The following is a 72,089-nucleotide window of genomic DNA, read 5'->3' as shown; positions in this document are numbered from 1 at the left end:
GGCCTCAGCAACTGGAAGACTGGAGTTGCCATCTGCTGAGATGGGGAAGACTATGAGCGGCATAAATTTTTAGAGAGACAATCAGGAGTTCTGTTCGAACACACTAAATTTAAGATTTTTATCACATATTAAATAAAATTTAAGTTGGGTAACATAATGTGTGAGACTGGAGTTCAATAGAGAAAGATACCTAGGCCAAAGAAATAAAATTGAGATTTTTTTGGCATTGTGGATAATATTTACAGTGTTGGGCTTGGATGAGATCATCATATGTTATCAACCACTGTGTAAATTATCACTGGAAATTGAAAAGCAAAATTTAGCTTTTATATTCATTCTTCAGGTTTGAGAAAATCTTTTCAAAATGAATTTTAGTTCCAATAACCCTTTTCTATTATCTCCCATTACACATACTTCATTCAGGTTTGTTTTTCATTTATATTGTTTATTTATTTGTTCCTATGAGTTATATTACTTCTCAAATCTAAGTTTCATTGCCTATGGCCTTTTGAATGCTGTCAGTGATTCACCCTGGTAAAATAATCTTTATATTTAGAACACAGTTCTGTTATCTGTTATTTTATTGTCTAATTCAAATTCTTCACTGGGAAGTGAATTGCTTCATCTCTATTTAGCGTTGTAATTTAAACTCTAGAAAGAAGCAAATCCTTCAAAGCCATTAGGAGGTTGACACATAATCTTACCAGTAAAGGGGAAGGCTGCACAGCCAATTGGCTGCCTTCTATTTACTTAGTTTATTGACACTGTGTTAGTCTCAGAAAACTGGCATATCACTTCAGAGAGGAGGCTTTGTTTTCCTAATCTTATATCCTACACAAGATCCCCAGAGTAGTAAACACTGTGTAGTGCCCCTAGATGGAGACTTTTAAAAAATAAAACAAGATATTGTTCTAACAAATATTCAGATTTCTGGTAATATATCTGTTAAGTATCTGTTAAGGTTGATTTTTTTAATTACATGTGTGAATTTTCCAAAGATCCCTTCTGGCTGAATACTATTATTTTTATATTGATCACTTTCTTTAACCACATGCTCAAATTTCTTTCACCAATAATGCTGCTCCTTGACCAGTTTTTCTCCTAGAGCATTTTACATGTTTTTAGGATATTTTTCAGTGTACTTTTTAATATTGATACAATATCAGATCTTTGATCTGCTAATACATCTTGATACATATGCTTTTGAACTTATTTATAAAATTGATGTCAGTATATTAGAGTTTATAATGGGAATTGGCTCATATGATTATGAGGCTGCAAAATATCACTATCTGTTGTCTGCAAGATGGAGAATCAGCAGAGTGGGTGGTGTATTTTGGGAGGTGATGATGGTGTGAGTCCAAAGGTCCAATAACCAGGAGTGCTGATGCTATGCCATAGGACAGGGAAAGATAGATGTCCTGGCTCACACAGAGAGGATTCAACCTTTCTCTACCTTCTTGTTCTATTTGGGCCCTCAATATGTTGAATGAGACCCTCCACATTGTTGAGGGCAATCTCCTTGACGCAGTCAAATGATTCAAACTCTAATCTCTTCCTGAAACACCCTCACAGGAACACCTGAAGGTAATGTTTTGCTGCCTTTCTGGACATCCCTTAACACAGTCGAGTTGACACATAAAATTAACCCTCACAGTTGGTAAATAATTTTTAAAGAAATTTGCCTGCAATTTAAAATACAGTGTTAGGTGTGTTTATTATCCAAATATTTAAAAAATAGTAGCTGTAATACTATGAGATGTACCATTGATTTTATTATTATCAGATCACCACATAATAAAAAGTGACTGCTCAGACTATAATCATTTCGCTTAGCTTTTCAAAATGTGGATTCCATATTTATTTCTTTATTTCATTGTGCCTTCTATAGCAATGAATTTAAAACAACTGAGTTGCTACTATTGCCGTGTATTGGAAATTTGCAGAAAATACTAGGATGAAGTTTGGAAGAAATGAATGAACAGATACAACTGAGGAAGATTTAGCCTTATAGACATGGTTTTAGTAGTAGTGATGTAGATAGACTCTGAGTCTATAGATTATAATTTTTAAATTATTATCTATGTCACCTTGAGCAAGTACCTCACCTCTCCCCTCTTGGAATCTTTTTAATAGATATAGATATCAGGTATGAATATATAAGTATATATATGTTAAGAAGTGAATATATATATAAAATAGGAATTTAAAATGCACAGTTGAATATAGTCAGGTCTGGTTAAACAGAAGAGTACGAGTGGGAAAGCCAGCATTAAATGTAGAGTTAGAGATGTTGAACATAGTGGAGACAGCTGTGAGGGCACATTGGCCAATGATGACTATATTAGTCCATTCTCACACTGCTAATAAAGACATACCTGAGACTGGACAATTTATAAAGGAAAGAAGTTTAATTGACTCAGTTCAGCATGGCTGGGGAGGCCTCAGGAAACTTACAATCATGGCAGAAGGGGAATTAAACACATCCTTCTTCACATGGTGGCAGGAAGGAGAAGTGCTGAGCGAAAGAAGAAAATCCCCTTATAAAACCATCATATCTCCTGAGAACTCACTCACTATCACGAGAACAGCATGAGTGTAACTGCTCCCATGATTCAGTTACCTCCCACCAGGGCCCTCCCATGACACATGGGGATTATGGGAACTATAATTCGAGATGAGACTTGGATGGGGACACAGCCAAAACATATCAATGACCCTAACTGATTTCCATTTTGATCTAGATGTTTTAGATCAGAACTGCCAGCAGGAAGTCAAACATATTGGAAAGTGGTCATCCTAAGCCAAGACTCTTACAGAAGAACAGAAGGCCAAAGTATTGAATGGACAGTGCAATTTTGACCTCCCAGATGCTTTTAATGATGATTTGGTACACACTTGACTCTGAACATAATGACGAGAGCACACTATCCAAGCTACTGGAACAGGCTGTGAGTTATCCCGAAGATGCAGTTTTGTTTTGGTGCTCTTTAGTACTCGATAGCCAACAAACCCAAGACATGTCTCATTTCAGTGTTGCTGTTGACACTCATTCAGAGATCGTGTTTGAAGGAAAGACTTCATCAGCCTTTTGTGGGGGAGACTTTGGACTAATTATAGCATAATACTCTATTTTTAGAAAATCTCTCTTTGAAAGTTTCTGTCTGCAGCACCAGATTTTGCCATATTTGTGTACTGACTTTTTCTCTTTTCAAATGCTCAAATTACATAATTCTGCATGGCATATGAAATAAATGTAATTTATAAAATGGATGTAGTATTTATATTATAAAAAATGATATGATTCTTAGCTCAGAAAAAGGTCTTCTGCACTTTTGCCTCTCTCTGCCTGTATCATTCTTCTCCAGATATTTTCATTACTGATATTTTATCAGGCAGTTTCTGAAAGATACACCTCTTTAAGGCCTCCATTGAACACCTATTTAAAATTGCAACACCCAGTCCCCCGACACTCCCCAATTATGTGATTTATTACCATTCTCGACATATTTTTATCTCTGTATAACTTATCACCATCAAATATATTTGTTTTGTTGTCTATCCTTTACCTCACAGAAATGAAAGTTCCATGAGGCCATTTTATTTGGTTATTTGACTGTTGTAGCCTCAGGACCTGGAATAGTGCCTAAAAGGTAATAGTCACTTAAAATAAATGTGCTAGGCGACCAAAATATGTGTGCAAACAACCTATACAAGACCTTTCATAGACTCATAGAGCTGCTTCCAATGTGGTCCAGGTGCCAGAAGAAAGCATCAGCATCACTTAGGGATTTTGCTTGTTTTTCTAATACAGTCTTGTTTGGATATACAGTAGTTCATATATCGAACAATTCATTAAAGTGTATGATTAAAAGATCCAGAGTTGTAAGTTGTACAATTATCACCACCATTTTAGAATATGCTTGTCACTCCCCAAAAAACCCATACTCATTAAGTCACCCTCTACTTTTCCTCAACATTTTCAGTTCTAGGCAACCACCAATCTACTTTCTGTCTCTATGGCTATTTCATATAAATGGAATCATACAACATGTGGTCTTTTCTTGTGGCTTCTTTCACCTAGCATAATGTTTTTGAGCTTCGTTCTCGTTATAATATGGATTAGTAAATCATTCCTTTCCACTGTGAGATAATTGTCCATTGTATGGCTATACCATATTTTATTTATCCATTCATCAATTGATGAAAATATGAGTTGTTTCCACTTTTTGGCTATTATGAATAATGCTACATTCATGTACACATTTTTGTATGGACACCTACATTTAAAAAATATATTCAGTATCTTTGAAAGCACTTAATCACAAAATTTTTATTCAGTTTCTCAAGTATCATTTGACGTATTACTATTTTTTACTAGCTTTATTGAGGTATGATTGACAAAAATTATACATATGTAAGGTGAATTATGTGATGTTTTGATATGCATATACATTGTTAAGTGATGACCACAATCAAGCTAACTAACATCCATCACCTCAACTAGTTATCATTTGTGTGTGTTTGTGTGTGTGTTTAGTGAGAACATTTGAGATCTGCTCTCAGCAAATTTCAAGCCTACATTATTAGTAACTATCATTATCATGCTGTATATTAGATTTCCAGAATATATTCATCTTGCGACTAAAATTTTTTACCCTGTGACCAACATCCCTCTTTTTCCTCCACTTTTCAGTCCCTGGTAACTACCATTCTACTCTCTGTTACTATGGATTCAACTTTTTTTTCAGATTCCATATATAAGTGAGATTATGCAGTATTTGTCTTTTTCTGTTTGGCTTATGTTACTTGGCATAATGTCTGCCAGGTTTATTCATGTCATCACAAATGGCAGAATTTCTTTATCTATTCATCTCTCTGTGGACACTTAGATTAATTCCTTCTCTTGGCTACTGTGAATACTGCTGCAATGAACATTAGAGTGTAGATATCCTTTTGAGATGCTGACTTCATTTCCTCTGGATATGTACCCAGAAGTGGGGTTAATAGTTCAAATGGCAGTTCTATTTTTAATTTTTGGAGGAACTTTCACACTGTTTTCCATAATAGCCAAACCAATTTACATTTCCACTAACAGTAATGCAGACTTAACAGTCCAATGAAAATGTACTGGATCAGAGGCTGCATTTTAACAAAACCCTAGGGTGAGTTGCTCATTAAAGTTCGGGAAGCAGGTATGGAGTAGGTACTCAATGAATGTTTCCCCAACCTAAATGCCACATACTAACAGCTGTGGGCTAGCAAAATGTACATAATCATGTCTTTTAAAATTAATGCAGCTTAGATTAATGAACAAAGAGAACCCATAACAGAAGGGAGCGTTGGGCTTTAAATGTTTAACGTTCTAGTGTGCATCATTTTGATTCTCCTGGAATTCCGCATTCAGGTTTAATCATTCGGTAGGCATAATCTTGTGATGGAAACACTAAAGGAGATATGAAGAGGAAAGGACATTTTGGTAAAAAAATCAGATGTTATTTACCATAATTAGTGGAGATAATCACCCATTAGTCAATTAATAAACTTAACAGGAAGAATTTTTTAAATAATTAAGATGATTAAATACAGGATTAAAAAGTTGTGAGAGTGAACGCCATATGTTTTTATTTTTTCAATTCTTAGTGTTTTTTTTTTTTTGTTATTTCTAAATTCTGTAAATGTAAAAGTACAACAATAGAGGCACTTTTAGAAAGTGTTTTTTTTCTGTCTTACTTGGACTGGTACCTATTATTTTCTACTTTGGGCTGGTTCCTTGAAACACTGAAGGCAGAGAAAAATGGGAATAATTATAGTACCAAAAATGTTTTGAATGAATAAACATATAATTATATCAATCAATCAATATGAGGCCTTAGATACTAAGGTGAGGGCATTGAATATTATGATTAGCATTAGGTCTTTCTGGGAAATAAGACCCTGGTGAGTTTTCAACCTAAATCGTTCTAGGAAATAAGGAGGAGTAGCTGCCCTGTAGGCTAGAGGGAGAAACTGCCAGTGAGAAAGTGGGTACAAAGGAGAAAACCTCTTTCCAGTTATATACATGCGGGCCTCTCTCTGTAGGTTCAAGAATACTCTGAATGTTGCTTAAAGGACCATAAATACTTTAAAAACTGAGCCATATATAAGCCTACTCCTATATATTTTCATATTAAAAAATTTCCTTGTGTACATTTTTATTTTCTTTTTTCCTCATCGTATTTTAAGAACATCTTATGAATTTGAAAAAACAAATATAATATTGTAAATGAACATCATGTTAATTTATTTTAAATTCAATGCTGATTTAATTTTAATGATAAAATGGGCTAGAATGAAAAAGAATAAATGAATTAGTAAAGTCTAGGGCCTCTTTTTACTTATGTCATTGGGGCTAATTTTCATGTTCTATCTTTGTATTATTCTTAAGTTAAACAGGTCTTACCCTTAAAAAATGTCTAGTTTGTCTAAATGACACAGTTACACAAATGATCCATGTATCTACCATAAAAGGGTAGGAATGTGCAAAAAATAAATTACACAGTGTGTATACAAATCTAGAATTGTCTGATCATTCTGGTGAGAAAACTCTTGATTAAATGACTTTTTACTAGTTAATAATAAATATAATTTTCCAAAATAAGAAATCTGAGCTAAATTTTTGCTGTGATAAAATTATGATCACCCATGAGAATAAAGAATTACTTATTTCACAAATATTTTACTCATTTGCAATTGTCACCTTCTACATTAAATAATTTGTTGATGCCTTTTTTTCTCTATTACTCTGGGGCATATTTCTGGAAGAAGGATATTAAATATGGACATGGTCAAATTTTGCAGCTAAGACATTCTGCATTTTGTAATTTCCATATGCTGTATCTAAACAGTCCAGAGGTTTTCTCCCAGTAACATACTTAACTTTCATAGTAAATGTCATCATGTCTTGTTTTTTAAAAAATTAAAACAGTAGAAGTAATATTACTTATGTTCTGGCAGATCTGAGTTTTCAACATTTAAGTGTGTTTTCCCCACGCCAAACTCTTACATTTCTTAATTAAATATTAAAAAGTGGTTGGAAATAATCAGTGAAATTACTACTACTCAGATGACATTTCAGAAAACCTGTACATCCCACTCTGTTGCTGCTACCTTGCTCTCCCTTTACCCTTACCAGATAAACTCTAAAGTTGATAGCAAACACTTTTGTTTGTCTACCCACAATTACTTTCCCCACTTTTTCCTTAGTAAATAAATATCTGTTTTATTCAGGTATTGTCACTTTCTGCGTGACTATGTACAGGGTAGGTTTATCCCAACCACAGACTCAGTATTTGAATCCTAACTGACCTCAGCCAATCATTAAAGATTCCACCTTCATTGCATTGATTGGTTTGGGTGTAGTTGAAATGCAGTTGTGGCCACTGAAATGTGACTATGTCTGCTGGGAGATTTCTGATAAAGATTTCCTCCCCTTTTAGGAAGATACAAAGAAAGAGACAATCTCTATTTCCCAAGAATAGGCATCCTATACCAGTTCTCTCCCTCAACCCCCAGGATTATGGAATTACCCTTCCTTGGAAAACCAGAGCAGAACATGAATCGCCAAAGAATCGGTATTTTCTGTTGACTTCACAGGGACACTTTTCAACTGCAGCACTGGGAGTAGCATGGAGCAGAGCTTCACCCATTCCTTAGAGTTCAGTACTCTTCCCACTGAGATTGGAAAGTCTGATCCTCTTCCTAGTATTCTATCAGAACAGCTCATACAAAGGAGCAGTCCGAAGACAGACATGGAAAGCTTTCTGTCAAGATATTATGTGGGTACTTATGTGATTCCTTGGAAGGAAAAAGAAAAAGAGAGACCTGAGTATATTTGCATACCAAGTGTCCAGGGCAAGTCATCTTGTTACACCTATTATCTATTTCAGGTCAAACCTGATCCTCTTATCTTGAGACTATTAACATCTTTTAAGCTGGAAGGCAGTGTGGGATAGTAGAAAGAGCATGGACTTCAAAGCAAGACAGATTTGGAACTGGCTCCCAACTCTCCCATTTAAAAGATCATTGACCTGGTGTATGCTTTATCTCTAAGCCTCAGTTTCTACATTTATGAAAAGGAGAGAACAATACTTAACATATCAGATTGTTATAAGGATTAAGAGATAATTTACAAAGTGACTGGCACCTCAATTGGCATATAAGAAGCAGTTAACAAATAGCAGTTATTATAATATGTTAAACCTAGTGATGTCTCTGTAAAATCAGCTGTAAAGAGAGAGATTTCTATGCTATTATTTATTGTCAAGGGGGATTTTTTAACCAAATTTTCTTAGTGACTGATGTGTTTCACCATCAAATTATTCACATAGTAAAAATCCCATATTTAGTAAATTTTAAAACAAACAACAACAGCACTAATAACTACCATGACAAAAACACATAATCCATTACTCATTTGGAGATCTAGAGAATCCAGAGAAGCGGGGAAAGAGACAGAGCACCTTACTGAACTGTGTGAACAATTTAGATGGGAGAACTGAAAAAAAAAACCCTCTCTCTTCCTTGCCTGAATCTCTGGATGATGTAGACATTTACTGCAAGAGTCAATCTGAGGAGTGCCCCATATTTGCGGAGGCTCTAGTGCTCTTCGTTTAGTTCCACTCAGCTCTCTGATATGCTTTAAAGTGGAGATGAGCACCAACTTTCAGTGGCTGCTTTCATTTAAGGGAATCAAGACTGTATCTGCGGAAATTCTTCCAGGAGGATGGTTTTGTGTTTGGGCCCACTGTTGATGCAAACCTGTCTCTATTTACATGATATGCTGATCATTTCAGTTGGAAGTTGCTAGTGAGAGAAGATGTACTATCACTTCCTTCCTGGAACAGCAGTTTCCTTTCCCCACCAGTTTACCTAATTAACTCATTTATCCTTCAGGCCTCAGTTCAAACATCACTTTCTCAAGGAAGCCTTCCATGACCTCCAGATTAGATTAGGTCTCATACCACATTTCCATAGCTTTCTGAAACCTACAGCATTTATCCCACTATGTAATTTTGTGTAGGTGCCATTGTTTATTTAAGATATATGTTTCCGGCTGGGTGCGGTGGCTCACGCCTATAATCCCAGCACTTTGGGAGGCTGAGGCCGGCGGATCACAAGGTCAGGAGATCGAGGCCATCCTGGTTAACACGGTGAAACGCCGTCTCTACTAAAAATACCAAAATAAATAAATAAATAAATAAATAATTAACCAGGTGTGGTGGCGGGCGCCTGTAGCCCCAGCTACTTGGGAGGCTGAGGCAGAAGAATGGCGTGAACCCGGGAGGCAGAGCTTGCAGTGAGCCGAGATCACGCCACTGCATTCCAGCCTGGGCGACAGAGTGAAACTCCATCTCAGAAAAGGAAAAAAAAAACAAAAAAGATATATGTTTCCTACTTGAGGGCAAGATGTGCAAGAGCCAAGACAGGGTCTGTTTGTATATCACGGCTACTGGACGGACAAGTACCATGCCTAGGAGAGAGTGGGTACTGAATACATCCTTTAAATTAATGAAGTAAAGAAGTAATGTTAAAAAAAAAAAAAAACCCTGAATAAAATGAATGAATCGATGAATATCATACTTCAATTCACAGAATAGCCAAATCCAGGAGCATCCCCTTATGTGATCGTAAAGGTCAAAACCTGGTGCCTATGAGGTAAAATCCTGGCCCTATAACTTGCCAATTGAGTGTCAAGAGGCAAACTATTCAATCTCTTGGTGTCTTATTTCCCTTATCTAAACAATAGAGATAATATTGCTTCTGCCCAGGTTGGTGTGGGAATTAAAAGAGTATCTGGCACATAAAAAACACTAAATACATGCACACCATACCTACCACCCCTCTTTCTCTCTCTCATGTGGAATTCTCACTACCAGTGCATTCAATCATAGGTATTTAAATGCACTTATCTTTGGCTTGTATTAGTGTAAATACTTTATGTAATCTATTACATACGACCACAAAGCTTAGAACTGCTGCAGAACTCTTGCAAACATGAAGGAAATTGGCTAGAGCTAATAGGCCCAGAAGCATGGGTGAAAAGGATGCAATGAACCTGGAACTTAAAGGACAACATTGTGTCAGTGACTTGACTAACCTTAACTAACACTGCATTTATTACCTTTTGCAACTTCTTGACATGTGATGTGATAAATGTCCCCACATACAAGCCACTTGGTATTAGAACTTCTATAACATTAAGCCAGAAGCTCTCTATATGATATGATTAGACCAATCTAGTCATCTGCTTTCTGATAATATCCAACTAGTTGAAATCTCATGGAGATAATCTTAACATCTAAAGTGGTTATCTCCTAATTTGTTGGATCTAATCCCTTTTGTACTCTGTGCTTCTTTGCAATCTTTTTAGGTTTTCCTGGTTCTCCTTCTTCTGGCTTCCTATGTGGTTGCTGTAATTGTCTGTAATTATCTGCTTACTTATGATTCCTATGAGTCTCCTACATTACAACATAGGCTACCTGAGAGCAGAGACCATACTGCTTTGTTTCCTACTTGATATCCAAGTAATAGCAACACACCCAACATACCATAAAGCACACCACATGAATGAATAAGTTCAGTCTATAAATCAGAAATAATCCACAGCCTATGTTTATGGATACTTAAACTCATTCAGTTAGGGTAAAATTATGGAGGATAAGTTTCTTATCAGGCCCTATCCAGACTCCATAACATGTAGTTTATGGACTGAAAAAACAATTTTTTAAAGAATAGTTTAAAGATACAGTAAAGCTTGAAGAAGTAAGCTATAATTTTGAGAGGAATAATTGCCTTATTCCTTATTCTCCAGATGATGAGAGCACCCAACTCATGTAGTTATGGTGAGGATTAGGTGGAATTGTACAAGTAAAGCACTTACAGGTACAGTAAGCACTCAAGTTTGGTTAGCACTAATTATTACCACGTGTAGTTACATATATATTAGATTACCTTTACTTAATTCAATAATACTACAAGGCAGTTAACCATATTTCTTTTCTTTCTTTTTTTTTTGAGATGGAGTTTCACTCTTGTTGTCCAGGCTGCAGTGCGTTGGTGTGATCTTGGCCCACTGCAACCACTGCCTCCCGGATTCAAGTGATTCTCCTGCCTTAGCCTCCCTAGCAGCTGGGCTTACAGGCATGTACCACCACACCCAGGTAATTTTGTATTTTTAGTAGAGACGGGGCTTCTCCATGTTGGTCAGACTAGTCTCATACTCCCGACCTCAGGTAATCCGCCCACCTCAGCCTCTCAGAGTGCTGGGATTACAGGCATGAGCCACCACGCCCGGCCGCAGTTAGTCTTATTTCTATGGTACTGGTGGGAAAATTGAGGCTCAGAAAAATCAGCAACTGGCTCAAGGACACACTACAAGTTATTAGTGCAATAAATATCATACAACTCTAAAGTAGCTTCTGTTTCTACCATGCCACTCTGGATAAACAAGCTATAGCCAATATGATACAGATAGTAGAAGTGCTACTTCATCTCTAATGAAGTAAATGTCTCCTGAAAGTTGAAAATTAAATGAGTGAAACTATAGGTTACCCAGACAAACTGTATGTAACAAAGGTAAAGATACACATTTTCAAGGAATTAAAACAATTCTAGAAGTTGGCAAAATGTTTTATTACTCTTCCCCTCTTATTGGATTATCTTGATTTAATCTTACAGCTATTTCTTAGAGACATACTACCAACTTAATAATTTACTGGGAGCTGTTGTAATTTACATGTCAGTGTCTCTAATTTAAGCAGCAATGATATGTACCTTTTTATGCACGAAGATAAGCTCTTCGTTCTTAGCTGGGAGTTTGTGTCAGCAATCATTTAGATTGCTCAAATATAAGATTTGCTGATGTGAGAAAATTCCAAGCTGGTTAATTGCATCAAAATTTTAAGTGAAAAGCATCTTCTTTACAACCCTCGACTATCATCAAAGGAGGGGGCTAAGTACAATCTGAACTCTCTTTCTGCAATTCTATAGTGACAAAAATGCTGACCTGGTTGTTCTTTCATCAGCTTATGCTGAACCCAAAATGAAGAAAATAAAATACAAATTTTGAATCTTTATGTAAACATCCAGATGACATATTCTGCAAGTAAGGCAGTTTTGAGTAATAAAAACTTTTGTACAGAATTTTACATTTTGTCATGTACAAAAGCTTACTTCAAACATTATGCAAAAGGAGATTGAATGTTCCTTCCCAGATGTAGCAAATTGTTTTGGATGACCCAGTCCTGAAATCTGCTATGATTAGTAAACAGAAAATGACTTTTTATTACTTTTCTATTTTATTTCCACAGGAACACAAGTCTACAAATGTATTTATTAATTATTATGCTCTGTTTGTATTTTATCTGACTACCCTAAAATAAGATAGTGAAGTATTTTCCTCCATAAATGAGAAAAGGAAACTAATGGATCCATTTAAAGTAGTAGTCATAGGCTTTAGAAAACATTAGCACTTATACATTACATGAAATTCAATGATCTCTCCTTCAAACAGAAGATAAACACCATTGAATTTAAATTCCTTCTAGAGTCCTTCTCTGTAACCCAAAACTTAACATTTCTCTCATTCTTGAAGTTAGTAACATTAAAACTATCTCCTCCACAAGTTAAATATCCTTTCTTTTTTGGGGTGTCACTCAATTTTTTTGAAACAATACATTCTTCTGTCTTACTTTAATTCGTCCCTTCTCATCCATTTCTCATCCATTATATTCTAGCTCTCATATCTGTCCATTCCCTACTGAAATCGATCTCACTAAGTCACTGATGTTCCCAAATTTTTAGCACAAGTTTCTGCCTTTGGTTTTCAGCCTAATTTTTAAAATATTACCACAAATAGGCCAGAATTGTCTCCTGGATTTCCTCAATATCTTTGCTAGTTCTTATCTTTCCATTCATTAAAAAACACATTGATTAAATGGCTACTCTGTTAGTCATTCATCTAGACACAAAAGACAAATAGAGTAAAGAATGGCCCTAACAGTTTGGATATGTGTCCCCGCTCACATCTCACGTTGAATTGTAAACCCCAGTGTGGGAGGTGACTCCATGGGAGGTGTTTGGATCATAGAGGTGGATCCCTCATGGCTTCGTGCTTTCTTCAGGATAATGACTGAGTTCTGGAGAGATCTGGTTGTTTTAAAGGGTGTGGCATCTTTCCCGCCTCCACTCTCTTTCTCACTTGTTCCTGCTTTTGCCATATGACATGCTTGCTCTCTCTTTGCATTCAGCCATGAGTGTAAGCTTCCTGAGGCCTCATTGGAAGCTGAGCAGATGCCAGCACCATGCTTCTCATAAAGCCTACAGAACCTTAAGTCAATTACACTTCTTTTCTTTAAATTACCCAGTCTCAGGTATTTCCTTATAGTAATGCAAGAACAGCCTAACATAGGCCCCAACTATTTCAGTGTGCAAGGATAAATTTTACAATAAATAATTACAATATAATGGCATAGTGTTATAAAAGCAGTATGTACATGGGTCAACAGCAGTAAGAAAGAATCACCCTTTGATTTTTTGTTGGAAATAGTTTCTCCTCCTAAGTTATTCACTTGCACACCTTCAAGATATACTCATATTAAGAAGCTTACTAATTTTTTTATCTTCTGCTTGGAACACCTCTTGACTGAAAAATACATATTTATAACTAGTACTTAATACTGTCACTTGAATATGTTGTAATCATCTTAAAACAAACATAAAATTCCTGATTTTTTAAAAAAATAAATAAATTAAGAATAGAAAAACATCTTCTACTGTATAAAAATCAGTTCTACAAGAAAAGTCAAATTTAATGGAGAAACATCTCCATTAGCATAAAGAATCAAAGATATGGCCAGGCGTGGTGGCTCATGCCTGTAATCCCAGCACTTTGAGAGGCTGAGGCAGGCAGATCATGAGGTCAGGAGATCAACCTCCTGGCTAACATGGTGAAACCCCGTCTCTACTAAAAACACAAAAAGTTAGCCAGGGGTGATGGCATGCACCTTTAGTCACAGCTGCTAGGGAGGCTGAGGCAAGAGAATGGCATGAACCCAGGAGGCAGAACTTTCAGTGAGCCGAGATTGCGCCGCTGTACTCCAGCTTGGGCAACAGAGTGAGACTCTGTCTCAAAAAAAAAAAAAAAAAAAAAAAAAGAACCGAAGACATATATCATTACTCTTAGTTTTAAATATTCCAAAAACGGATTATAAACATTCCAAAAAAAAAAAAAAAAAAGATAAAATGCACAAGTTGAGTGGGAAGTGACACAATTCAAAAGAGTCGATTGAAAAGCTACAAAAAATAGGAGCAATTGGTCAATTACCAATTCAAGACCAACATATAAACATTTGAGCTCTCATATCCCAACAATGTTCTGAAAAAGTGTAACAAAACAAAAAAAACTCAATAAGATGTCAAAGAACAATCCTGAATAAAAGAGAACATTCATGTTAATATTATTTTTCAATTTTATTTAGCATGTAAAATAATACACAAGTTGTTTTATAGAAATACACTGTATTCACAGAATGTAATACTCAATATTGTGACAATGTCAGCTCTCTGTAAATTAAGCTATAAATTAAATGAAATGATACTTAACATCCTAATTGAGGCCTGGCACAAGGGTTCATGCCTGTAATCCGAGTACTTTAGGAGGCTAAGGCAGCAGGATCACTTGAGGCCAGGAGTTTGAGACCTGGGCAACACAGCAAGACCTTATGTCTGCAAAATATGAAATAAAATAAAAAAATTAGCTGGGCATGGTGGTGCACACTTGTAGTGCTAACTACTCATGAGGCTAAGGTGGAAAAATTGAGTACAGCGAGCTAGGATTGAACCACTGCACTCCATCCTGGATGACAGAGTGAGACCTCGTTTCTAGAAAATTCATTAATTAATACTAATTTAATTTTTAAAATTATGATAATAAAATGACTCTAAGGTTTTATATTGGAAGATAAATAAAATTGAATAGCCAACATTTAAAAATTATAAATGGTACATTCATCCAAGTATAAAAATATATAATTATTTACCAATCTAAACATTGTGATTTGACATGAAAATACAGATACAAGTAAATAAAAATGGAAAGTCCGAAAAGAGGGGGTGTTAAGACGGAGAGTGAGAGAAAGCTCTTAGAATGGAATTTTGAATCAATGTATAAATTATAAAATATTTAGTAAGTAATGTTTTTACAGTTGTCTACTGAGAAAAGATTTAGAATAATTTGGATCTCACACCACCAATAAAAACTTAAGATGGATATGAAGTAGAGTATCAAAAATAACAGCAAAATCAAATTTAATTAGTAGAAAATGTTTCTTTTTAATATGATGTGAATGGGGAAAGATTTTTGGAAGACAGAATAAAATGCAAAATAATAAATAGTAGATTATATAAGAAAATTTAGGGCCCGCCGGGGCGGTGGTTCATGCCTGTAATCCCAACATTTTGGGAGTCCAAGGTGGGTAGATCATCTGAGATCAGGAGTTCGAGATTAACCTGGCCAACATGGTGAAACCCCATCTCTACTAAAAATACAAAAAATTATCCGGGCCATGTGGCATGTACTTGTAATCCCAGCTGCTCAGGAGGTTGAGCCAGGAGAATTGCTTGGACCCAGGAGGCAGAGATTGCAGTGAGCCAAGATCATCCCACTGAACTGCAGCCTGGGCGACAGAGAGAAAACTCCATCTCAAAAAAAAAAAAAAAGAAAGGAAAGAAAATTTAGAATTTGTATAGATTAAGATGCCATAAACAAAGTTAAAAAATAAGTGACAAATACCCGTAAGGTATATATAAGCACATGCTTCATAACACATGAAGACCTCCTCTTAGCCACCATGAAAATAGAAAACAAACCATGAAATCAATGGCATAAAATAGTAAGGATGTGAGTGGGTAATTCAGCTAAAAAGAAAACTAACAACACAACTCGTGGAAATAGTCAATGAATATTCAAAAAGATACTCAAACTCACTGATAATTCAAGAAGTTAACACCACAAAAAATTAGGCAAGAAAAAGAAATAAAAGGCATCCAGATAAGGAAGAAGTTAAATTGTTCTGTTTACAGATGACGTGAGTTTGTATATATAGAAAATCCTGAAGACTCAACCAAAAACTATCAGAACTGTTAAACAAGTTCAGTAAAGTTGCAGGATATAAATTCAACATACAAAACCTACTTGTATCTCTATAGATGAACTGCCAGAAAAATAAATCAACAAAGCAATCTCATTTACAGTAGCATCAAAAAGAAAAAAATACTTAAAAATAAATTTAGCCAAGGGGGCAAAAGATCTGTGCACTAAACACTAAAAAACACTAATGAAAGAAATTAAAGAAGGTGCAAATAAATGTGAAGATACCCTGTGTTCATGGATTGGAAAAATTACTGCTGTTAAAATGTCCATATTACTCAAAGTGATCTACAAATTCAATGTACTCCCTACAAAAACTCCAATGGCATTTTTCACATAAAGAGAAAAAACAATCCTAAAATTGGTACAAAACCATAAAATACTCCAAAAAGCTAAATCAATCTTGAGAAAGAACAAAACTGAATGCATCACACTTTCTGACATCAAGCTATGTTAAAAAGTCATAGTAATCAAAACAATGGTACCGGCATTAAAAAAACAAACAAACAAAAAAAAAAACAAAACAAAACAATAGACTGAGAGATCAGAAATAAATGCATACATATATGATATACTATTGTTTGACAAGGGCATCAATAATATACAATGGGGAGAGTCTCTTCAATAAACAGTGTTCAGAAAAATAAATATTCACATGCAGAAGAATGAAATTGGATCACCATTTTACACCATGTCCAAAAATTAACTCAAAATGGATTAAAGACTTAAATGTAAGACCTGAAACTGTAAAACTCTTAAAGAAAAAACAGAAAAAACCTCCTTGAAATTGATCTTGGCAATGATTTTTTAAATACGACACCGAAAACACAGACAACAAAAGTAAAATTAAACAAATAGGACTATATAAAACTAAAAGCTTCTGTATGCAAAAGAAACAATCAACAAAATAAAAAAGCAACCTACTGAATGGGAGAAATGCAAGCCATATATCTGATAAGGGATTACTGTCCTAAATATATAAGGAACTCACACAATTCAGTAGCAAAATATCAAAAACAAAAACAACCATGAATACTACAATTAAAAATGGGCAAAGGATGTGAATAAACATTTTTCTAAAGTAGACATACAAATGGCTATCAGGTACTTGAAAAGGTGCAAATACTACACAATGCTAAATAAATGAACATACATATACAAACATATATATATCACATTGAATTTCAATGAAATAGAAAAAAGCTAAAGGTTGATCAAAAAGAAAATGGCTACATAAATGATTTTGTCTAGCCAAGTATAAAAAACAAAACAAAGCAAAAGAGACCTTTTCACATAGAGATGTGCAATAATTTCCATACATTCAGTTAAACTGTATAACTGTGATATTCATGGAAAGCAAACCCTGAAGCAAACATTGTAAGCTACTGTGCTATTAGAGAGTGCAATTCCAGCAAAGTAGGAAGGACCAACACCACGTTGCAGGGTGGAACCTGGTGTCCATCCCCAATAATGTCTTGATCTCCAGGGACAGTTTTCCCAGAGAAACAACAACTTATTGGAACATGATGGTTCATTGTGGGAAAGAAGGAAGAAGATTTTAGTCACGAACTCTCATCTCCCACATCTCAAATATCTGCTTCAATGACAGCTTTAACAAGGATGCCAAGAGCCAAGGGGCGAGAGCTGTAGAGCAGGCAGGAGACCCGCTGCTGGAGTTGGTGGTCATCCATACATTGCTGGTTGCCTCAGTAAAGTCTCAGTCGGGACATCAGAAGCCAATGGCCTAGGGGAAAACGTGAGACTGAGAGGACCATAGGGGAAAATAAGATTAATGTTACATGTATGTTAGGGGTCACTTAACTTTTAGATGAATGGTTCCCATAACTTTAACAGTGCTTACCTCTGAGAAGAGTAGATTTAAAAGGAGAAAGTAAAATACATTTTGTTTTATATACTTGTCGAATGACTTTGAAAGATGTCTATGTACTATTTCAACACAGTTACACTTTTAAAAGAATAATGTATATAATTTTGCATACTCAGATGCCTAACTGCAGGAACAATTAGGCCAGCTCTAATTCTAAATTTGGTTTATCTAAAACTTAATTTGCCGTATCACCCACCACTCTGTTTTCTAGGTTACTAGCATCATTATAGTTCCAACAACCAGAAATAAAATCCTTAGTGAAATTCTCAGTTCTCCTCTCTCTCTTTCAATCCACACATAGTCAATAACCATGAACGCTGAACTTTCAACCAAACACATGATGGGTCAAAGCAGATATTTGCAAAGTCATGTAGATGAGCCAGGCCAGTTCCCAGTTGCAGTAGTCTATCATTGAATCATATGTATCTACATATTTAAAGAAATAATGAGTCATGCAGAAAGCAGTGGCACGGGTCAAGAAAGATTCATAGATTTATTTACCTCTCTGCCTCACTTTCCCCATCTGTAAAATGAAGGCTAATAGTAGTATCTGCCCCACAGAAACCAGAGTAACAGAGATTAATAGTGTCTGTGCATTGCCTACAGTGTTCAGGAGAAAATCTATCTTGACAAACACTTATGTCAGGTGTATTGAATTACAACTGCAATGACTATTACCATTACAACCCTGATCATGGATTCTTACTGAGATCCAGTAAGAATTTTTCCAATTGCTTTATGCATGTGCATAAACACTCTTAAGCATCACAAGAATCCAGTATGTTAGTAATATTTTCATTTTACAGATGGGAGAATTGATTCCCTGAGATACTAGGTATCTTGGTAAACGACAAGCAGTGACTAAGTGGTGAAGCCAAAGTTCCATTCTCATTGAGTCAGGCTTCAAACTCTGCTCTTCAATGTTCATGGCTGCTCCAATCTAATTATTTTAGTATGGCTGAGTAGCAATAATCTCTATGCGAAATTGCCTCAATATGGACTAATGATGTTGAATTTTCAAGCACAGAGAGCTAAAGAGCCGGATCCTTGAACCTGTTGATCCCTCAAAAGTGTTTGCACTACACTGTGGTGTGGGGCATAGTAGGTGGTCTCATGTGTACAACAGCATCTTGTTTTTTACCTCTTGCAAAAACGATCATTGTAATGATACAAAACCAGTGGTTAAGAACATGGACTTTGGAGTCAGTTCCCTATAATCAAATCCTGACTTCATCATTTATACTGTTTGTATGACCTTGGGGAAGTTCCTTCACTACTTTGTGTCTCAGTTTTCATAATTGTTAATAGAATCCATTGTGTATATATATGTAAACTAGACAATAAGCCCTTCGAATGCAAGGACATAATGCTTATTGTGCTCTGTAATTCCAGAACTCAAGACAATTGCTAGAATATACTAAGTCCATCGTAAATATCGGTGGGCTATTGAGTAAATGAAATGGTATAGGCTGTTTCTCTCATTCTGTCCAAACTACTTATCCTTTAGAATCAGCTCAAGTTTTCCTCCTGATTATTCTAACTTTCATCAGTAGATTGTTTCGCCATCTGGTCTTCTTTTATACACAGTCATACAATTCTACATTTTCAAATGAGTGGAGGTAGCTAATTTATAAAGCTTGCTTCAGAACTATGTGCAATCTATACTATAAAAATCAGTCTTAATTTGCTGCTAACTGATTTGGTCACCACTTTATTTGGTCAATTCCACTCCTTTCCATTCCAAGTCAGGTTAAATGTTCATTTATCAGGAAAGGTTTCAATACCCACAGACTAGTGTGCAGTCCATATGTTGCCTTCTTATAGCATGCTGTGTTTATTACAATTGTCATTAAATAACAATTTGTATAATTGTTTGTTTAACGTTCATCTCATCTCTTGCATTGTGGGCTTCCTGAGAGCACGGGAATTGTATGGCTTACTATTTTCTGTATCCCCAGAGTCAAGCATAGAACCTGTACTTGGGGATGTGCAATATATCCATTGAATATATTCTCCTAGGCAATGCTTTCGCAAATGACAACTTTCAAGTTTTTCTGTTTGTTTGTTTTGTTTTTTCCTCAGAATCTTCAGTGTAGGAGAAGTCTGGATTGGTTATAACCTTTAAGAACTCTGTGCTATCACTGTACATTATTTTAAAACAAGTCTTCCAATAAAGAAAAGCATACTCTGAAAAATATGGTGTCTCCCTTGGGAAAGTCTGGGTAGCCATTTAGACCAGCAATAAAATGATGCACATGGTAATCTAAAATCTTGATATATTTCACAGAAAATGCAATATTTTTCTAAACTGCTAGATAGAGCTTCAGCAATTAAAACATAAAGAGTATTAAGTCATAATTTCTTTCATAATCACAAGAATAATGTTGTATTCTCTATACACTATTTTTAAATTGAGCATTTAATCAGTTGCATAGGACAGTTTATGCGGGAACAATGCATGGGAAACTATTTGTGTATCCATCTATCTATGGAGCTGTTGAGCAATCTGTCTAAATTCTATTACAAAGAATGTAAAGATTGGCTTGGGAAAAGATTCATAAGTAGAGTTAAGATTAGTTTAATTCACTCAATTCATTCATCAATTGATAAATGGTCTATTATTACATGGACAGTAATTCAATTGCATTGGCAGTTTGGTTTAGCATTTAGAAACTGAATATTCCAACCAAAGTGTATCTACAGTTTTCAGAATCAACTATCAAAATGATTTTAAAAGATAATCAATATAATGAATAAATAAAGCTTAACTGGAGGAAAAGTTTCCCAGACATCCATTAATCTCAGAAAAATATCAGAAATGGCCCATTAAATGTACATAATCAAGTTCCATGAAGAAAAATGAAGAAAGGACTGAAATGTTTCTATTGAAGACTTTCTTTCAATGACTATTTTAGGCCAAATAACAAATTTTTATTCTGAGATATGGCTATCTTGATTTAGAAATAAAATCAATCATTCTATCTATTGACAACAGGGTTGAACATACTGAATTTTCTCATTGTGTTTGTCTTATTTTTACAAATGGTAATTACAAATTAATATTAATAAAATAATAATATACATAACATCCTGTCTAACCTTCTCTTTGTAAACTGAAACACTGCTTTTTCTCTCATTAAAATTTGAGTATGTCATTTCCTTTGAACGTGTGTGACTTATTCCTGCCTTGGCTTCACAGGACTGAAAATATTCCAGGGCTCAAAATATTAAAGGAATTTAGCAGACCACTGATCTGATTTTTTTTTTTTTTTTTTTTTTGAGACAGGATCTCACACTGTCACCTAGGCTGAAGTGCAGTGGTGGGATCTTGGCACACTGTCTCCCAGGCTCAAGCAATTCTCCTGCCTCAGCCTCCTGAGTAGCTGGGATTTCAGGCGCCTACCACCATGGCCAGCTAATTTTTGTATTTTTCACTAGAAATAGGGTTTCACCATGTTGGCCAGGCTGATCTTGAACTCCTGACCTCAAGTGATCCACCTTCCTCCGTCTCCCAAAGTGCTGGGATTACAGGATTGAGCCACCACATTTGGCCTGATCTGATTTTTTTTTTTAAATGAATTATGAGAAATTATTATGAGAAAAGCTTCTGAGAGGAAAGAAAGATAACAACTTAGACTGGAGGAAGAATAGACTAGTTAATTCTTAAAATGACTGTAGCAAACAAAAGGAAATAGGAGCCAGGTGTTCAGTTGATATGATACCAAGTAGATCTCTTTTGTGATCCTGGTTACTTCAAACAGCTCCATTGCACGATCTAGTTTCATAATTTCTGGAAAACTGTGCTTGAGGATAGGGATGGCTGGGGAGATCTGGGAGAGAAAGGGGTTAAAGGAGCACACTCACACCATCCCTGACCACTTAGTCATTGGTCAGCCAAACACAGGAAACAGAACCTTTTTTAGTCATTAAAAACTGAGATGAGCTATTGGCTATCAGGGCAATCTAGAATCATCTACTGCCCCTACTACCTGCTTATAGCCTTCATAAGAAGTAGTAACACACCTAATCCAAGTGCTGGAATGGTCAGGAGAAAACGGCATCACTGCGCCTTATCTTTGGCTGTGTCCTCGCCCAAGTCTCATCTTGAATTGTAGCTCCCATAATTCCCATGTGTTGTGGGAGGGGCCCGTGGGAGAGTCCCCCGCTTACTATTCTCATGGTAGTGAATCAATCTCATGAGATCTGATGATTTTAAAGGGGTTTCCCCCTTCACTTGACTCTCATTCTCTGTTGTCTGCTGCCATGTGAGACATGTCTTTCTCCTTCCACCATGATTGTGAGGCCTCTCCAGCCACATGGAACTGTAAGTTCATTAAACCTCTTTTTCTTTATAAATTACCCAGTCTCAGGTATGTCTTTATCAGCAGCATGAAAATGAACTAATACACCCTCCCATTATTGTCTTGGCTGGAACTAAGGTAATTCCTCTGGTTACTAAGGCTCAATCCGTGGTAGGCACACCGTTACATCTGTTCAAAAGGCATATCCTGGACTTTTTATTAGCTGTATTAAATAGGTAGGAGGAAAATTTTAGAGACTTTGTAGTATATTATTCTCATGTGTTTACTGGCTATGTTCTCTATTTGCTTTGTGTGTTACCTATTTTCTTCCTACATCAAATATTCAATTCGATCATATATATCTTAATTTTGATTTTTAATAAACTCTATCTTAATGTTAGTGGATTATGTTAAATTTACATTTTATCAATATTTCATTGTCTTTATGTATTCAGCTTTGTGCATTAATAAGCAGTAGCATTAAAAATTCACAGATTATTTTCATTTAATGCAACAAAGACCACTTATTGATCATCACTTGTCATGAGTTTGGTTTTATAAGGAACACAGTAAACATAAATCCTATGATTTTCAAGAAATCTTTTACTCTGAGACTGAAACATGTTCCATGAAAACAAGAATCAGATGTGCAATTGAGATATAAAACTAAATAAATTTAGAACTGCAATTTAAATCCCTTTATAAACCCAGATCAACATATAGAATGTATATATTTATAAATTTTACATTTTTTTCCTTTGCCCTTTTCTCTTGAATGTTGTTACATTTTTGCTCAATTACCTATAACTTTAAATAATATTTTAAATTATTTAATTGCAGTAAATCTCCTCCTACACAGTCTTAATTGACACAGGCTAAATGGAGAAAGTAATATGCCTGTGTTTATTCATGCTCAACAAAACATTACCTTGGTATTTGCAGCTTTGACCACAGGTGACTTTCTGATTCTGGGCTTTTTGTTTGATTATCAAGACAATAAGCCTCCTACACAAAAATGTGTGTTAGATCAAAAAAGGTGAAGGGTAGGACTATGAGGCATTGATGATTTGTTTTTGGACTTGTAAGGCCTCAACCTCAGAGACAGAACTCAACTGTATTAGAGGGGAAGCAGTATAGGGCAGTGTTCATCCTGGATCAATCCAAATCAGATGTCCAAAAGGAAGCCGTGCATACAGAACCTAAAGCTGTAGGAAAATGAGCCTACTAAATCAGTTCAGATGAATGAAGAGAATGACCAGGATATGTTGACAAGCAAAGACAAGGGAATTAGATGGGTACAAAGTTAAAAAGGAAGAATATAAGGACAATGGATGGATGATGAATATGAAACTGTGTTGTTAAAAATGATTTTACAACCAACAGATTATTGAAAGATAAGCCAGGCAGAGTGTGTGCTTGCAAGAAGTTTGGGGAAGCAATAGCATGAGCTGATCTCAGAAACATTGCAAGAATTTTCACAGGTAAAGATAAAAGGATTTCTGACTGAGGAAACAACAGCAGGATCAAAGGTGTGGATACCTAAATGTGCCTAATCTCTTCATAAAATACAAAAAGTCTAAACTACTGAAGCCTAAAGGGGAAAGAGACTAGCAAAAAGCCATGTTGAGAAGGATCCTGAATTCCATACTGCAGGCCAGTTTCTGTCTGCAACCTGGAATCATCAAAAATGTAGAGAAGAATCAAGTGGACATCACGGATATTGATTTTAGGAAATAAGCTTTGGAAATTGCACAAAGAGTAAATGGGGAGGTGAGAGTCTGGGTGCAGAATCACAGTAAGGTTATACTGCAGTGGACAGGAGAGAAGTGACGTGCCAGTGCAAACAAAATGGAAAAGGAACAGTAAATATGATGATGATGATAATAGTAATAAGTACTTATTACTATTCAGTTATTTAATAATGACTTAAAAAGCATTTAATAATGTGCCAGACTTTGCCACAGAAACTTTAGACATATTAACTCTTTGAAAAATCATAATAATTCTATGTTTTAGGTACTATTATTATTCCCATTAACACATAAAAAATTGTGGCACAATGAAGGTAAATTGTCCGATTTCACACAGCTATTAAGAAATAAGGAACAGAAGATAGAGCGGCACCAGGAGAATATTCTTTACATATTTCTTGTATTCCTACATGTTTTAGAACAGAGATACTTATTCCCTTTGTCCCTATCTTTCAAAAATGTTTAGAGATGGTGTCGCCCGTCAGGGCAAAGGCTTGGTGCTTTTGGTTGCATATACCTTATGAGAGATTTGGGTTTCCTAAGATCAGAATTCTTTGACTATGAAACAAACTCACTGTGTGTCCAGCATCCACCTGGGTTTTCTCTGCACCACACCAATGTGACTGAGGAGTCAAAGGAAACTGGTGTGAACATGAAGCTCATGCTGCCTGCTGTGCCATGAGTAGCAAAGTTCTTTGTGTCTGATCCTGGAGTCCTGTGTCTTCTGCAGCATCTGCAAAATTGTAGCCAGCTAAGCTGTTAGCTTGTAAGATGATAAAAAATCTCAGCTCCTTCACAATTCTTTATGATATGGTGATTTACTTCTTGACTATAGGGGTGAAAAATATTAGACATTGTGACTAACATTGATATTTTCTTCCAGGGTTCTTTAGAGGTATCCTCCAACAACAATGGCAGGAAATATTCAAATGGGAGCATATCAGTGGAGAAGACAAATATTTTTGTACAAGTTTAGTTTGGGGTGCTGTTGATATATCTTTGAAAATAATGTCAATGAACTAGATATGTTCTGAAAAATATCAGGGTATCACATCTAGAAATATGCATTTGGTAAAAAAAATATGCATAGAAATAAAAGATAAAATCACAACAATATCTAAGGTTATTATTAAGTAGAACTTAGAGAGAAATGATGGCTAAGGACAGAGTTTTTAAAAAGAGGGCATAAATTGAGGCATGGGTAGATGAGGACAATTTAAAGCAGAAAATATCAGGGAAACAGAGGCAGAAATCAGAAGAGTGTGGTGATCTAGAGGTCAAGAGAAGAAGAGCATTCAACATGGAAAGACAAGATATTCAGGTCAAATGAGGTATAAAGACAGAGGAGGACTTAGATAGAAGAGAAAATTGACGATGGTGTTTTCTCTTTTATTGGGTGTTATCCATTCAGGGATTATGAATATTGCAGACAGATTGTCTTCAAGGTGTATCTCGGTTGAAATAAACAGCACCAAGGATTAAAGCAACAGTATAGAACTTCCCGGTACAGATTAAGAGTATACTTTTAGTGAATCCAGAAGGGTAATAGTCTGAATTCCAGACAGATTGCAGGCACTTGGAAAAAAAAAATATCTGCAGGTTAGAGCTCCAAATATATTGTATTCTTAGATGATACTACTATTTCCAAGGAGCCTTGCAGAAATAAGATTCAATGAAAATATTTGATTATTTCTACATATACTGGACAAGCAACTATTATTTCTCAGATCAGAACAGATCCTCAGAATACAAAACTGAATAAGACATCATTCCCTGAAGTTGATGTAAACCACCATTCATCATGCAATGGAAAGTGATGTATTATTGACCAAAACAGGATACTGTGAAATCATAGGGAAAAGTTTCCAACCTTTGGAGATCTGAATAGAATACTCCAAGTAGTCAATGCTTGCATTAGATCCTTATTTTTTACCCGGATGAATATGGCAAGTAAAGCATTTCAAGCAACAACTGCAACTCATGAAAGTGCCACAAGTTATGAGAGAACTAACATTGAGAAAATTAAATTAGTTCATCAAAGTTGAAACTTTCATTGAAAATGTGAGAAACAACAAAGGTAAAGCTTGATAGCTGGTTGCACCAAAACATGGCAGGTCTAGCATGTTGTTTTTGGAAATCAGAAATTTATTTTATAGGTTCTGAGAAGCCATTTAATTTTTTAAAATAAGGAATAAAGTAAGATTTCCATTTTGGAAAGATTGTTCTGACAGTAACATGGGAAGGGAGTAAGAAAAAATGGCAGAAAAGAATTATGGTGAGTATCATCTAATTGAGTGATAATAGAAGGCAAAACTAGGCAGGGCGCAGTGGCTCACGACTGTAATCCCAGCACTTTGGGAGGCCGAGGCGAGTGGATCATGAGGTCACGAGTTTGAGACCAGCCTGGGCAGCACGGCGAAACTCCGTCTCTACTGAAAATACAAAAATTAGCCAGGCATGGTGGCATGTGCCTGTAATCCCAGCTACTCAGGAGGCTGAGACAGGAGAATCACTTGAACCAACCCGGGAAGCAGAGGTTGCAGTGAGGTGAGACTGCACCACTGCACTTCAGCCTGGGCAACAGAGCGAGACTCTGTCTCAAAAAAACAAAAACAAAAACAAAAACAAAAAAACAAAAAAAAGGTAAAACTAAGCAACAGCAGTGGAGATGGAGGGGTTTGGCAGGGTTTCAGTAGTTGGTACCCACAGGATGTGCAACTGATGGAATATGGTCAAGAAATTGTTTCTACGGAGGGAAAGATCTAACTGTTGGCTTGTCAAGTTAAAGAAATGTCTTTTTATTTCTGTTTAACCAACTTTTTTAAAAAAATAAGGAATGGATGTTGAAATTTACAAAATCCATTTCCAATTTACAAGTGGTTTGATGGGTTTTCTTCTTGATTTTAAAGATGGAATTAATTGCATTAATAAAGGAACTAAATACGAATTATACCTAGCATTACTGGAATTAGCCTCACATACTCATTGCTAACTTTAATTTGTCACATACTCATTGTCAGAACCATCATTTAAGCTAAGCATCTTTAATGAGACTTGTAATGTAATGTTTCCCTCACACATTATAGAGATTTATGTTCTTGAAAATTTGTCAATAATTTCATATAAAAATGTTATTTTTCAAGTATGTTTAAAAATATGGTTTAAGAATCTGCATTTTATTACTATATTAAAGAATGATATAAAATAGAATGAAGAAATTTATATATTCAAATGTATTGTCACACACTGAATTAGCAGAACTAATTTCTAATGGACTATAAAAGGAATAGAATATTCAGTAATGTCTTTGTTATATTTGTACTTTATTATTTCTAAATCGTTTGACTGCTGTGGTTTTCCAACTCTCAGAAAACATTATATATGTGCCCACACACACACACACACACACATACATATAAGTGACATATACATACACCAATATGCATGTGTGTGTGCTTTTGTGTGTTTATATAATATACGGAGAGTGACAGATATACATACACCTATATGTATGTGTCATGCATGTGTGTTTATATGCATAATATATACAAAGAGTGACATCTATGTGTGTGGATGTGTGTATATATATACACTATTCTATATAGTACTATGTATATATATAATAGAGAGGCAGAGAATGCTGTCAGACTTCTTTCTTAAAGAGGGACATAAAGAGACAATGTGGATAGAGACAGGTTTGCCTATTTGCATCTGAAAAGCTAAGAAGTTTGAAAAGTTACAATACAAAGTAGTGAAATTTGTCTATTTCTGACTAGTTATAAAATTTTTCAAGTGCCTTTACTCATTACAAATTTGTTGAATCTCCTTCACATGTAGAAACTTTGATTCGACATCAGGGGTTGAATACAAAACTATTGCTCTAAATAAATTGGAAAGAAAATCAGCTGTCTACAGGATTTGGGACACCATTACAATGCTCATTCCTAAAGTGGCCATTCACAAAATGACTTTGGCAGAAAACAGAATCTTTTAGAAACCAGCTTCAGGAAGTTATTTAATTTGAAGGAAAATAATCGCCTCTCAATCTGCAATTGCACCGTGATACAAGAAGGAATGCCGGTTAAGGTAGCAGCACATCTCTGAAAAGCTAAGGTTTTGTTTCAACCTTTGAAAATGAAATTACGTGTCATGCTGAAGTTTTATATTCGTCAATTACTTCACTAATTCCAAGTCTGTGGTCTGCTTCGGAATACACATACAGCACAGCATAATCTCCACTGGGCAGTTTCACATGATGTTCTTGTGGCTTCAGTTACAAAAGATCATTCAGATGGAAAATCCCCAATGGATCGCCTTATCATTCAGAACACAGACTCCATTCAAGCAATGAAATAGGTTTCAAATTCATTTCTTAGCATTTCCAGGTGTACTTCTATTGCAATATTATACAATTTTTGTCTAGGTTTTCTGCCATCACCTCTCACACATAGCTTTATTGATTCTATGACAAATAAGTCTCTCAGCTTGTAACTACCATGTTATTTGAAATTTCTATTCAAGGTTTTCTGGACCATTCTCCTTTACAAATAGAGTCACTTTCTTATTATTTATTCTACTGACTATAACAAAAGTGGATACAGAGGAAGTGATATTAGCTTTCCCGAATGAGGAATAAAACTGACTTATGTTCTATCCCTGGTTCAGTTATGGAAGGAAGATTCTGCACATTCAAGATTTGTGTATCTTCCTGCCTTTTCCTATTTAAAATGTAAAATTACAGCATATTATAGTTATAAATGTGGTAAAATTATTAAGTTTTACTACTTTGAATAAGAAAACAATATGGATCTCTGGATAACGATCTAAGGGCAAATTTTTTAAAAGCTTGGTCACAAAGTAATTTAAGATGTAATTTTCTAACATCACCTTACAGTGATAAAATGTTGACTCATATTACTGATCATGTCTACAAACTGTCTAAACATCTGTTTATAAGCAATGAAAAGAATTTGTTGAAAGTAAGTGGATGGAATTAGAGGAGTACGTGGGTAAATTAAATAGAAAAGAGCTGTGGAAGAGGAATATCCAGGAAAACAAGATAAAGGAAAGATCAGAGTATTGAATGAGAGTTATCTATCTGTGGAATATGTACTCTGCACCTTGATGGACCAGGAAATACAGAAGGCAGAAGGCTGACTATGGGACTATTTCTGACCTCAAGGAACTTACGGAGAAGTGCTTGTGTTTGTACACGGAATTGGGGGTAGAACTGATTGTAGTGAAACTATGTTAGAATGTAATATGATTTAAGCTGCCCAGATAGAGAGAATGGAACTATTAATACTTACGGAATGCATACTTGCAGCAACAGAGACAGATCCCAGAAGTTATGCAACAGGTGCAGAAACATTAGCTGTGGGGCCAGCAAAGAAAGGTCAGAAAGGCAATGAAAAATACTCTTTTATTGAAAAGAGTACATACAAAGTTAGAGATTTAAATAGGGAAATGCTGTATTCCAGGACGAAGACTTCTGTGACCCAGCTGGGGCCATGTTGGGCACAGTGGGCATGGCAAGGAGAGGAGGAGAGCAGGAAACTGCTTCTGAGAAACATTTGCTTCCAGTTGGCTGAAACACTTTACCAATCAGCACAAAGCAGCAGGCTGTGTCTACAGTCTAGACATCTCTGTTCTGTTTTATAGCTGTACCCTCACATTGCTTGGCTTGGTTGCTGTCTTCAAAATCGATGACTCTGGTTGCTAGTATGTCTGAAAAAGCCCAGCTCAATACATCAGTTTAATTCTATCATAAAAATAAATGTCAACAATTCGACATTGGTGTTCTCTACATATAAAGGACAGACTATAAATACATATAGGTTCTCCCAACTAAAGAAGACCTTAAGAATTATGCAGCCCAACCCCTTTATCTTTCCAAATGGAAACGTGAATTAGTGTTCACCATAGTGAAATGACTTGTCCACTTTCCCACAACATTTGTAGCAAAGTTATGAATTTACTCCCATAGTAACTTAAATGTTTTTACAAAGTTAGTCAATCAATCTATCTATCAAATTGGTCATTTGGTGTATCTGATCTAATGTTCTTCAAGACTCCTTCACCCTCTGTCCCAACCAAAACAATTTTAAATGTTCTCCGGTTGGAGAAAAAATAAAAATAAAAACAGACTCATTTGGTGTAAAACAGTTTGGACACTTAAGTCTTTCCCACTGTCTTTAAGAGAATTGTTTCAATGTTTCAGATTTCTGCAAACTTCCTCCTCTTACTTATTAGTAAGAATAATATTCTTATTAGTAAGAATATCCTTTTGCCCATGGATTGAAATACTTCTGGGATTAAGTGTCCTCTCACTTCTTTAGCCCTCACTCACTACTTTGACCTCTTGATCATCACTGACATGCTAGCAGTGTGGCTTAATTTGGAGAAAGGTTTAATCCACTGGGTTGTCTTCTCTAACTTGGCCAGAGTCTAGCAGTAATCAGTGGTTGAGTTGACCTCACTGTTTCTTTTTCTTATTTATTTATTTATTTATTTATTTTTTGAGACAGGGTTTTGCTCTGTCACTCAGGCTGGAGTGCAGTGATACAATCATGGCTCACTGCAGGCTTGACCTCCCAGGCTCAACCACTCTTCCCACCTCAGCCTCCCAAGTAGCTGGATCTACAGGTGCTCGCCACCACACCCATATAATTCTTCTATTTTTTTTATAGAGACAGGGTTTGGCTATGTTGCCCAGGCTGATCTCAAACTCCTGAGCTCAAGCAATCCTCCTGCTTTAGACTCCCAAAATTCTGGGATTACAGGCCCGAGTCACCATACCAGGCTCAGAGTTGACCTAATTTTAACTCCTACTTGTACTGTAGACCTCTCTGCATTTCTGTAATATCTTCCCTCAGAGTCCCAGTGCAGGTAGTTCATCTGCAGAATCACCAACAAAATTGGCCACATGGCAGACTATCCAACTCTCCATTTAGCCACCACCAAAGTCCCTCCTTATAACATATAGCTCTATTCATGCCAGGCAGGAAGAATGACTTAGATACTGAACATCAGCCCTCTGTCACCACACTGTGCCACTGTGTTTTCCTTGATGTGGTCACCCTCAAGCTGTGCAGGGCAGTTATCTGAAGCAAACCCCTTTCAGAGTCCCAAACATTATTCTAGTCAAAAGCCACATCCCTGGCTTTTCCAGACTGCCTATCTGTTTGGAGAGAAAACATGAAAACTCATGTGTCATCTGCCTCTCTTATGTCCTTTCTCATATTTCTCAAAGTCTCCGAGCTCCACAGTGCCATAAAAAGAGTATCAAACTTTTTCTTTCTCTACTCTGTCCTCATTTCTTAGAATAAATCTGTCTCAAGGCCTACCCCTCACTGATGGGCAGTATAAAATCTGTATGTTGAAGAAGAAATACTTTTAGCTGAGACTTCTGGATTTGACTTGATATTCTTTAGATAATCTTTAACATCTTACTGACTGCAAAATTCTACTTGGAATAGTAATTCTCTTTGTGCCTCATTTATAACAGTCCTAATCTCTTGACCACAGTCGTGGAAAGATGGATGTCTCGGGCCCACTAGGAGGAAAATCAGGGGCAGCATGATACAAAAAAGTGATCGCACAACCTCTGTGGTGTGCTGAGAAAATAAATAAATAAATTTAATTCAGAATGGGTACATTTCAGGGATTGCAATCCCACCCTGTAGTCTAAAATGCCATGAAAAGTATAAAGAATCAGTTATTTAATATAAGAAGAATCAATCTTTGTTAGAAACTTTGCGTCCTAAGACAAACTTATGCTTTCCAACATTCGATAATATTCCAAACAAATAGGGGTATGGTGACCAAAATAAAAACCAATTTATTTAGGGGAGTTGGAGAGGGTAGAGAGTAGAATAAAAGTAGAATGATAAAATATGAAACCAAGAGAAAACTGGGTCAAGATTAACAAGTGAAAATGAGTAGAAAAGCAAGAATGATTTTTTAAGGGGCTTGAGAAAATTGAACATTCTAGGACAGATATATAAAGAAATTGGAAAGACTCTTGGGAACAACAGGAAAACAGCTAGAAATTATTTTCCTATAAAGTAATAATACATTCTACATAGGAAGTTGGATTTAAGAAACTCTATTTTTCATAGAGAGTCTACATACATTTCTTAAGGGGAATCAATGGTAGTCCAACAGGGAATTATGTAAATCTATCAAAGAACTGGAACACTTTTATTACTATGTGATTTGAAACAGAGCACATGTGGCTTATCTAACAAACTTAGAGCATATTCTTTAGAGTGTAGTGTCATTGAAATGCAAATGGTATTTGCAATGCAGAGGAGAAAGGTTTGATGTTATTGGTTTGCCCTTTGAGATACAGTGTGTTCCTAGCAGGCTGTTCTTTACCTTGTTTGGAAACCAGTTAGCACAGCTTCTGACTACCTAAATGCTCTGTATCATTTATTTTTGGTCTGTCCAAGATTTTAATTTTATTTCTTCTTTCATTTTTCCTGGTTCCTTTTGCTGATAAATATTTGCCGGAGTATTCTTGAAGTCTAATGAAAGGATATGTTAGCTTTCCGTGTTTTACTAGATATATAACCACATAAAATATTTTGTGCTCATACATTTATTCTAAAATATTCATATAGTACCCAGTCTTTGCCAAGACCTGTTTTAATCTATGATTTATATAATTGGAATAGAATGAATGGCCCCTGACATCATGTGGTGTAAAGTCCACACAGGAGACAGCTATTACTCAAATGTCATGTGATTTGGTGCCAGAAGTGCACCGATGTGAGAGACCTGAGTAAGCACAGTGGCATGGAACATTATTGTCTAGCATTTTAATTCTGCCTGAGCTAACAAGGTAAGAGATACACACCATGGAGCAAATGTCATAAATATGTTTCCTTTTAAACAATCAATTTTAAAACTCTGGTTTTTTTCTGTGCATAGTCCTGAGCCACAGCACATGGATTAGTCAGAAGCTTTTGTACAGGACTCAATTATCTGGTGGTCCTGGGCATAAACTCATCTAGAAAAGAAGAAAATTACAATAAATGATTCTCTAAGATATGTACATGTTGGAAATAACAGTTTGCATAGCAAAATCTTTAAGACTTCAGTGGAAATTAAATATACTACAAATGTATTTAAAGATTAGTGTTATTAATAAAAACCACAGTCTACTGCCACCTAGTGGACATTAATTTAGAGACTCCATTACTTTATACTTAGCCACACCTTTGGTCTTGGAATATCTCTATGGTACCTGTGGAAATCAAAGTGATAACTATCAAACAACATTCGCATCAAGTGGGCAGCCCTCACAAGCAATGTTCTCTCTGGATGTAAATTGTACTATTTCTGCAGACTCTATTCCTAATGGAGTGTCTTTCTCTTCTTCATAAATGTTCTCTTTGTTACCCCAAATAACAAAAATGAAACCAAAACAAACAACATTTCACTTGCACTATAAAATTTAAAATAGAAATAATATAATGTTCTGCCTGTACCTGACACTCAATATGTTTGGTAGATTTCATTACAGTATCGCTGCTTCATCTGGTATTTTTCTCCTCCATGGTGGTTCAACAGCTTTTCCCTTCTGATTTCATATACCATTGTCTAAAAAATCGTCATTGCTAGGAACTATTAACGTCTAATTTCCTTTCCTTCTGAACGATTTTCTAAATGAAACAACAAGACATTTTCTACCTGTGTCTCTGATATATCATTCTCATGACCCCCAGAAAGTATGCATTGATAATATCTAACAACGTCATTGCTTCAGTTAGATCTCACCATCTCTCAGAATTGTTGCATGATCAAGCTCTTCAATTCAGAAATTCTTCTTTCTGACCACAACCTTCTATTACTTGCTTTCTTAAGCTCCCATTTTACTTAGTGATGCTCTTTTTACAAAGAACACACTCTTGGGTGACAGGGGAGGTGGGGAGTGACTCACTATTTTTAGGTGCCTAATTTTGTTTAGATGAGTATAGACTTAAAACTGGCACCTGAAAGACGTCAGTCACCAAGTCAGAATACCTGATTTCAAGTGCAGCTTACAGAATTGAGGCTACACATCCAAACCTTCTTAGATGGGAATGAAGACCCCCTCTCCATTTGTTTCTCATTTTGGCTTTTGTTTCTCTTTCAGTGGGACAGATGTCTTTCTCTCCTACTGCACACAGGCTACTTCCAGTGACTAGGGAAGATTACTATTACTATCAGCATCTTAGTCTAGCAATCGTCAGGGGTAAAAGTATTTCCTCCTATCAACGACTAAATAATAACCCCAGGGAAAAAAATCTGATTGGCCCTGCTTGGGTCACATGCTTATGCCTTGGACCAATCATTGTTGCCAGGCAAATGAAGTAATATACTTGGAGAGGTTTGGGTCATATGTTTAGTTTTTGTGGCAAGGGTTCAGAAGGGAGGGAACAGAAGAGTCTACCAAAATGATTAGATAACCCAATTCACCAAGGTCACTAATGTCTTTTTCTAAAACAACTTCAGGGGCTGCTTGATCTGTCACTCATGGAATTTCTACCCTATCCTCTTCTCTCTTCCAGAAAGAATCCTTTGTTTACCCATAATTTATGCCGTTTTATACTTTGTCTCTCTTTCAAACTTTCCTTTAGTTTCTAATCATAGAAACTCAGCAACATGACTTCCCAATCCTAAATTATCAAGAAAATATTTGAATTGCCAGCTCTTCTTTTGAAGCTAGGCACTGGCCAACTTGAGAGCCACCTTTTCCCTATCCCACCCCAGTCAGAGGAGAAAGAATTACTTGATAAAGCACAGATTTATTGAGGGTGGCAGAGATTTCAGGTGAAATAGCCGTCATTGTCTTAATCATGATCTTCAGGACTCTATCTCATTCTACTCAACTATGCTTTCTTCCCCAATTTTGATCTGATAGGCATTTCTTTGAGGCTACTGTGAGAATTTGCAATTTCATGATGATTTAGGGGCTTGTTAATTTTCTTCCAATGATGAGTTTCTGAGAAATTGAAATTGAAATGGTTTGAATAAACCAAAAAAGCAGAAAACGTTAGTTTTATTAGCCTCCTCTGTGCCATACTTATGCAAAAAAAAAAAAAAAAAAAAGAAAGAAAAAGAAAAAAAAAGTCTCTACAGCACATCTATTAGAGAACAATTAGATGACCAGCAAGTTCACATCAATTTATTAAAATTAAATCACTAGGACGTATTAGGAAACAATATTGTCAACCTCCAGTATTCTCCTCTCCGGGTCCTAAATTTATCACCTTTTAGGGCAAATCGGCTGCTTCATTTTGGATTCTGCCCAAGGCTCTCTTGATATGTAGACATTTCATTTGCATACAAAAAGGCACACTGCATGGCTGGATAAACCAACCATCTGGCCTAAGCAATTTATCTGGATTATTACTGAACTGTACAAAACTATGTAAATATATATTCCTAAAATTCCAATTGCTCCCTTATCCATCTGCCTTACTGCCTTTCCCTTCAGCAACCCTGATTGTAGAAAGGATCATTTGCTTCCTCAACCCCTGACACACAGACACACGGATACATATGCACACATCTTCCTGCTCTATTGACTGTTGCTAGTGAAAGTTGAGTCATAAAGCCAGGTCACTTGGTCCACTGCCAATGTATGCAAGTCAGACTCAGTCAGACTTCGTAGCTGATTAACATGCCTTTTACTAATCTCTAGTTAAATCCCCATCACACTGTCTCATTTTTCTAAATGCTCATTCTAAAATGTTTGCATTCTCTTCCAGTCCTGGATTCCTTATTCTCGAAGGTAATCTATTTTATAAACTCAGCACTAGGTATACTAATGAATAAATAGTATAGTGCATCTGTGTGTTATTCTTGACGTTATAGGTAATTTGATATAGGAACTCATTATATAACGTGAGTTTAGTTTTTTATAATTAAACTGTGGTTGTGTGTCTAAAGTTCTTTTATTTTTTTGAGATGGAATCTCACTCTGTTGCCCAGGCTGGAGTGCAGTGGCACGATCTCGACTCACTGCAACCTCTGCCTCCTGGGTTCAAGCAATTCTCCTGCCTCAGCCTCCTGAGTAGAGTAGCTGGGATTACAGGCATGCGCCACTACACCCAGCTAATTTTTACATTTTTAGTAGAGACGAGGTTTCACCATGTTAGCAAGTCTGATGTTGAACTCCTGACTTCAAGTGATCCTCCCACCTAGGCCTCCCAAAGTCCTGGGATTACAGGCATAAAACACTGCACCCAGCCTAAAGTTCTTAATTAAAGGACCTCTTTAATTATTATTAAGCAAAACTGGATTTTGGAGATTCCAAGTGATAACTTTAATTCACTACTCTATGTCCTTATTAGTAAATATATATATATATATAACCCAACCTATACAATATAGTGTATTTAAAGCATGGAAGAGCAGAGACTCTGAAGCCAGACTGCTTGAGTTCAAATCCTGACACTTCTACTCAAAAATGTGTGAGTGACTTTGGGCAATTTGCTTACTCTTTCTGTGTTTCTATTTACTCATCTACAGCAATAATTTGTACCTCATCAAAAAAAAAAAAAAAAAAAAAAAAAAAAAAGCTTAAATAGTTAACATTTGTAAATAGCTTAGAAAACACTACGTTTGAAAAACAAACATCCCTAACCCACCTTCCACAAAAAGAAAGCCCACCTGCTTGGTCTTAATCTGTTGATATATGACTTTATTCCATGCTCGGACTTTATGTGTTGATACATGACTTTATTCCATACCTATTCTTTCATCACAGGTGAAACCCCTGAAGTCAATACCCACTTTCTCACCACAATTCACTGACCCAACTCTTTTTACAGGCAGGTCTGCATTTGAGGAGTTGCATCATCAATTCGGTTGATTTCAGTAGAGGAAAACATGGGAGTTTGGGGTAAAAGTTTTAGCCAATAATAATGAGTAACCATTTGGCTACTTTTTGTCCTTTGTGTATATATACCACTGCAACATTGCCCATGGCCAGTGGCAAGTTGAGGATCCAGGACATCTCAGTGTCCAGGCTATGTGCTCTCAGGCACACAACTATTAGCACTCTATCTCCATGTCTTCAACTCCCAACTCTATCAATTACACTACCCACAGAAATTTGTATTCTACCCATAGTATTCCACCGAAACTGTTTTTCCAAAGTTATTGATGGATAATCTAATAGTTAAAGCTATCTTTCTATTTTTTACCACACCATTAGAACTTTGTTAGTTCCTTGTTCCTGAGGTTTTATAACACTCTCTTAATTGTTGGAGTGTTTTTCTCATCATTTTTTTTTTTTTTTTTGTCATCTTTATGGGCTCTTCTTTCTGTGCCCCCTACTTAAACCCTTATTTCACTATATGTTGACATGCCCCTATTTATTCTGCCTTTAATCTCTATGCTTTTGAAATTGCAAATTTAGGTTCAATTTTCTTATTCACTCCCAAATTACGGCCATAGCCCAGTGGTAATTATGCCTGTATCATTTCTTCCCCAGATTACATCATAACAATATGAAATAGTTTCTCTGCACCTCTAGTCTCATCCCTTTCAAAGCCCTAAAGTAATCTACCTAAACTAATAGTGCTTTCATGGGTCTATATAATCTATAGAAAAAATTCTAAATTGTATAATGGAGTCCACATGACCCCCCACATTCTAGAATCTTTCTACCCCTCGATCTTGCTCTGCAACATTTCTTGCCTTGCACATTCCTCTGTAACATCACCAAATATGTGGTATGGTTCATAAATAACACATATTGTTTTGTTTGGCTTTATTTTTAAACCTCTTGCTTTTGTATGTCATCTTCTCTGCCTGTAATAACTTTTCAGTGACTTTATCTGCATCCTTTAATAAGATACAGTTTTCACATATCAATTCCTCCAGCAGCTTCTGATCAGCCTGTCTCCCAAGCCTGGGTTAAATGCCTTCTTTCATTGCTCCCTTGGTATCCATTTTATGTATTTCGTGGGATATTAATTGAATCTTACTTAAACTATACTCTTTAATACTTTAGGTGTTCTTTGATGGTGGAAACAATCTATATTTACACATCCCCAGTTCTTCCAAAGCATTTGTCTTTTAAAAGGCACTCCATGATATTTATTGAATGGATGAATAAATGATTCAATGAATGAATAGTTGCATAGGGGCAGCAAAACTCTCAAGAAATTGACCCTTGAAATATACTCAGTGACCTCCTTCATGAAATTCTAAAACCTTATTCAGTCCAAAGACACAACGCTAGTTATGCTGCCCTCGTGTTTCTTTCATACAGAGACAATGAATCATGCCGAATTGCAGCTCTTAAGACCTTACAGCAAATGCACAATGCCCTGTAGGACATTCATCTTTCATACCGCATTGTATTTTTAAATGATAATTGTTGTCATAAATGTTCTTACTCACATTTCAGCTAGTTAAAAATTTTGCCTGCCTCAATAAAATGAAAGATGCCAGATTGTTTACAGATGAATTAATCATGACATTATCTCTGAAACTTTTAAATTACATCAATTACATTGCATTTAGCATCACAAATAACCTGCATATTAAACAAATGGAATCTTTTCTTCTATTAATAAAGATTAAATCATTAACTACCACTACTTGAATAGCAATGTGACTGCAGTCAATGGCTCCCAAGCCAGACAAGAAATCTTACTCTGTCACAAAGTATATGCCATCCCTTCAGAGACATCATCAATCTTTATGGAATTTGGGAACATTCGTTTTCTTTAGAAGTGTTCATCTGTGGATTGATTATACCATTTTGACATGGTAGGCTGCCTAATGTTGAGAGCTCAGGAGAGCTATGTAGAATAATTACACATTAAAAAATCCAATGCTTAGGCATCTTTGTGAAGCATAAGACAAGCATGTCTTTTCAGTTTCCAATTTAACTTTTTAGATACTTAAAATATTTGGATTTGGTTGATCCATGTCTTTCAAGCAGTGATTTTCAGATATCTAAATCGGGTCAGGTAAAGCCTTCAAACATTATGTCCTGTCGTTTTTGTGAATTCTGTATGACTATACAAGAAAGACAGAAATCATTAAATAAAAATTTTGTTAAAATATACTGGTCTCAAAACATTGGCAGAAGTAGCTTTTAATTTATTTTATCAAGTTAATTTTTGTTACCCTTGTAAAGCCGAATATCTGAGACAGGTCTCAGTTAATTTAGAAAGCTGATATGGCCAAGGTTGAGGACCTGTGCCTGAGACACAGCCTCAGGAGGTCCTGACAACATGTGCCCAAGGTGGTTGGAGCACAATTTGGTTTTCTACATTTTTAGGGAGACATGAGACATCAATCAATATATATAAGATGTACATTGGTTCCATCCAGCAAGGTGGGACAACTCCAAGCAGAGTTGAAGAAGACAGTAACCATTTCGTGCCTTTTAAAAGGGGAGAGAAAACTGAAAATGGTGAGATGCAATAAAAATTAAACTTTGGGTTGAAACAATTAAAATCTCATATAATTTATTAAGAGTCAATCAACCTTTTAAGAAAATTTCATTGTTTCTAACCAATTCTTAGGAAAACAACAACAACAACAAAACCATGAAAGCCTTTTAAATACAAACACACATGCGCGTGCACGCGCGCGCGCACACACACACATCTTGGATGTTAGCTTTAATTGAAGCTGATTTTTAACCATTGAGGTCCTTTAAAAAAAAAGCTTTTAAAATCTCATTACCATATTTCAGCTAGGATAAATTGCTGCTATTTCAGAAGTACCAAGTATCCAACCAGGAAGGGCTTGATTTAGGAACCAAACCCAGACTGTTGTGGTGAAAAAAAGAAAGCAGAACTTTAGCTATCGAACGGCAGCTTGGGGAGACAACCATTGCTCTTTCAGTTTGGCCTGGCTACCAAATAGGTGGCCTTGTTATGTAAATAAAGCCCCTTAAGTAGTCAACATCAAAAATCTTTCCTTTTTTTTCCTTTTGCTGGCTTTCTCCCTTCACCACACTACCTTTTCTTTTGTGTGTGTGTGAATTTAGCCACTTCAGAGGACTCCTTCCCCATAATTGGAAGCTTTCCTTTGGAGTTGATCAAGTAGGATATAGAGTTGGTCAAACCCAATAGAAAAAACACTGAAACAATAACAAAAACAGAAACAAACCAAAGTTAAGCAAAACAATTGCACAACTTACACAATTATGGAGTGGTCTAACGGTAAGGAGAAATCAAGACCAGCTGGTTATTAAGCTTAACTTTAGCAATACAAACACCAATTCAGTTACTTACCAAGGGCTGGGACTCAGGCTGAAGACTGCTCTCTACCATCCTAGATGCAGGAAAAAACTCAAGCTCATTTTCCCTGTTGAACGCCAGCTCAAACTCAAAGGAGTTATTTGCCTTCCAACGTCTTGGAAGTAGGAAAAACTTGCCTTCTTTGTGTTGGAAGCAAGTAAAACTCCCCAAAAAAGGAGTTGTACAGCAAAATAAACTTTAGATCGTAATCACATTTTAGGAGATCATGGATTCTCCAGAGGGGGTGCTTCCAGGACTCAGCAAATTGTCCTATTGGTGTGAGCCATAAAGACAGCCTCAGGCTAGTACCAAATACTGATAGGAGATTTGTCAAAGGTCAAGGGCACCTCCACTCAGAATCCGTTCATGGTTACCAAAATGTGAACCTCGAATATCCGAGACAGCTCTCAGTTAATTTAGATCATTCTGAGCAAACTATTGCAAGGACAAAAAAACCAAACACCGCATGTTCTCACTCACAGGAGGGAACTAAACAATGAGAATACTTGGACATAGGGTGGGGAACATCACACACTGGGGTCTGTCATGGGGTGGGGAGTAAGGGGGAGGGATAGCATTAGGAGATATACCTAATGTAAATGATATACCTAATGTATAGTTAATGGGTGCAGCACACCAACATGGCACATGTATACATATCTAACAAACCTGCACGTTGTACACATGTACCCTAGAACATAATGTGTAAAATAAATAAATAAATAAAATGAAACCAAGTAAAACAAAAACAAATAAACAATAAAAAAAGAAAGTCTATTTTGCCAGGGTTGCCAACACGTGCCCATGACACAGCCTCAGGAGGTCCTGATGACATGTGCCCAAGATGGTCAGAGCACAGCTTGGTTTTATACTTTTTAGGAAGATGTGAGACATCAATCAAAATATGTAAGATGTACATTGGTTCTATCCAGAAAGGCAGGACAACTCGAAGCAGGGAGGGGGCTTCCAGGTGAAAGACAAATAGTTGCATTCTTTTGAGTTTCTGTTTAGCTTTTCCAAAGAAGGCAATTAGGTATGCATTTATCTCAGTGAGCAGAGAGATGACTTTGAATAGAATGGGAGGCAGGAGGCCAGGTGTGGTGGCTCACACCTGTAATCCCAGCACTCTGGGAGGCCGAGGTGGGCAGACCATGAGGTCAGGAGTTCCAGACCAGCCTGGTCAACATGGTGAAACCCTGTATCTACTAAAAATACAAAAAATTAGCTGGGTGTGGTGGTGGGTGCCAGTAATTCCAAGGCTGAGGCTGAAGAATTGCCTGAATGGGAGGCAAGTTTGCCCTAAGCAGTTCCCAGCTTGACTTCTTCCTTTAGCTTAGTGATTTGGGGGCACAAAGATTTATTTTCTTTTCACACCCTTCACTTATTATAAAAAGTTAATAAAATCAAAGCCCTCCAAAATCAAATTCCTCCTATGATCTCGAAATATAAAACTAAACCATAAAAAAGACAATTACAACGTATAGCTAAAGCTATAAAGGAAAGGTCTGGCACCACACCTTCCCTTAAGTGTAGGATATCTTTGACAGAACATGAAAGAAGCTTCAGTCTTAGGCTCTTAGAAGCTGCTCCTTGGGCTATTCTTTGCAGCCTCCTGCTTCACCTTGCACAAACTTAATGGGTTTCTTAGTAGACAAGAGAAAGGGAATTTAGAACAATTGACAACCCCAAACACCACAGAACTATCGGCAAGAGTGAAAACAAACACTAATTCCTAACCACTCAGGGTGTACCATAGGTGTTCCGGTTTTGTGAGGATTAAAAATATGACTTGGATGAATTTAGCCTTGATAGTATCCTATTTTCTCCCCTTCACTCAGATGACCTTCCTCTGAAGTCTTTAAGAAAACAGGCTGTGGCCGGGCGCAGGTGGCTCAAGCCTGTAATCCCAGCACTTTGGGAGGCCGAGACGGGTGGATCACAAGGTCAGGAGATCGAGACCATCCTGGCTAACACAGTGAAACTCCATCTCTACTAAAAAATGCAAAACACTAGCTGGTGAGGTGGCGAGCGCCTGTAATCCCAGGTACCCAAGAGGCTGCGGCAGGAGAATGGCATAAATCTGGGAGGTGGAGCTTGTAGTGAGCTGAGATCCGGCCACTGCACTTCAGCCTGGGCGACAGAGTGAGACTCCGTCTCAAAAAAAAAAAAAAAGAAAAAGAAAACAGGCTGTAAGAAATCAAGGAAATTAAATCTAATGTTGGTGCACAGAAAGTCCCTGCTACAATTAAGGTGACCATAGGTCTCAGCTTGCTCAGTTTATATCTGTTTGCCCAGTATTGTAACAGGACGAGCCACAGACAAAACCTCTCAGACACTGAGTTAAAGAAGGAAGGGCTTTATTTGACTAGGAGCATTGGCCAGACTCACGTCTCAAAAACCGAGCTCCTCCCAATGATCAATTCCTATCCCTCTTAAGGGCTTACAACTCCAAGGGGTCTGTGTGAGAGGGTCGTGATCGATTGAGCAAGAAGCCCGTATGTGACTGGGGGCTGCAAGCACTGGTAACTAGAACGGAACAGAACAAGACAGGGATTTTCACGGTGTTTTTCCATACAATGTCTGGAATCTATAGATAACATAACCGGTTAGGTCAGGGGTCAATCTTTAACTACCAAGCCTGGGGCGTGGCACCTGACTATCTGCCTGTGGATTTCATTTCTGCCTTTTAGTTTTTCCTTCTTCTTTCTTTGGAGGTAGAAATTGGGCATAAGACAATATGAGGAGTGGTCTCCCTTAGTATAAATATTGATGGCATCGACTTTGGCTCAAAAATGTGTCATTTTAGATGATGTTACATGGTCACTTAAGACATAGTCTTTGCTAGTGTAACTGCCTTTGCAAAAATTACAATAATGGCAAAATAATGGCAGTGAAGGAGATCTGATCAGGCTAAACCTCATCTTTCCTTTGGCCTTCAAGCTGCCTTTAATTATTCCTCTGCTTAGGCCAAGATAACTTTGGGAGCCATTTAGTTTATAGTTGAAATGATAATAGCCCTTCCCCAAAACTCAACCACCTTTGTAAAGTTAATGAGACACCACCAGGCGAGGTGGATGGAGAAGCCTGAATTCTGCTAAGGTGTAGATACGAACAGTTGCCAGCCGTTATATACAAGTGGTCACAAGATATGCAACTTCCCCAATTATTCCTGCAGATAGTATCACCATTGTGGAATGTAAAATTAGCCTTTTGAGATATCTTTTCAGGTTTTTTCGCATGTCGGAACACCAATGGCTCCACCTGGACCCACCAACTCCTCCTGTGACCCCACAGAGAAGTGACTCAGCATGCAAGAGGACCATTCCCACACAGATATGCCTCCAACCAATCAGCAGCAAGCACACATTGCCTAAACCCCCAAATCCCTTCCCCCAAAATACCTTGGAAAAATCCTAGCCCTCACATTCTCTGGGAGACTAATCTGATTGAAAATAAAACTCTGGTCTCCTTTTCAGCTGCCTCTGCAAATTAAACACTTTATTGCAATTCCCCTGCCATGACAAATTGACTCTATCTGGACAGTAGGCAAGAACCCACTGGGCAGTTACACTAGAGCAGCAACAACACCCACTAGAATACTCATGGTAACAGGCATGATGCTGATGTACCAGCTAAAACCAAGGTCTCTTCAAGGTTACCCTTTAGCAATATTACCTATAGCAACAAGGACAATAGAAGGAGCATTAAAGTATAGAGTTGAAATCAACACTAGTGTCTCCTGAAGGCAGTCTTTCCAGGGCCCTGATTTAGGAAAGCCTGGATCATGCCACAGGAGGAGGAATAAGGGTGAGAGATGTTGCCAACTCACTTGTGCACTGGTGAGGGCTGGAAGACTAGACACTAATTTAAATAGCATGTAGGTCACGGCTGGTATCTGAGAGGGAGAGAGCCTTTCCAAGGTTTATCTTTATCAATATTTTAGATTTTGAGCATGTGAATCTAGATGTATTCAGGAATGAGAATGACATTCAAATGATATTAAAAACAGTATGCAGAAAATCTAGATGTAAAGAAGAAAAAAATGGCTAAGTATGTTATAGTATATTTTCATTCCAAATATTATACAAAGTAAAATTATTCTGTAAACATTATGACAGAGGTTCTAGTTCAAGAAGACTGACTAGAGACATCAGATACCAGTTGTCATAAGAGGAACCAAGATTACTTACTTGTAATCATAACTCAAATAGATTATCGAGGGGAATGTGTTAGAACCTAGTGGAGAACTCCCAGGAAGAAGCTGGGGCACAGAAAAAGAGAAAAGCAAAAGACTGGCAGAAATCAGCTGGGAACCCCAAACAACTGGTATTTCATCAGAAAGATAGGTGGAAATGTTTTGGCTCTCCTCATCCGTGTGGCAGACCTCTGATATCTGAACTGTCAGACAGCTCCTCTACCTTTGTGAGCCCAAACGCTGGTATATGCTGGTATAGACAGCAAATTGGTGACTTTCTGAGGGCATTATCAGACTACCAACTCACTACAGGTTACTCACCCTTCCTCTAACTTGAGCAGTGGTGACCCGGCACCATACTTGTGGTGAAGCCATCAGATAACTGTGTCTTACCCAGGGAATATCAGCCCTTGTGTCTCCATATCACGGGAACCCCTGCAGACACTCCCCAGTGCCTGCTCAGATTATGTCAGCTGCAAAGGACTGGCTGGACCTAGGGGAGTTGCAGAATTTCCAGGGGTCTATGCTCTGGGGAGGGAGTCTATCCCTGGGGAGGAAGTGTTGCTCCTAAAAGAAGGGAGAGTGCAGCTCATGAAGGGAGCACTTCTTGGGACAAAGAAAATCAGATCATGTGCTTTTCAGTGCCCAAGTGTTTCCCATTTGTGAGCTGTAATGATGGTCCTGCTTCCAGCAGTGATACAGGTGCTGTGGTTGGCTCTGCAAGGGAGGACTGTAGTTCCATTCCAGTGGCCAAGCAGCTTCCGTGCTCAGGCCCAGGCATAGAGAGGAGTACTTCTACTCTTCCTCTGCTCACTGCTACAAACACAGCTGTGGCCACTCCCATAGGAAGTTGGCACAAGCATGCTGGGGGAAAGCCTTTCTGAGGTAATTAGGGGTGACTGCATCCCCACTGGCAGTGTTCACACTAGGCCCAGAGTTATGTGAAAGGTGGGGAACTGTTCCCTCTTTACACAGAGCACCAGCATTCCTGTAGTGGAGAGCTAGAAGTTTCTGTGTCTGGGGCTGAGGGGACAGTTTCTGCACCACAGCCATTTTGACAGTGAGTTTACAAGGCAGGTGTCTTTTATGGCCCTTGGCAACATTGCAGACCAGATATGGACAGGAGTGTCTGACAGAACTGTGTGTCCTGACTACCAGGACAAGAGTGTGACAGGGAAATGGGTCACGTTCCTGCCTGTCCAGGCAATAGAGCTGGAGCAACCCCACTCCCATACTCTGGGGATATCCCAGCGCATTTCACCCTAAGCTTCCCTAGCACCTCTGTCAGGGCTGGTGCTTGTACTTGCCATTGGGGGATCCAAGGGTGAGCTTGCCCAGTCCAGCTCCAACTAGCTTCATCCCCTTCTGTGGAGCTGAGTGGGGAGCCCAGACCACTGAGCATTCCACAGACTAACCCATTGCCTGAGCCAACAAAGAGCTTCTCCATGTAAACAAAGAACGAGGATCAATCCTTCTGCTACCACCACACTGGGTTCTTACATGAAAGAACCACCTACTGACTTGGAGGTTAAACTACACAACCCAATACTAAATCTCCTGACACAAGCGCACAGTGCATGGGAACAAGATAAGAAGCTTCTGGAGACCTCCACTATTCTGACCCTGGGGGAGGCCATGAGCCTGCTCACATGCCCCAGTACATTGCTACTACAACCAGCATTTGAGAAATTCACCACATTAAGGATATCTACAACCAAGACTCTACATACAGCATCTTTACCACAGAAAGCACTCAGAACCAAAGCCAAGTGGCCGTATGTAGCATACATTATAGTCACATCCTCAAGGGAAGAAAAAAGTTCCATCCAAATAAAAAATTCAAAAATAAGGAGAAATAATTTCTCGCTATGAGAAGAAACTGGAGAAACAATTCTGGAAGTATGAAAAAACAGAGTGTTATGACACCCCTGAAGGATCACACTAACTCTTTAGCAAAAAATCCTAATGAAAATCAAATCTTTGAAATATCAGATAAATAATTCAAAATATTGATTTTAAAGAAGCTCATTGAGATCCAAGAGTAAGCTAATAAAAAAATACAAAGATATCAGAAAATCAGTTCAGGAAAATGGTCAAAAATTTGCCAAAGTGATAGATATTTTTTAAAAAGACAACTTCTGGAAATAAAAAGTTCATTGAGGGAATTAAAAAATATAGTAAAATGCTTTAACAATTCACTAAACCAAACAGAAGAATCTCATAGCCACCACGGAATACTACTGAGCATACTACTGAGCCATAAAAAATTTGAAAGTATGCTACAATTATGTCTTTTGCAGGAACATGGATGGAACTAGAGGCCATTATCTTAATGAAAATAACTGAGAAACAGAAAATCAAATACTAAGTTCTCCCTTATAAGTGGGAGCTAAATAGCATGCACGTGGACAGAGAGAGTGGAATAGGCATTGAATACTTGGGAAGGTGGGAGGGTTAGAGGAGAGTAAGAAATACGAAATTACCTAATGGGTACACTGTACACTATCAGGGTAATGGTTATATTAAAAGCACAGACTTCACCACTATGGAAAACATCCAGACCACACCACTATACAAAACATCCAGACCACAAAACTGCACTTGTGCTCTCTAAATCAATTTTTTAAAAATATTGTGAAATTACATAGAAAAATAGTTATAATGGTAAGTGAATAAAATATTTTACATATGCATATGAATAATATCATTATGGCTATATTAAAATGTATGCATGGAAAAGCTGGAAGAACATTAAAGAAATGTAACTAATGATTATCTTTTAGTAGTAAGAGTATGGGTGGAATTTCCCTAAAATTTGCTTTTTTACATTTTCCTAATTTTCTTGAATAATCTATACAGTTTCTTTAATGTAAACTTCCAAAATGAATCTTCTACTTTGTTTGCTGTGCATCTATTGAATAAAACTCACAGAAACAATAAGCAGATTTCTGTCCAGGTTCTGTCTTCTTAAAACTCTAAAAGGACTTTTTTTTTAATAAAGGACATTTCTCTATTCCATTATTTTTTTTCCACTATCTTCCTTCACAGAAAAAGTTCTCCAAAGAATTGTCCTACACCATGTCTGTATTTTATCATCTGCTTCCAGCTTCTGGACCTGCTTAAATCTGACTTCTCATTTCTTCTACCTTTGTATGGTCATGAGTTACTTCAGCGTCACTAAATCCCATGAACACTTTTCCAGTACTATCACTTGATCTGTCTCTTCTCCTTGAAACGTGGATTTCATTAAGTTTCCGTGACACCACACTTATGATTTTCTCATACTTTGGTGTTTGGCACTTTTTAGTCTTATGTGCCAGCTTAACCTTTTTTTGTCTGAATTTCAAATGGGCAAAAAATAAATGGCCAGTCACAGACTCTTTTCTCACCCTATACTGTTGCCGAGATTACAGTATCTGTCTCCATCACTTTAGTTATCATAATTAGGTTGGAAATTCACGTATTTATATTCCTGACATAGTTCTCTAACCTCATTTGCAAGTACTCAACTATCTACTCAACACGTACACTAAAATGCTATTTAGGTACTGCATCACAATATGCAAACTGAAATAATGTCTTGGCCCCTTTCTAATAAGCTCCATCCCTGATGTCCTTTATATTGCCAAATGATATAGTCATCCACCCAGTTGCTTAATCAAAAAATCAGCAGGTTATATTTGTTGGCTCCATCTCATCTTCAAATTTATCCTAGCACCAAGTCCTGTTGATTCTCTGTCACAAATAAATCTCCAATTTGGCCACCTATCTGCATCTGCCTTGTTGAAACCAAAGATAGTTTTTATGCTCACAACCAAAACCATCTCCTAATCCTCATGATATGTCACAAGATCAATTTCATGGATCAGCATTTCAAAAATAAAGTAAAATGGAATAATATACAAGAGAAGAATAGCAAAGAGGAGATAATATTGTATAAATTGTTAAGCATTTTTATAAAAATTTTGTTTTAGCTGCAAGTGTGCTATGTGCTACATGCGGTTTGTTGTAAAAACTGTTGTTATTTATGAGGGTAACATTAACAACAGACTAGAAAAACACTGTCCTAACTACTGTGCTTCTGCTTTGCACTTTCTAATCTGTTCTTTAAATTTCCAAAAACGCTACGAGAATAATCTTTAACAATTGCTGATCTGATTATGCCATTGTCCCATGTAAACAGTACTTTCCTAGTGCCTTTTGAATAAAATCCAAAGCCCTAATCGTGTCAATTTAAATTCTGCATTATCAGGCATCTTCCTCTCTCTGAAACTTGCAGGACACTGTCCCTCACTTTCAATAATTGAGGAACATTGATCATCTTTGTGTTCTGGCCTCTGCATCCTCTGGCCTCTGGTCTTATATTCTGTACTCTCCTTGAGATCTATACACGTGTATCCTTCGACTCTCAAGATCTTCCAATTATTCAGATCTCAGCTTCCACATCCCTTTCTCCTGAAAGTTTTGCCGAATTTATCCAGATTCTTTTTCCTGTTTTGTGTTCTACTGACCTGTTGCTCTTAATGTTGGTAAACTTAATATGTAATCAGCCTTCACTCTGTACACAGCAACTGACTTCCTTGAGGACTGTGAGTTTTCCCTGGTGAGTGGTTACTATCTTGTTTGCTAGACCAAGTGCTCAGCATAGTCTCTGCCTTGGAGTGAGCAGTCAGTAAGTATACACTGAATAAATAAATGAACTTCATGAAAAATATAGGAGCCACCAAAAGAAACTCTTTGTATTTCCCATCATAAAATCTACAAAAAATACACTTATCCACACCTTTTTTTTTTTTTTTTCCTCTCAGAGTATGTGTATTTGTGTATCCCTTTTCTCATCTAAGGTAATCATGCAGTGTGGTGAATCCCATCACTATCTCCCTCTGAGATAACTCACTCTATTGATTATACCCTTTATCTCATTTGTATTCATTCCTTCCATTACTCCTGGATCTTTCTGGTTAGATTTTATACATGTTTATAATACTTCCGTCTTAAAACAATCAAATAAATGAACAAAACTCTTGAAACTCTAAATCTCGTTTCAACTACCAATCAATACTAATTTTAAGAGCTCTGCTGAAGGGGGAGACTTGCACAATTGCAGAAAGCTGATTTGGGAGGTGATTTCAGAAAGCTGCAATGAATAAAGAGAAGAGGAAAAAAGGTCAGCATAGGAGCACTGTATCGTGGTCATCACGGTGGGACCTTCTAAAAGAAAAGAGACTACCTTTCAGAATTGTGTGCCTGAAGAATGGCATGCTGGAGCATTTGTCCACTAGCTCCTCCAACCCAGAGATTAAGAGTCTTTAATCTCATCACTGAACTGCAGAGCCATGCCCATTCACTCAGCAGCAGAGTAGGTTCTCAAACAAAAGCAGAACAACTCACAGCATGCCCTCTGGGACTCTGCTCTTTGTCCTCCCAACGTGTTTCAATCTGAACTCATGACGTATCACTCTACTGGCATTGCTGTCAACACTGTCAACTTGTGGGGGATAGACAGAGTGATATCAATGCACCAGTACCAAACATCACGGTTCAATCAAAGGCAGCACATGGTGCAGAAAAGCAGGAGTTTAGGAGATGACATGATGGTCCAGTCTTGATTTTCCCTGACCTTCAACAGTATTTGGCTCAGTTGCCCACGTGCTTCTTCTCAAAACACTACCTTCCTTTTTTTTTTTTTTTTTTCCATGAAATGATTTTCCTTGTTTTCCTGAAATTCCCTTGTGGCTTTCTCAGTCTCCTACGCAGATTTCTGTTACTTTAAACATTGAGATTTCTTAGGATTAGGACCTAGACTCTGCTCTTCACATTTCATTCTTTCATTTTTAATGCTGTCTCATTGTTCTATAACTCTATTATCTTTTTTACAAGTATTTGTTTAATGTCTGCCTATTTCACAAGATTGTTATTTCCAAAACACCATATTTTTCTCAATGCCATCATAAAGCACAAAAGAGAAATACGTTACATCTAATTAATCAGGAGTCCATTGTTTTCGGCCCTACTACCCTCTGGACCTGCCCAATTGTTCTCCCATGCACAGTTGCCTGTCCTTGTAGAAACTAACCACAGGGAAAATAGGGCAGGCCTATGATTATTCAGCAGCATAAATCACCATTCTCAGCAGAGTGCCAAAAGCCATTTAAAGCCCAGCTTCAGAATAATTTTCAAACACTATTTGGCTCTTCACAGTGATATTTACTCATAAAATAACCCCGTCTTCAATCATCAGCAAGTAGCGAAGTGTGATTAAAGCAATCTTTTGCAGATTTTTGGTTATGCAAAAGATGGAACAAGTCCACTGTTTAAGAAAGTGCAAACAATATAATAAAAGTATTAGATGGTTTCTGAGGAAAAAAAAAAAATTTCCTGTTCAGTTTTTATGCATTATAAACAGGTAAGGGAAACTCATCTAGGACTTGGAAATGCTGATGAAGCAAAATTGCTGGTCAGTTAGGAGTAAACAGTTCCTTCAAAAGAAAAACACCTCTTGTAACACTTCCTTTTATGTGATAAACAGTTTGAGGTGGTTATAGGGGAAGTGATGCTTACGAGGTACAAAATTAGTTATATTCAAATGTGCATGTGTCATGGGGGAGTGGACTGAAGATTTTCTTGAACGAATGTAATATTTTGATGAGCATACAGGAAGACATATGTAAGTATAAATTTTGAATATTTACTGAGGGAGTTTATTATCTCTAACTAATTTGGAATATTATATTTAATTATCTAGGTAAACCAATGAACTCAAAGCCACCAATAGATTATTGGTGTATATGAATGCAGAGTCTAAAAATAGCTAAGCCATCATAAATATTATTGTCATGATTTATTAATTTAAAGTACTAATGAGTCATTAAAACTCTTCTAACTAGCCTCTGTTATCAATCAACAAATATTTACTGAACAGTTATTAGGTATCTTCATGCTCTCACTTTGCTATAGAACAGCATGGAAAGGAAAAGACAACAAGAACCAATTAATTCTATATAGGGGACTAATAAAAAATTTTGAATTATTTGCCTTGAGTATGGACATTGATCTTAGAAAGGACAATTTAAAAGACCAAATTGCTTTACAATTTACTGCAGATATTCACAAACAAACAAAGCTGCTAATTAATGCAGTAGCCATGCAACAAATAAAAGGGATTGGGCATGGTCTGAAAAACAGAATAAACAAGTATTCTGTGCTTCTGAAGAAAAATCTATTTCTAGAGGAATCTACCATTGTTTTGGTACTACCTTTGCTCTGACACAAATGATGAGATTTTCTCTCCAAATTTATGTTTATTTTTCTTTCTTCTTCTTCTTCTTTTTTTTTTTTGTGAGACAAGATCTCTGTCTGTCACCCAGGCTGGCATGCAGTGGCATGATCATGGCTCACCACAGCCTCAACCTCCTGGGTTCAAGCAACCCTCCCATCTCAGCCTCCCAAGTAGCTGGAGCTACCAGTAGGTGCTACCATACCCAATTATTTGTTTTTACTTTTTACAGAGACAGGGTCTTGCTATGTTGCCCAGGCTGGTCTCAAACTTCTAGTCTCAAGTGATCCCCCTGCCTTGGCCTCCCAAAGTACTAGAATTGCAGATGGAAGCCATTGTGCCCAGCCTAGTTTCATTTCTTAACTAGGCTAATTCAAACTGACTTTTGTTTCAAGTGACATGAGGATAAGCATTTTAATATATAATGATCCCAAGCTTGTAATTAAAGGGTCAAAATTTTTATACTAAATTTTTCCCAAAAAAAACCCTTTTCATCAAAACGTTTATTTTCTTTATAGATAGACTATTTCCTTATATTCAAAAGTAAAGGATACTATGATTTGGCAGAATATTTGGTGAAAACAGTAGTTAATTAACATCTACCCTATCCATGTAAAAGTGTTAAATAAATATAAATATCCTCTGAAAAAGCACAAACTTTTATGATTTAAAAATGTTTTATAAATAAATAGTTCATCTCTGTGTTATTTCACCTTCATACTGTTATAAAAAACTGTCTGAGATTGGGTGATATATAAAGGATAGAGGTTAAATGGACTCACAGTTCAGCATGGCTGGAGAGGTCACAGGAGACTTACAATCACGGCAGAAGGCAAAGGGGAAGCAAGACATCTTCTTCCCAAGGAGGCAGGAAGAAGAAGTGCTTAGTGAAGGGAAAGAGGTCCTTATAAAACCTTCAGATCTCATGAGAATTCACTCACTATCAAGAGGACAGCATGGGGAAAACTGCCCCCTTGTTTAACTACCTCCACCTGGTCTCTCCCTTGACACTTGGGGATTATGGGGGTTACAATTCAAGATGAGATTTTGGGTGGAGACACATTCAAACTATATTAATCTCCCTAATAATTGCTACATAGATTATAAAACATCCCAATCCCCAAAATATATTTCAATCAACACAATTACCAAATTACCAAAATAAATGAAAAGTCAAATTTCCAATATGAATCTTTATGTACCAGTGCCAGAAGTTTGAGCATGTTTCTTTTAATTGTGAATAAGTGGAATTGTAATTGTAATGAGGGTTGCATGGTGAGACAGTGCTCATGGTAAGACAACTAACATGGGAAAAAACATAAGGCATGAGGTTTTCTCAGTCTCTTCACAGATCATTTGCCTCTCAGTGCCCCAAGTGAGAAAGGAAAAGCTATAATGGTGTATCATTGCTGTAATGTGATGGTCTTTGGAAGTGTGACTATAGCTAAACTATAGACTGCAATAATCAATCAAATACAAATCTAGGTGTTGCAGAAAGGTTTTTTTGTAGCTGTGATTAAAGTTCATAATCAGTTGACTTTAAGGGATACCATTCTTGATAATGTGAATGGACCTTACTCAGTCAGGAGTAAGACCTTAAAAGCATTGCTAAGGTTTTCCCAAAGGAGAAGAAATGTGAGCAGGACTTTCCCCCGCCACACCACCATGGCCAAGTGTTCTAGCCTGCCCTATGAATTTCAAACTTGCATCTCCAACTCCCACAAATGATTAAGCCAATTCTTTGCAAAAATATTTTAATGTGTATCTCCTACTGAGTCTGCTTCTCTGGTTGAACGCTGACAACTCCCTATCATCTTGGTTGTAGAGGAAGAGGCCAGACACTTCAATGTAAAGAAGCCACAATCAGGTGGTTTCTATGGGCCTTGACATAATTCAAATAAGCCATATTCTACCTCCTCAAATGGTGCTTCAAGCTTAGCTTTAATCTTTGAAACTATTCAAGGAGAAAGAAAACTAGAAAAAAGCTGAAAAAATAGGCTAGATAATATATAATAATTTTTTAAGTTATCTTGAGTAGAAAATCAGAGAACTTTTTTGAAAAATCTTTCTGACTGATGTCTCTATAGAGTTCTGTACATTTTACTCACTCATTGATAAAAAGTAACCTATTGGGCTCTGGGAAGAAGAAAGGTAATTCTCCTGAACATAGGTCAATAAATTCCTAAAAACTTTTCATTTTATAAAGCATAGGTGAACTCCCATATTAAAAGGGACTATTTGTATTCAATAATCAAATTCTTTTAAATAAACTATTTCTCTATTGCTGTCTTCATTTATACTTACATTGATTTTTTACATGCACATATATATCTATATGAATATAAATATGGTACAAGGAACATGGCTGTGCTTTGGTCAAGGATAGGCCAAGGCAGGATGTTTACATCAGCAACTTTAGGGCACAGGCATATAACTCCACTCGTTATCACAGCCATGAAGCCATAACATGGGAAGGCTATCACTTGGCTCTACACCAGTATTGTCTGTAAAAGGTATAATTGCCCTTTTAACAATGTGTAGGTATGCTGGTTCCCACAGAAAGGGTCAGAGGTGTCTGTCTTTGCAGACAGACAGAAGGGAGCCAGGACACAGCTCAGCTCACTTGTGCCTAGAGAGAGAGAGCTAAGCTGCTGACCCTGAAGGCAAGAGAGAACCAGACACACAGCTGTGTATGGGGGCCGCTGGACTAAACAGCCAGGACAGGGTGAACAATGTGAGAAAAAGCTGTTGATGAGAGCTGCTGCTGAATAAAATCATCTTTCACTGCCTACGGCCCCTAGAGTGTTCTTTCTGCACATTCACCCACTTCCTCCAGACCTCAGGATGGGCTAGAACCTAACCCCAAACATAACAATTGGCATAGTCGTGAACCTGACATATGGTTATGCAATTTGGCAAATATATGGATTTGAGAAATTATGCTAGGGTTAAGAATCATGTGCTCCATCATGATTATGTGTTCCATCATAAAACCCATGACCAAAAAATAGATAGTAAACTGATTTACACATATGAAATTATTTGAAGTCTCATTGCATCTGTCTTATAATATCCCCTTCTCAGGACTAATGATATGAAAATTCAGGATTAAAGATAAAAACCCATAAATCATAAAGAAAATGACACCTGTTTTTCTTCTTATAAATCATTTTCCAGTACAACAGTGGACTGGATCAATCCATCATGGCTGAAGCTAAATACAACATTAGTTTCCAAAGATATGTACAGTTTTAGTACTCTGCAAAAGCTCATTAATTTTCCTCAGGTATTTGAGAATACAATCATCAATGGTGTAATGAGTGAAAGGAATTTACTAGAACATCTTGATTTTTATTTTAATGAGGAGAAAAGGTAAAGTATGTAGGTATTCCACCGATTGGTTTCACATACACCTCCAACTTAGGAATGTTGTTGTATTTGTTATAAAAAGACAAGTTTTGTAACTAAGCAACATTTTCGAAAGAAACTATTATGATTAGGGTCTGAAGTCCCTGAACTATGTAAGTGTAACTAACATATTTGAAGTATAGAATAAGTAATTTCAGCCTGAGTTTGTAGCCTGGGAAATAGGGATCTCAATTTTCAAACAGGGGAAAGAGGAGGAGGAGATAAAGAAAAGCTGAGAGGGAAAAGAAAGGAGATAAAGAATGGGGTGGAAGAGAAATGTATTCCTGTTTCTAAATGTCGTTGTTACCTTAAGAAACATTTTTAAGTTACCTTTGATTTCTATTCCTGCCTTTTTTCTAACCCCTTGGTCCATTTTCTCAAGTATCTAAGTAACTCACCTGCTTTAATCAGCACTATCCAATGCCCACTCCAAGATTTCTTCCTAAATCCTAAGGTCATGCAACTTTAAAAGATAAGGCCTACTAAATTCTTAAAATCAGTGACTTTAAAACAATCACAGTGACTTAAAATCATTGGAAGTGTAAGAAAAGAATAATAAAACTTTTTTTTTGGATAGAAGAAAATATCCAGATATTAAGTTGGTGCAGCGCATAAGCCATTTATTTATTCATTCACTTCATTTATTCAATAAACATCTAAGTGCTTCTTGCCTTGAAAGACACTACCTAATGTTAGTTTCGCTAACATATTCCTTCTCTTTTCAGTGTCTTGCCTTCTCTTACTGTGGAACCTCACAGACTCTCTTAAAATTTCTCAGTTTTAATGTTTCGTTTTTTGCTTGTTTCCACAACGGCCCATATGTCAGTAAAAGCAGAGGCTCCTTCTGGTAGAAGTAGATGAGGTGCAGCGATTTGTACAGAGGGTCAGGAAGAACCTCATCTGTTACCCTCCATTAATGTATACTCCTGGCAAATTGACTAGGTCAGAAGACTTACATAAAAATTTAATTTACTGGTTAATCAAGTGGACAAAAGAGCTTGCTGGATATTTAAAACTCTGAAGAAAAATCACATTAATTACCTCAGAGAACTCTCTATCAAAGAACTAATCATTCCTAAACCATATTGAGTTCATTGTGCCCCAATATTTTTGGTACTCAAGAGACAGAGACCTCTGCTCCTCATGAGTCCTGTGTTTGAAAGAGAAATTTTCTGTGAAATAAATGACATTTATTAACAAATGATGACTTTATCACTTATTAATCAAAAACATCTACAACTGCTAATCAGAATTTCTGATAGGGTATTTGCAATCAGATTCTGCATAGCCAAAATTACAAGAAATTGCACTAGGCCCAGATACAGGTTTTACTTAAAAGAAACAATTGTATTGATTGTAATAGTCTAATATTAGAGGTGTATTTATTCAAAAAATTCAAATTACATTCAATTTCAAAAAATTATTTAGAGAGATAAAGTCATACTTTATAATAAATGATTATATTATTTCAAGCATTAAATTCACAAATTCACCACGAAAATATTTTTTTTCCAGTTATGTGGAGTAAGAATGAACAAAAATCATTTAAAAAACAGATATGGCTTAGCAAATGTTCTTCCAGGCTTTCTAATTATGTGCTATTCTCTCTTTATAGTACTGCAGAAAATTCAAGTGTTGTAAAAAGTACCTCATCAGTTGCTTGATTGGAAGAACTAATTTAGACTGAACAGGAATGTGCTTTCAGAAAAGGAGAAATGACCTTGTACAGCATGATGTGTACCTACTTATTTACTTTGAAGAGTTTCTAAGTAATTTTCAATTATAATATGATCAATCCTATATAAATTTCTGTTTGTTTTATCCAATCATATTCATTCACAGAACCTATATTGTTGAGGATGATGAAATTATACAAACTTTCAAAATGTAATAATGTATTACACAATGTTTAATAACATGAAAATGAGCAACTTCATGCATTAACATATATTCATTCTACAAATAACTTGGAGTGTCTACCAGGTGTCAGACACTGAGAAAATTATACCAACTAAAACAGACACATCTCCATCCTGCTGAAGCTTAGAGAATTGGCTTCATTACAAAAGCTGGCACTGACATTTTAAGTGTTGTGTTTCAGATACTGTCTACACAATTAAATGTACTAACTATAATTAATTTACTTTTTCAGTAAATTACCCAATAACACTGACTGACTCTATCTCAAAATTATTTAAATCCTATCATCTGTGGCAACATGGGTGAACTTGAAAAACATTATGTTACATGAAGTAAACCAGGCACAGAAATACAAACATTGTATGATCTCACTTACATGTGGAATCTAAAAGAGTAGTTTCATAGAAATAGAGAGTAGAACAGTGATTATTGGAGACTCAGGAGGATAGTGATGATGGAAGATTGGGAGATGTTGGTCAACAGGTGCAAATTTAGACAGACAGGAAGAATAGGTTCTGCTGTTCTGTAACACAGGAGGGTGACTACGCATATACCAATGTAGTGTATATTTCAAGATAGTTAGAAGAGATTTTGAATGTTGTCACTGCAAAGAAATAATAAATGTTTAAAGTGATGGATGTGGTGATTACCCCGATTTGATTATTATACAATGTATACATCCATTGAAACATCATACTGTATATAAATATGAGCAATTATTATGTGTCAATTATAAATGTAAACAATTAATTAATAAAAAGCATTTAAGAAGATGCCATAATTTAACTTAACAAAAAATTTTTAAAAAAGAAAGAGCAGTAAATATTTTTAGAGATATAATACTTACACATAAATACCAGTAACTGAACCAAATTTCTACAATCATGACTTAAAATTAAGTTGCTGAATGTTTTTAATATAGAATTAATGATCAAATACACCGACATTAAGAAAGTTTCAGAAGAACTTCAAGGCAGAAAACGTATGGCTTTTTTTGCTTACCTTTCAATCAGCTTGGAATTAACAGAGTCCTGTCATTCACTACCCCTTGCCGGAATTGTTTACATAAACCAGTCTATTTATTTAAACATTTTTCTTCTGAATTGCAATATTTTTATCTTTAATTTTATCTTAAACTACTAGCACTTTATCTTCCTTTAAAAATTAAATCCTGTTCCTGCTAAGATATATTTGTAAAATTTTTTAAATCTTTATGAGTAATGACAAAAATTCTTATCCTAAAATGTAAGATTGATAACAGTCTCGCCACAACCTAACTTTCTCTTAATCTCAGAATTTCCCCTCCTCAGAGATCATGTAGAAGACTAGAATAGCCTGGTCTCAAAGACAGAGGATTTGTTCTATTTCTGATTGTACCACTGAATTTTTGAATAAACTTTCTCCTCCTCCTCCTCCTCCTCCTCCCACTAGTGTCATTCCTTTCTTCTTCATCCTTTTATCACCATTACCATTTCAAATGAAATCTATTGAAGATGTATAAACTGAGGTTTTTTTTGGATGTTTGCTAAGATATTAGTGTTTAGAGTCCTGCTTGCTTTTCTGTCCACTTCCTTCCTGGTCCTCTGTGACATATCTCCAGGAAAATCTTAGGGCCTGCTGAAGAAAACTCTAGGACTAGATGAATCTCTTCTATCCCATCTAGCAACATTTCTCCTCCTCTTTTCTAAAACAAGTTTATTAATGATTCTGCTAGCTTCTTACTTCCTTCATTAAATCTATCTCATAAGCTGTAATCCAAAGATATTCTTCTTTATTAAATCAACACACTCTCTGTTATATTTTACTATGCAGCATTTTTCAAAGTGTCTTTAGGAAACTTAGATATTGATAGTTGTTAGGAAAAAATTAAATGAGAGAGAAAAAAAGAGAGACAGAGAAAGTGTGACCAATCTATGTCAAATTAGTATGGGAACAACCGGTATGAACAAGATTTACCTGGGATCTTTACTTCAGAAACTCTCAAATATTTTATATTGTGTTTAGGATTCTATACAATGAAGATTTATATGGACTTCTTTATGTGCCTTATCATATCTCATTGTTCATTAGGCTGCTTTTCATGCTTTGAATGCCCTGGACGCAGTCTTCTTGGTAGGACATCATTCTATTTTCAGTAACAAAGTGGTGAATGTGAGACAAGCTATGCTTCCTTTAAATACTTTCACCCTTAATTATCCACAACTTTTATATATGTGTGTGTGGCAACCTAAGAAAAATTCTGGGAGTTAGAGATAACTTAGCACATCACAGCAAGGTTAGAAATCTAAAATATTGAAACTAGGCCTCATAAAACTTAGAAACTAGGCCTCATATAGAAAAAATTAACACCAGGTGGCTCTGGATAGGGTCCCACCCTGCCTCGATAGGGTCCCACCCTGATAGGGTCCCACCCTGCCAATTCCGGGAAACAACCTCATGGGGTCCCACCCTGCCAATTCCGGGGGTCCCACCCTGCCTCGAAGTTCCCGGAATCAGCAACTCCAAGAAAAAAACCTCATAAGGTCCTGCTCTAACCAATTAGAACAAGACACCTTGCTCAGGCCATAGCTAGACCCAATTACCACGCGCCTAAAGCTTTGTTTGAATTTTGCGCCTTAAGCTGTGTTTGAACTTGTGTTTGCCTATATAAACAACCTGTAACAAGCACTCGGGGTCCCAGGGCCAACTTAGAGCTTGGGACCCTAGCGCGCTAGTAATAAATAACTCTCTGCTGCGAATCTCGTGTCGGTGATCCTTCGCTGCGACCCCTGCCCAGGAAGGAATCGACAGTTCGGTTCCAACAATATAATATTAGAAATCCCTGTTCTTACAGCTTGTCAATGCTGCTCATCTCTGGGAATTACTTAAAGGCTTCTATAAGAGATTAAAGCACATTTTCAAAAATTCCTTCCACTAAAAGGTGAAGTCTTATTTACCTCTCCTGGAATCTGGGTTGGCCTTATTTGCCTACGGCTTGCTTTATCTATAGCAAAATGAAACTATTCTAGTTATGGGCTAGCCTTTTATAATGGGCCTGGATGCTTCCACCTTTTATCTTTGAGCCCTAGGACCCCACATAAGAACTCCAGCTACTGTGATGTGAGGATTCCCTCGTCACACAGAGAGAGATAACACACAGGTTCTCAATTGGCAACTCCAGCTAAGCAATGAGCCGATAGGGAGTGTCCAGGGTCAAGCCAGCCCGTCCTTCAGATGACTTCAGTCCCAGCTGCTATCTGTCTATAAACACTTGAGAGATCCCAGGTGAAACTACCTAGCTAAAAGCAGGCATACCACAAAACCATGAGAGAGAATGAGCTGTGGTTTGAAGCTACTGAGTTTGGGGGTGGCTTGTTTAACAGCAATAGATAAATGGAATAGCTAATAGCACCTCACTATTATATAATCATACATTAACCAACACCTTTTATAACCCTTACATTTTTATTCCCATTTTTTCAGTAGGTATATTTTTGTACAATCACGTAGTTCAGAGGAAGGAATATCCATAATTTATGGAGTAGTTCTTTCAAATAAGGAATTCAAGAAATCCAAACATGTAAGAGGCAAAGCAGAGCAATCACAGACTCTAGAAATTAAAGTAAGAGCTACAAAGCTCATACACACATATGTTCTCACAAGAGCTGCTATTGCGTTTGTAGTCTCACATGCATAGAATTTAGTTGCTCTCAATCACGTCCATTTTTAAAACAAAGGATCTTAACAATACTTTCAGAATGTGAAAAACATTAAAAGTGAAATACAAAAATGGTTCTCTTGGTCCAAAGCATTAGAGTGCATTTCAGAAGTCAGCAATATTTCTAACACAAAATTTTTACCAGAGTTTTTATAAGCAGATAAATGAATAATAGTATAAAACAGATAAAAGTATAGAACACTACACATGGATTAAGGTTTTAGATCCTTAACACTTTAGGAGAATGAGAGGTATTATATATAAACTAAATCATAAAAGAATAATTGATTTCATGTAGAAATCTTCTAGTCTATGATCAGCATTAGATGAAATAGTACATTTCTTTTTTCTAAACCCCTAAAGTATAGGGGTTTTTAACATATGTTTTGTGAACCATTTATGAAGTCTTTGGATAGGCATTATACATAAATATCTAAAATACTGTACTTATTTGTATGTGTGCATTATCTGTGTAGAAGAACGATGTCTTCCGTCAGATTTTCAGAGAAAATAAGAAGCCTAGATGGCTTCAAATTATAACTAGAATTTAATTAAAAAGAATTCATCACAAAGTAAAAGCTACCTGAAAGAACACCAGAATAAAATAGAGACGATATTAGAATAAATTATGGAACACTTTAGTTTCTATATAAACCTTACCTCTCAATGTTATAGAAGCCTCTCCTCTGGGACTGACCATACCACCCTGGTTTATTGCACTACCATAATTTTACTTCCCACCCTTCTGGCAGCCTATAGTATTTATTGCCTATCTAGTTTGGGTTTGTGTAATAGATGAGACTCAGGAGGGAAAGTTCCATCTTTTCTATTATCTTTTGTAAACTGCAGTGTTGATCACCTGTAAGATAGCAATAATTCAGTTAAAGTGTCATAAATATATATGTGACACAGAATGGTCTACATGGTACATTCAGATAGAAATAGCTTAGATGTACGATGCCTATGTTGTAAGTTTGAAGTTAGAGACTTTGGATCTAGAGATCCTAATGAGCAAGGCATAAATTACTACCAACTATTACTATTCTCACTCTACACATCCTGACGGATCCTTCAGTGGCCCAGAATAACAACTTCCAACTAAGTTAGAGAAAATATCGACCAATGAAGGTAAGGGCAATTAAATCCAGGTATATTTGGGCGCTCTGCCATGTGGATAGGAAAAATACCTGAGATACTAATTGGGTACACACTGCAACTAACCCAGAAGAGGAAGCTGACTTTGTTCATCAGCACATGCACATCATTCTAGAGAATATGCTAATGCATTGAGGGGAAGAAGAAAATAATTGATAACACTGGCCCTTTAGTCTCTTATGAATGTATATTTAGGAAGTGGAAAAGAGATTTCTGTCTTTTATTTATTTATTCAATTTATTTGCTCTGACACCAAGGATACCAATATGGAGACCTTAATGCATTGTTCACGGAAGACAACATAAAGCATACTATGTTATTTTCCAGAAGAATATATGGATTAAAATTATCACAAAAATTTAACTGTAAAGAACTTTCTGACTAAAATAATTTTTATACTAAAACTGTAGCTAAAAGTGATTATAAACATTGTTACTGAAACTATGTTTCTGAAATGAAGACTGATATCCATTTGTTAGGAATTATATAGACATAATTATACACACATTCAGCAATCAACAGACATTTCCTTGGACTCTCTATTAATCCTGGGAGTGTGTGTATATGTGTGTGTCCTCAGATATATACTCAAGTATATTTAACTTCCCCATAAAGAACATGAACACATTAAGTAATTAATGCTTGTCAGTTACTTTGAGTGAATGCCGTTTGAAGCAAGTGCTATATCTGTGTTAAGTAATAATAATAATCAAGATAATGGGCTGTCCAATTACGTAGGTTATTTGCTAGCAGTTTTAAACACACCATATGTTTGCTAGGATGTAGATATTTATTTATTTTTCTTAGGAAGGAAGACAAGCATTCATCAATGTAAAAGAAAACTTTTTTTTTAATATGAGAGGCATGCTGATTTATGTAATGATTCTAAAATTGTCTAATACCTACAGCACAGTCAATCAAGCTGTACTCAATATGCTAAAGAGTAAGAGAAGGGCCAAATCTTTGGCATTCCTTCTACTGGTACTTTGAGGATTGGAAAAACTTGCACTTCATTCTCATCCAGGAAAGCCATCTTATTTCTCAGATCACTTGGTCTTTCACAGACTTTTCCATACTTATTATCAGATTGCTATAATGATAAAACTCATTTTAGTCCATTCATTCAACATACTTCTGAAATACTATTGAAAGAAAGGAGGCTGGGCATGGTGGCTCATGTCTATAATCCTAGCAATTTGGGAGGTTGAGGTGGGCAGATCACCTGAAGTCAGCAGCTCCAGACCAGCCTGGTCAACATGGTGAAACCCCGTTGCTACTAAAAATATAAAAACTAGCCAGGCATGGTGGTGAGCACGTGTAATCCCAGTTCCTCGCGAAGCTGAGGCAGGAGAATTGCTTGAACCCAGGAGACAGAGGTTGCAGTGAGCTGACACGGTGCCACTGCACTCCAGCCTCAGTGACAGAGTGAGACTCTGTCTCTTTAGTGGCCCAACACTGCTTATAGTGTAAAGTCTAACCTGATTATAGCCACAAGATGTTCAACACCATGACCCCAGTTATGTGGAAAAGAGGATGTCACAAGCTTTTCTATATAATTTACCTCTGTTGCACCAGACTAACTATTTAGTGTTCTCAGAACACTGTGCTTCAATCCAGGATGATTTCTCCATTTTGGTGTTCCTGTGGCTCCTTAATGCTGTATATCACAACCGCCATCATAGTGTTTAATTATAAAGGTTATCCACTGCACAGGGAGACTATATTACCTTATAAACATCATAGTAAATGTCTTGCTCCAACAAAATGATCAGATCCTATCCCTTTATCTCATTTAGAAATGTCAAACTATCTTGATTAACAAGCTTATCAAAATCATATGAAGCAGAAGAGACACTTTTTCTGAAAATAAATGGTGGTGGGCAGAGTGAAAAAAAAATTGTAGATGCTTTCAGGCTGGGTGCTATGGCTCATGCCTGTAATCCTAGTATTTTTGGGAGGCCAAGCTGAGCCCATCTCTTGAAGCCAAGAGTTCGAGACCAGCCTGGCCAACATGGCAAAAACCCTGTCTCTATTAAAAATACAAAAATTATCCGGGTGTGGTGATGAGTGCTTGTAGTCCCAGCTACTCAGGAGGCTGAGTCAGGAGAATTGCTTGAACCCAGGAGGCAGAGGTTCAAGTGAGCTGAGATTGCACCATTGAACTGCAGTCTGGGTAACACAGAGAGACTCTGTCTTTAAAAAAAAAAAAAAAAAAAAAAAAAAAAAAGCAGATGCTTTCAGTAATTCTATCCTTTCACTTCCTGGTAGTCATAAATGCCTTTTCTGCAATTCACAAAATTTCAAAAATTCTCAGCCCAGCAATATGCAAGTGTCCCATTCATTCATAAGCAAAATCTCACTTATCCTTTCCTCCAGAGGGTGACTAGCTGAATCTTAGTTCATACATTGTTTTCTAAGTCAAGGTTTTCTGGGCAATCTGCAGACTAGTCTGTTTAGATATGACCTCAAGGTGCAAAAGGCCATGGATAAATAATATATTAAACCACCTCCACACACTGAATATACACTAATGAAGTTAAAACAGGATAATTATCACAAAAGCTCTGATTTACAAAGGGGAAGAAGGAGAAACAATGTATAAGGCATCTATGATACTTCCTAGATATGGTTTGCACGGATTCCCTGCCAAGGAAGTGAAATGTTTCTTGGTCAATCAAAGTCAATTCTACTGATTTTCTTCACTGGAAAATTCACCCTTCCATCACTCTTCCTACTTTTATGTGGAAGAGACATTGAGCAGCCATGCTGCTTTACCAACTCACTTCCTGTGTGGGTAGTTTCAAGTGTCAAACCTTAGGAGTAAATAACCATGTGAATCCTTTCCTACTTACCTAGCTTGGGATTTTTCTGGTAATAAAATACTTTTTAAAATTACAGTAGGATGCTGGCAAATTTGCATTCTCTCAACTCTCCAACCAAGTAACTAAAGATAGCAAACTTGTTGCTAGAGCTGATTAATTTGGATCCTGCATCCTTGTGTTTTAGCTACAGACTTTGGTGTTCTTCCCCACTTTGGTCTTTAATAGCCTCCTTCTAGGCCTCTGCTTCCAAATTAATGGGCTTAGATAATGACGTAAGTATATTTCGTATTTTGCTACAAGACTAAATCATAGTGGGTGACTAAAGAGTGAGTGGCAATTCATTTGGTCCGGAAGATTACATAGTACAGGAAGCTTTCACACAGAGCTAGGGAAACAAACTTCCTCTGTTCCCAATGGCATCTATGGTTGTGTTTCTTGCTCCTCACCCTGCCTGAGGCAAAACATGTAGCTAGTACAGCTGTAGAGAAGAATGAAATCATGTCCTCTGAAGCATCATAGCTGGAACTGAGGGCCTTTATCCTAAGTAAAATGACTCAGAAACAGAAAATCAAAACTGCACATTCTCACCTACAATTGGGAGCTATACAATGGGTATACATGGATATAAAAATAGAAATAATAGACATTTGGGACTTCAAAATGTGGGAAGTTGGAGAGGGTGAGGGCTGAAAAATTACCCATTAGGTACAATGTTCACTATTTGAGTGATTGGGTCACTAGAAGCCTAAATCTCACCATTACAAATCTATTCTTGTAACAAACATGCACAAGTGTCCTCTGAATGTAAAATAAAATAAAACAACAAAGAAAAAGAAAGAAAGAAAGAAAGAAAGAAAGAAAGAAAGAAAGAAAGAAAGAAAGAGAAAGAGAGAAAGACATGAAAGAAAGAGAAAAGGAAAGAGAAGAAGGAAGGAAGGATGGATGGAAGGAAAGAAGAAAAGAAAGAAAGATAGAAAGAAAGAAAGAAAGAAAGAAAGAAAGAAAGAAAGAAAGAAAGAAAGAAAGAAAGAAAGAAAGGAGAAAGAAAGAAAGAGGGAAAAAGAGGGAGGAAGGGAAAGAATAACTTAAAAAATTCACCTAGTACAACCTCCCACTATGCACGATTATCTAACTCTCAGTCATCATGGATTGCTGGCCATAGCAAACTGCACCATTCTCTTTCCTCTCTTCTTTTAGTTAGGACGGTTGAAACCAAAGCTTAGATATTCTTTCCTCTAATACCATATTATAAGATTTAAGCATTAGAAAACACATCCTGCTTCCTACTATTACTCAATCAAGTATCTGTTTTCAAAAACACAATAATCATTGGTCTAATCAACACTTTGCTTCTTACAAAAAGATTATCAAGAATTTCCAGTTTGAAGAAAAGATACTTTCCCTGTTGCCCACCCTATTTTGACTCAATTGATTCCACATTTTGGGTCTTCAAATTTCAAACATTCCCTCTTACTACCCATTATTCTGTTTTCCAGCACACTTTATTTTCAAATGTTAAATAGCCAACTCAAGCCAGTTTTAGCAAATATAGCAAATTCATTAACTCATATAACTAAAAAGACAAAGAAAGGAATCCGGCTTCAGGCCCACTAGTCACACTGACCCAGAGGCTGCCTGTGTCCCTCTGGCTCTGTGCTTCTTTCACGTTCATTCTCTCTCCACAATTTGGCTTTGCCCTCCTTTGTGCAGGCTTTATTTTCAGGCAGTTGCTCTTATTGTAGGATAATGAAAACTCTGCATTGTATTTAGGTTTACACATTGCCAGAAGCATGTTTTTAACAAACCTTTGCAGTAGGGAGAGATGGTTGAACCTGATTATCGAAAACAGTTTTTTGTTTTTTTGTTTTGTTTTTACAGCGCTGGTAACAATGAACCTACAGTGAGGCATAGAAGAAGAAAAGGAAAATAACCCGTGGGTTCTTTTACATCTTAACTGAGTAACAACCCAAGCTTTTTCAGAATTGTCAATAATTCTCACAATATTCATTTGATGACATGATTTTGAATATGTTGAAATGTACTGTAACATAATTTCAGGATGTACATGTTTAAAAATAAAAGGAAAGTCTCCAGGGCACACGTGAGCGTTCTTTCTTCTCCACATTTCATGATATTTGGGCAGAAACATCAGCAACAAGCAGCACTAAAAGGAAAATAATAAGAAAAAGTGAGATTATGCAATAAAATGCCATATGTCAAAAATTCACAAGGCAAAAAAAAAAAAAAAAAGAGATGCAAATTTAGCACATTAGAATGGTTGTCTTTTTAGAGGGAAGTGGAAGGACCAAAAGAAGATAAAAGGGGATATAGCCATTCATGAAGGGGCTGACTTTACAACAGGAAAATAACCCCCTTCTCTGAGAAAGGAGGAAAAGGGCAGCTGCGAAAACTTTTGAGGAAATGAAAGTCATCTGAGGTGTGTGTTTCAGTACCTGGGTATTTGAGGAAAATGAAACATGTTTCAAATGATTTCTGTAGCAAACTAAAACTGGAGATGAATAATGTAAATACTGAGTACTACTGAGGAAATCAGCCACAATAGGAAAGAATACAGTTGAAGGGCAGTAGGCAAATAATAATAATCACAGTATAGACATCTTTTAGAGAATGAAACGTTATCACAGAAACAAAATCCAAAAACATAGTTAATGATTCAGTGTATTCATTAGTTCTTTTTTCCTAACAGATTTTTTTTCCAGGCTAAAAACAAGAACATAAAATGTTAACGGTGGGATTTACCCAGAATTGAAGATTGGCAACCTTTCAAAAAGGGAAGAGTAAAATTATTTGTGAGAATTTGAGACCACAAATTATATTAGGAAGGAATGTTTCTTTCCCAATCCTAACGTCTTCTTCCATATAGGGAGACTTTTCTCAGCAAACATTTCTTGGCTTCCTTTGCTCAATTCCTCCTCTTTAGAGAGAGAGGACTAAATTAATATGATTCTCATCCAGCCCCATTCTCTCCTTTTCAGTGAGATTCATGACGACCTGCCTACAGGGAGGGCATGCTTTCTGTGTGCTCCTTCATGCTATGAAACTTACGAAGACCTTATTTCCCCCCTTGGAAAAGTGAAGACAGAAGGAAAGAGGTTCTAAAGTTTGTGAGAGTAGTGGTTTACATTTTAAAAAGTGTTAAGATTTGGCACACTGAAAATGGAAATCATAAGATGGATATTTGGAGAGTAATAAAATGAGAAGACGAGATCAGGCAGAGGCTTGATCAAAAGGCTTTAAATGTTGGAGATACTTCATCAATGCAGGCTATGTGGGAAGTTTGCATATGCCTGTAATTCAATGATGCGACTGTATTTTTGTAGTTGTGAGTTTAACAGCTGGGTCTTCATTGAATTTTCAGGCACATGGAACATCACTGTATTAGTCTGTTTTTGTATTACTGTAAAGAAATATCTGAAACTGAGTAATTTATAAAGAAAAGAGGCTTCATTGGCTTATGCTTCTGTAGACTAGACAGGAAGCATGAGTCTGGTATCTTGGCTTTTAGGGAGGCCTCAAGAAGCTTACAATTGTGGCAGAAGGTGACGGGGGGGAGTTGGTAAGTCTTGTATTGCAGGAGCAGGAACAAGAGATTTAGGGAGGAGGTGCCACACACTTTTAAACAACGAGATCTTGTGGGAACTCACTCACTGTGCAGGACTGAGGATGCGTGATGCTAAAACATTCATGAAACTTCACCCCCACTAACCAATCACCTCCCACCAGGCCCCACCTTCAAAACTGAGATTTGGGTGGGGACACAGATCCAAACCATATCAGTCACCTTGTCTTAAGGTAATTGTCCTTTGGTATATTTAGCCTATTCTTGAGCTAATGAGTAGGCATTTCAGAAAACACTACCAGTTCTCTGTAAAGGCTGAGATCTTCCTTGCTGAACACAGGCTTCAGGAAACACACAGACCTTACATCTAAGGGCTGATACAGTTTGACCTTGATCTTCAGGAGGCAGTGTAGCCTGGCATTATAAATGAGTTTACATGAGAATGGATCTTCATATGCCTTTGTAGGAAAAATATAATCTGCTACTTTTCAATCCAAGACAGCTGAGTTATAAGTATACTGGAATATCCCAGTAAGTCTGGATATAAATTGTTAGTATCAGGCCTAAGTAAATAGTAATGAGTCAGTTACTTCAAATTTTGTTTTGCAGATCAAGGAGAAAACAGTTTTGTGAGTTGGCCCCATGCCCAAGAGTCCTAACATATTAAAATAATCACTGGATGAATTTCAAGGTGATACAGTTTTTATAGATGAGCCTGCAGGTGTCCTGTTTGTTTATATTAGAAGACTGCAAATCCTGTATACTTAAGACTCCAGGGTAAAACATAACTAACTAATAGAAAACTAATAGAAACTAACTAATAGAAAAACATAACTAATAGAAATATTGAAAGGGGAGCCAGCAGAACAGTAATAGACTGAATATAAGCAGCCCTTATTGGATATTGGCCTGAGAAAAGCATATCGCCTGCATGAAGATGAATAAGAATTATTTGAACAATGAATGGATGCTATTGGCAGACACAGACATAATGATTTTAGCATAAACCCACAGGAGAGCCTCATAAGACAAAATCTAAATAAGGATTTAGTAAGACAAGCAAAACTACAGATTACCGAAATCAGGAACAAAAGAGAAGTCTTCACAACAATCCCTACAGAAGTTAAAAGTAGCTTAAGAGAACATTCTGAAAAACTTTATGCTGAGAATTTGAATAGTTAGATAAAAAATACAAACTTCAAGAAAGAAAAAAATAACAAAATTGATTCAAGCAAAAGAAAAAAAATGAGATAAATCTATACCAAGCAAAGAAATTAATTCTTAAAAATCTTTCTGCAAAGAAAGTTCAGAGTCAGATGGATTCGCTAGTAAATTCTGGAAAACATTTAAGAAAAAGAAATACCAATTTTACACAAACATTTTCAAAAAAATAGAGAAAGAAACAATGACTTTTATGAGGTCAACTCGTTTGTGAGGTCATTTTGTTAACTTGACACCAAAGCAAGACAAAGATATCACAAGAAAACTACAGTCGAATATACTTCATGAACATAAATACAAAAGCCCTTAACAAATATTAGAAAATTGAAACTAGCAACTTGTGAAAAGGATTATACTACATGGTCAAGTGAGTTTTGCCCCAGGAATGCAATGTCAGTTTAATATCTGAAATCCAATTAATGTTACATGTCATAGTAATAGAATAAAGAATAAAAACAGGGTCATCTCAATAATCTCAATAGATGCCAAAAAAATTAAAAAATTAAAACACACTTGGGAGGCCCAGGCAGGCAGATCACGAGGTCAGGAGATCGAGACCATCCTGGCTAACATGGGGAATCTCCGTCTCTACTGAAAATACAAAAAAATTAGTCGGGCATGGTGGCGGGCACCTGTAGTCCCAGCTACTCAGGAGGCTGAGGCAGGAGAATGGCGTGAACCCGGGAGGCGGAGCTTGAAGTGAGCCGAGATCGTGCCACTGCACTCTAGCCTGGGCGACAGAGCAAGACTCTGTCTCAAAAAAACAAACAAACAAACAAACAAAAAATTAAAACACACATCTATTAATGACAAAAACTCAACAAATCCAAGAAACTAGAAATAGAAGGGAACTTACCCAAGCTTGTAAAAGTCATCTTGAAAAAAAAAAAAAAAAAAAAAAAAAAAACCAACTATAGCACAGATCATGCAAATAGTAAATGAATAAATGCTTTCCCCATAAGAGCAGGGATAAGTCAGTACTATTTCTGGCAACTTCTATTCAGCACTGGTACTGAAGTTTCTAGCCAATTGAAACTCTAAGTAATTAAAGTCATTCAGATTTAAAAGCCCGGAAGTAATAGTGCATTTATTCACAGTAAAAGTGTTCTTACACATAGAAAACCCCAAATAATTTACCCCCTAACACTTCTAAAAAAGAAAAAAAAATACTAGAGCAAAGAAGTAAGCAGCAAGGTTGTGGGTAGCAAGATAAGCATACAAAAATCAAAAATTAAATTAAAAATGAAAACAAAATTTTACAAAATTATGTTTGTATATATTAGTAATGAAAAATCCAAAACTATAAAAAATTAATTTTTTTAAGAAAACATTTTCATTCACAATAGTATACAGAAAATAAAATATAAAATGAGTTTTTGTCATGAATATACGTGTGTTTTAATTTTTACAATTTTTTTGGCTTCTATTGACATTATTGAGGTGATGATATTTTTTATTCCTTATTCTATTAATATGACATGACATTAATTGGTTTTCAGATATTAAAACCTTCATAGCAATAAATAAACTACTTAGGGATACATTTTAATTAAAAAATGAAGGATCCATGTATGGAAAACTACCAAGCATTGACAAGAAAAGTTAAAGACCTAAATAAACAAAAAAGTATGTTGAATTAGAATACTAAATATCATTAAGAGGGTAATTATTTCCAAATATATCTTTTTTTAATAGAAATTGACCAGCTAGAAATATAAAGAACCTAGAATAACAATTTTGAAGAAAGTAGAATAAATTTAGAAGACACATGACCTGATTCCACAGCTTCCTTGAAAGCTATAATCAAGAGTGTGGTACTGGCATAAAGGTAGACACACAGATCAATGGAACAGAACAGAAATAAACACAGATATAAGATTAATTGATTTGCAACACAAGTGCTGACATAATTAAATGGGGGAAAGGATAGTACAAAAAATGGTTCTAGAGCAACTGGAGATTCACGTTGCAGGGAAAAGGAAAGAATAAGCATGGACCTTTACCTCACACCACAAAGAAAAATGACTTGTAATAGATCACAGCCTTAAATTTAGATGCAAAACTATACTATCTCTTAGATAAATCATAGAAGATAACCCTTGTGACTCTGGATTAAGAAAAAATTTCTTGAATATAAGACAAAAAGCATAATACTTAAAATAAATAAAAATAATAAACCAGACCTCATAAGAATTTAAGTCTCTTGTTATTCAAGACACTATTAAGAAAATGAAAAGATAAGCCACAGAGAAGCAAAAAGCACTTGAAAAACATATTTCTAATAAAAGACTTTTATCCAGAATATATAATACATTCTTACAACCCAACCATAAGAGGACAATCTAATTAAAAAATGGACAAAAATATTTGGATGAACATTTAATCGAATAAGATATACAAATGGAAAATATGCACATGAAGAGG

The 72,089-nt window shown here is 36.5% G+C and overlaps 1 long non-coding RNA gene across 1 annotated transcript; it reads right to left on the bottom strand.

Moving 5' to 3' along the window:
- Nucleotides 1-32,936: 32,936 nt before the first annotated feature.
- On the bottom strand, nucleotides 32,937-67,028 carry LOC107130324 (uncharacterized). The gene is made up of 3 exons (XR_001492321.3): nucleotides 66,930-67,028; nucleotides 40,111-40,231; nucleotides 32,937-33,142 (listed from the first exon to the last, which is right to left on the bottom strand). It is a non-coding gene; the product is annotated as an uncharacterized lncRNA (long non-coding RNA).
- Between the last annotated feature and the right edge of the window lie 5,061 nt (nucleotides 67,029-72,089).

The sequence above is a fragment of the Macaca fascicularis genome, chromosome 1, assembly GCF_037993035.2.
Source record: "Macaca fascicularis isolate 582-1 chromosome 1, T2T-MFA8v1.1".
Lineage (NCBI taxonomy): Eukaryota > Metazoa > Chordata > Mammalia > Primates > Cercopithecidae > Macaca > Macaca fascicularis.
This window is presented reverse-complemented; position numbering and strand designations above follow the sequence as displayed.